Raw genomic sequence first — 72089 nt, forward strand, 5'->3', positions numbered from 1 at the left:
AGAGCAAATCCAATTTGTTCATTAGATTGAATATAATTACAAAAACATGGAAGCCTAAGGTAAAATATTCTTAGGTTTGGGAAACTAAGGTATTTGGTTACCTAATTGTTCCTAGGAATCCTAACTATGGTCTTAGAATGGTCCTATATGGACCCATTTGATCAAAAGATGTAAAAAGCAAAAATGATTCAAAAGTTGCAAATTTGCTCAAAAAGTTGCTTGAGCAACTTTTATAATTTTTTCAAAAGTTGAAAATGATAGTTTGGAAAGTTGTAACTACCCATGGTTGGTTATTTGAGCTTGGGGAAGCATATTTTGGAAGGTTAGAAGGTTTTCAGCATGGGAAAGCACTAAAATTTCTAGGTTGGTCAAAAGTTGCTCAATGAGCCAAAAAATACCCAATAGGTTAAAGTTGTTAAGGATGGGCAACTAAAGTATTTGATTACCTTATAGGTCTTAGGAATCTTAAATAGGGTCATAGAATAGTCCTAGATGGACCCATTTGACCAAAAGATGTAAACAGCAAAAATTGCTCAAAAGTTGCAAAGTTGCAAATGGAAGTTTGGAAATTTGTAACTACCCATGCTTAGGCATATGAGCATGAGAAACATTTTTTGAAAGGTTAGAAGGTTTCTAGTTAGATTTCACACTCCTTTCCAGCCAAGTTGCATTTTTAGCAACTTTTAGAACTTTTGCAATTTTGCACTAAAAGTGCAACTTTTGCAAAATTCACTAGATTTCATTTCTAGGACTTGGAAAAGGTTCCATATTATTAAAAAATAACTAAAAATACCTAATCCTAGGATATATTTAGCAAAAACTCTAAAAGACCCAATTTTGTCTAATTAACAACTTTTTCTCATATCTTGCACAAAGTGGGCTAGGCATACATGTCTTGCTCATATCTCTCTCACTATTCATCATGGGATTTAACTATCTATTTCATTAGCTTTGAGTGGTCAGGTGAACTCTAGTTCCAATATCATCCCATATCATTGACTACTTGAACATTCTTGGGCACACCAAACTAAATTGACACTAAGAGTCATTAAATGCCATAAGGCAACTATCTTTGAAGGGGCATATCTTAGATATTGTGTGAGGTATGGATGCAATTCTAGGTGCTATAGGATCATGTTGCTGACACCTATAATAACCTCTCTCTCTTTGTAGAGATTGGATTCCAATTTGATTTTGTGGCCCCGTCTCAGGTAAAGCTGAAACTTGTAGTGTTCGCCAATACAAAGTTGCCAAATGGTGAATCTCTCCAACCATTCATTATGGGATCAAACTATTTTTTTTTTTAGCTCTAGGTGGCTAGGTAAGTCCTAGTTCCAAGATTATCCCATTCTATTGACCACTTGAACTTTCTCAAGCATGCGAAACCAAATTGACCCTATGAGTCATTAAATGGCATAAGGCATCAATCTTTGACGAGGCATATCTCAAAGCTCGTGTGAGGTATGGATGCAATTCTAGACGCTACAGGATCATTATGCCAACAGCTAATAACTTCTCTCCCTTTTTAGATATTGGATTCTATTTTGATTTTGCAACCCCATCTCGGGTGGTGTTGAAACTTGTAGTGTTGGCCAGTACAAAGTTGCCAACCGGTGAATCTCTCCTACCATTTGTCATGGGATCAAATTGTCTACTCCATTAGCTCTAAGTGGATGGGTAAACCCTAGTTCTAAGATCATCATATCCCTTTGACCACTCAAACTTTCTCAAGCATCCCAAACCAAATTGACCCTAAGAGTCATTAAATGCCATAAGGCATCGATCTTTGATAGAGCATATCTTGGAGCTCATGCGAGGTATGGATGAAATTCTAGGTGCTACAAGATTGTGTTATGGACACCTACAATAACCTCTCTTTCTTTTTGGAGATTGGATTACATTTTAATTTTGTAGCTCCATCTTGGGTGATGTTAAAACTTGTAGTGTTGGCTAGTACAAGGTCACCAACTAGTGAATCTCTGCAACCGTTCATCATGGGATCAAACTATCTATTTTGTTAACTTTAGTTAGCCAAGTAAACTCTAGTTTCAAGATTATCTCATCTCATTGACCACTCAAACATTCTCGAGCATGCCAAACCAAATTGAAACTAAAATTCATTAAATGCCATAGGGTAGCAATATTTTATGGGGCATATCTTGAAGCTCATGCAAGGTATGGATGTAATTCCAAGTGCTACAAGATTGTGCTACCAAAACCTAAAATAAAATCTCACTTTTTGGAGAGTGGATTCTATTTTGATTTTGTGGCCCCATCTCGGGTGATGTTGAAACTTGTAATTTTGGCCCATACAAAGTCACCAACTAGTGAGTCTCTCCAACCATTTGTCATGGTATCAAACTATCTATTCCATTAGCTCTAATTGGCTAGGTAAAATCCTAGTTTTAAGTTCATCCCATCTCGTTGACCACTTGAACATTCTCAGGCACATCAAACCAAATTGATCCTAAGAGTCATTAAATGCCATAGGGTATTGATCTTTGATAGGGAATATCTCAAAGCTCGTGTAAGGTATGGATGAAATTCTAGGTGCTACATAATCATGTTTCTAACACCTACAATAAAATCTCCCAATCTTTGGAGATTAGATTTTGTTTTCATTTTGCAGCCCCATCTCAGGTAATGCTAAAACTTGTAGTGTTGGTGAGTACAAAGTTGCCAACTAGAGAATCTCTCCAACCATTTGTCACGGGATCAAACTATCTATTTTATTAGCTCTGAGTGGCTAGGTAAACCCTGGTTCTAAGCTTATCCCATCTTGTTGACCACTCAAACATTCTTAGGCATGCCAAACCAAATTGACCCTAAGAGTCATTAAATGCCATAGAGCAGTGATCTTTGATGGGGCATATCTCGGAGCTTGTGTGAGATATTGATGTAATTCTAGGTGCTACAGGATCATGTTGTTGATACCTATAATAAAATCTCTCTTTTTGGAGATTGGATTCTATTTTGATTTTGTAGTCCCATCTTGGGTGATGCTAAAACTTGTACCTTTGGCAAGTACAAAGTTACCAACTAGTGAATCTCTCCAACCATTCGTTGAGGGATTGAATTGTCTATTCCATTAGCTTCGAGTGGCCAAGTAAACCATAGTTTCAAGATCATCTCATCTTGTTGATTCCTCAAACATTCTCAAGCATGCCAAACCAAATTGACCCTAAGAGTCATTAAATGCCATAGGGTATGTGCAAGATCATGGTGTGCCAAAAAGTGGCGGTGTGAAAAAAATGGAGTTTGAACACGTCTAAAAGCACTTCAAAATCTACTCTGATTTTTTTCCACCTATCTAAGTACCAAGCCTAGAAGGAAAGGCCAAGCCTTATCGGATATTTGATCTAATATCGAATATCTGATTCAATATCGGATATCCGATTATATATCGGATATCCGATAATTATATGACATTATTATTATAATATTATAATAATATAAAAACATTATATTATAACAGTATAATACATTATAATATAATATTATTATAATATAATATTATTAAATATAATATAATAATAATAATAATAATTATACTATAATAATAATTATAATATAATATAATAATATTATTATAATGTATTATATTATAATAATATAATATAATATTTAATATTATAATATATAGTAATGTAATATAATATATATAATATAATATAATAATAATAAAGTATAATATATTATAAACTATAATAATATAATATAATATAATACATTATAATAATATAATATAATAATAATATTATATTATAATAATATTATAGTATAATATAATATTTTATATTATAATATATATTAATGTAATATAATATATATATATATATAATATAATATAAAAATATATCAAATATAAGTGAATATAATATTTCAAAGCTATATGTTATATGTTATATATCTTATATATAAAATATAAGATATGCGGGCAATTGGATATCCGATATAATATTGAATATCGGATATCCAATACCTGTAGCATTACACTAAAAAAAAAAAACTAGATCCGCAAGCCCTTATTTCTCACATTTTGGGGGCCAGTATTAGCGCACGACCAGATATCAGATATTAGATTGGATATCGGATATTAAGGTTTTTTTTTTTTTTTTAAACTAATTTTTAATCTAAATTCGATAGATTTTAGCATGATTTTGTTTGTTTTAGTTGAATCTAGGATTTTTTTGAATTTTTTTTTTTTAAAAATATATATTACGTTTTGCAATTCAATAGGAATGGCTGATCAGAATGATGACACTGAGGTAGGGAATAATATTCCTCATAACCCCCCACCAAACGATCTAGTACCCCCACAAAATCGTCCACCAAACGATCCTCTACCCCCTCAAAACCCTCCTCGAATCGAGGATTTGATAAATGAAAATCTCAACGAGTTGAGAGGTTTGCATAGAACATGTAATAATGTACCTGCATTGGCTCCTATGTTATCCACGTTATACACCATAGTGGATAACATTGAAACCCTTACAAACTAACAAAATTCTGCTCTTCATTGGCGTGATCAAATGCATGAGATGTTTGATGATGGTTTGGATTATGATGAGGTTGTGGCCCTCAACATAAGCAAAGACAATTTGGCCAGCCTTTTTGCAAACCCGAAAATAGGTTTACCAGTTGACCCAAAAAAATCCAAACTATCGATTAAATGGTGCACAAATGATGCTATACATGCAAACTTTTGGGATCATTGGTGGATGGTCTTTGATATCCCTCCACATGGAAATTTAGACATACCATTTTATTTCCTTAGAAAATTATATGCTGAATTTGTGTTGAAACTTAAAGTGAACTATTGGAGCATGAAGCCCAACATGGGCTTAGGACTAGGAGCTCCTTAGGATAGACCCTCTTCCTAGCAGAAGAAAGCTAGCACTTTTGTCCCCCCACTGATATCTCCCCTCCTCCTCAAGTGAAGCATCCAGATATTATGATAGAGGCTAGCTCTCAGACTATCAGGGCCATTCATAGGCTGAGTAGCCTAATGATATCTTAGGCTAGGTCAATCTTTCCTCCTCGTGTTGATGATGTTGGTGCCAGTTTGTCATCAGCTAGCTCATCACATGTTTGTGTGCCTCACACTTGCATTACATGCAAGAATATTTGACTGGGTCCCATAGGTGATCTTCCTAAGTATCATTTTGTATTAGACGAGGATACACCAGACACATACGTAGAGGCTACAGAACCTGATGCGAGAGAGGAGGGGAATGCAGAGGCATGGACTCCTTCAGTGTTGGTACATGTATATATTTTTTTGTTATGACATTTGTGATTTAAAATTAATTTTTATAATAGAGTAATTTTAATTTTTAAGCCATATTGACTTTTATATATATGTGATCTTCATTCATGTTTAGTTGGTGACCGAGGAGGAGCTCAAACAAATTGATGATGCCACGCTCTTGGCCATTTCATTTGGCCTTGAGACATCTACGGTACATTATGTTGTGTTCACATTTTTTTTCTATTTGATATTGTAGCATATATGGTTGCTAATCTTTCTTCTATCTTACAGGTAACACCTATCCTGGAGGGACAAAGTGCGGAGGGTGAGCCAGCACACATTGAAAAAAGAAAGGTAATTAGGCGCTTTCTATTTGATTAAATATCGATGCATTCTTGTAAAATGTTTGTGGTAATCCCATTTAATTATATTCTTTATTATATATAGGGCATCACTACTGGTGATGAGCCTGTATAGATTTCACGTCATAGACCATCAGGGATTTCCATTCGCACTGAGAGCCCCATTGTATGTATAAGTATCATTTATTTTTTATTATCCTTATCTTCATAAATAAATTCAAAACTAATTTCCGTGATATTAACAACTACTATTTTGTATCTCATAGGAGACTCCTAGTGCACATGAGGTCCGACGGGAGAGTTATGTAGATTTGATGACGCGGCCACTCACTCTTGAGGAGGAGCCTACAATAGTAAGTTGTAGTTTGAGTTCATGATTAAATATGTTATAAATTTAGCATGCTATGAATTATAATGTTATAGTTTAAATTGTAGATTCATCTGACAAAGGTATTTGAACATATACAGCCCACAATCAGAGAGGTACCAGCATTGCCAAGGGCATACAAGAGGACTCCTGACTGAATCAGGAGGTCGAAGAGAGAGGTATTTATTATGCAATTTTGATAGTATTAATCTCCATTACAAAAAAGATCATTATGCATTTGAGTAATTCAATGTTAGATATGTAGAATCATATAAATTTGGTAATCTAACTTTGGGTTTTCCTTTTTTGTTTATGTAGGAGGCATCCGATCCACCTAGTGCAGTGAAGAGGCTGCATTTTGATCATCCACCAGCACCCTAGGATAGTATAGTTGTTGCAGGATGCATCATGAGACATTTTGAGATGGCATATGCCACACTGTATATAGAAACATTGATATTATACACATTTTGATGGCATGATCAGCAACATTTTGTATATGGATCTATGTATTTTGATATATATTTGAGTACTTTGTCTATGGATACATGATCTTTGATATATATTTGTGTAACATTTTGCCTATGGATACATGTATTTTGATATATATTTTTGTCATTTATGTGCACAATGATATACATATTAATTTAGTATCTAGTATTGTTCAATTTATCGTGGATCACGTGTCATGCCCTAAATTTTACTTGTAAAAACACAACAATTTTTATTTTTTTGTAGCTTATGAAGTCGCATAAGAAATTACATATTGTAAAACAAGGTTATCATTGAATAGGAGTTCAAGACTCATGTGGATAGTGTCATCCGGTTGTAACATTTTAATCACAGGTGGTTTTCAAATAGATTGGATGACAGTCTAGTTGAAGTTAGCATCACGAGTCAAAAGAGCAAGTTCAAGATACAACACTCATAAATTAGTGAGGTAATTAATATCCTAACAAGCCTCTGATACTAATATTCTATTAGGGTCTGTCGGTTGTATCATGTGGACTAGGTCGTGATTCTAGCATGTAAGGGAAGGGGATCAAAATTACTTATTATCCTCATTACCAATGTACACACATTCATTAATCATTACAATATATATTAATGTGACAATAACTTTATGGTGTGGAAGTGTAGTATATCTTAATCGATTAAACACACGTATCTAAGGAATTTAGATTTAGTACTCATCACATGAGCACCCTTAGTCAAATAAGAAAATGTACACTTATTTACCACACTATATCGGATCTAACCATTGGAAATTAGAAAAGATATGCCCCAAAGGTAGCTTCGAAGTCTACATGATGGAGAAGGGGCAACTTGTATTGATAGTATCCATCATTCAACACATACTATACACAACTTATGGAATAAACAATTTGTTTTATGTGCCAAATGTGTATCATGTGCTTGCATCCATATCTTACTGGTTATAGGTCCTCTCGAAGATTGGACCAATACTAAGTCATTTTCTCCCTCTTTACTCTATTTAGTCATCCTTATGCATTCTATCAACATTGCTTCCTCACCAAAATAGCACTCACTACAGTTTCCTAAACACAAAAATTACTATTTCAATACATAAATTAAACTCACTCTAACAAAAGAAAATTACTAACTATCTAGCTCATCAAATACTAACTAATCTAGCTACATTGCCATGCTTTTACATTTACTATATTAATTACTATAATTACTATACTATTAGATTTACTTTTTACATTATTACATCTAATTATTCACCATAAGCTTACTTTCTCACTATCAATATTATTATTATCAAAGCATATTAAGATTCAAAGTAGTTTCATAGTATGAATTAGTAAGCACATAAAACGAGGAACTCTTAGTAAGTCTAATGGCCAATTCAAAGTACTTAACTCAATAATAATTCACGATCAGTATTTAAGCACATCCTATTACATCATCGTATTGAGTGTGTCAATTTAAATTTGTTAGATGAATTGTTTATGCAAGGATTAGGTGCAAGTGTATAAATAAGGTTTGTATATAACATACCTTGTCATTTTGACATATATGTATTCATCATTTCATGCAACTAACATAGTAAAATGTGGTGTACATGAATCATATTATCATTAATTATATACATAGGGTACATGAGCTGATGAGCTACCTCTAATGACATGCCTATTGACCCTTATTACATACTAGCTAACTAATGCCTTATTCCTAGACTACATTTTCAAATTGGTATATATATATTCTATCGACTTTGATATTCTACTAATATCTTCAATCGAATCCACAATATTCATTATCTAACTAACATTCCCTCAAGCCAAATATAAAATTCACTTGACATTAAATCCAACAACTACACAGGTTTGTCATGCATTCAATTCTATCTAGTAACTCTTATCTATCAATGTGCTTTATTGACTACATAAAACTAGATTTGAGTTATTATTTTAATCCACCATCCATCCTTATCCTTGATTCTCCAATCCCATCATCCTGACAACTTACTTCATATTAACCCTATTATATCTACATCCAACTATCCTAATTTATAGTCTTAACACTAATTTAATTAAACCCTCTGTACTTAACATCATGTTCAATTATATATGCATTCTCGTAAACTTATTTATTTAATTTAATTTATTTTCCTATATTGAGCTTTTCCATTACCATATGTTTAATTGTTACATGTTTCTAAATGAGCCCCTTGATATAACTATTACCCTTAAACTAAGCTCAAATACAATAAGTGTCATTATCCTCTACTCAAGACTTGAAATGATTAAATAATTATCTGATAAAAATTAAAAAAAATATAAAGGGTGAATCTCCTATCTATCTTAAATCCTCATCATTCCCTAACTCTTACCAAGGTCACATTTCTTCCTACACGTGGTCCCCACAAGGTCCCACGTGGGTCATGTGCAAAATTTTGACTAATCCAAGCCTTAGGACATCTTTTTCCCATCCCTCCAATCAGCAATCCTAATGTGAACAAGTCATATTAAATGTCAACTTGACATTCTCCTAAGTACAAATCCCTTGGGATTGCTATCCCACTCCCCCTTAATTTCAAGTCGACTACCTATGCTTGGGAACATGTGACCACTGCTGCAAGAAATTTCAAGTCGACTACCTATGCTTGGGAACACATGACCACTGCTGCAAGGAGGGGATGACTAGTGCATAAGACAAGGATGTGACATAAACCCTTTCTCCTATGCACCCAAGTATATTAATGGGGATGAAACCCCTTTTCAAGGAGGCAAGCTCAAGGATAAAAGTTTTGACATGACATGTCAGAATGAATGTCAGATTTAACAATACACCTTGGGGAGTGGAGAAAACTTTTTGCATTATGATGGCTTAGGAAATGTTGGGGGCTACTCTAGAAGGACGGTCAAGATCAATCTTGGCTTTTATTTTATTTTTGAGTTAAATATTTAAATTTGTCATATTCTCTAACATGCACACTAATATGCCTTTATTTATTTAATTACTAATTTATTATTTGAGTGTTGGATGTGACTTAGAGGTCACAAGATTGTAATGTGTACCATTCTGTCACTTAGAAAATATATTAGTCTAGGACACTCATTAGTCTCTATATGCTATTATTTTTATTATTTTTATTGGATAACAGTCTAGAATCTAGGAATATTCTTTAATATTTTATTGCTCTGTATTAAGGAAGGGATTTATTTGCCTTTACCATACATTTTCCAGAGAGGAAAATGCATGCCTATAGCAATGTATCTCATAGATTTTATTATGTCTTCTCTTACAACAAACTTTATTTTGTTATATCATGAAATTAATTTGATGATTTCCTTGCTTAGAATTGCATTAAACTTGGTAATTAAAATCAATGTTATCCATGCATGTGATATGAACATAAAATTTTCCTTCCAAATTATTGAGTGCACAACAAGATTGTAAGCAATCTACTAAGTTTTAAATTTATACAATCAATGGTATCACATAACATCTATGGATTGTTATTATCAACTAGTCATTTACAATACCACAAGGAGAAAACTTTCTTTCACATTTTCAAATGATAACAATGATGTCAAATAAATCTATGGCTCATACCAATTCTTTCATAAAAATATAAACTCCAAATGAAACATGCATATACAACCTTATCAATTATTTCCTCTACACGTACATTAGGTAACAATGATACAATCTCCTTCCATCACAATGGGGCAACATAAGGGACTTTTCAAAATCATAAAGAACATGAACATTGAAAGATATAGACAATGAGTAGCATGAACATTGTCCAACATGATCATTGAGAACATGAACAAGCTGGTGAATCCTCCTTCACAAACGAGGGCACAATGTCAATTTTTCTCATCCAACATCAATCTACAAGATGATCATTGCAAGCCATTTCCATTTCTCCCTTGGACACAAATCTGCATATGCAACACAACAAAATAACAAGGACCATGGGTCCTTTCCACCCAACCATAGGCCTCAAAGAGACCACCCCCGCGCAAGGGAACAAGGCTCAAACTGGGATACACATACAATCTTTCAATGCATAAACATTACATTTCAAACTTGAACGATTTCCCCCCAAGGCTATTTCACAATGGCTTTACAGATGGAACCATAAACATAGGGTGAAGGTGTGTTCTAAAATGGAGACTTTCCGTACCAAACCATATCTGCAATAAACAATTTTCATGCCCTCTCAGGGCTACCATAATTCAAAAAATTTCATGTCCTCTCGGGGCTATCATAAATCAACAATTTAATGCCTTCTTGGGGCCTCCACATTTCCTCCTCCAAACCCACTACCATCGGCTGTAACTCCTCAAACTTCCTTTCTACACCATACTTTCCTTATCACCCCCGACAAAATATGAATGGTTATGGCATACAATGGAGCCCATACTCCAAGGTTCTCAATACATTTTTTGAACCCAACTTAAGCCCTTCACCCTGGACTTCTCTTCCCTTCCCACAAGGGTGAGTGTAAGTCCCACACCCATAACAACACTCAAGCACAAAACAAGAAAACAAAACCAAGTAGAAATAAAATAAGAAATTTTCAAGAACACATCACATTTTCACAACACAATATCAACACCCATAATACAACAAGGAAATAGAGGAAATCCAAACCTCATACTCACAAGACTCCACACAATAGAACAAGATGCACAATGGTGTCACACTAATCTATATGGAAGGAACACCATTCAAGCACTCACATGAATGCTACTCCACAATGCAATGCAATGCATACTCCATTGATAAACTCCACACTTGCATATTTGCTTAACCATGCTAAAAGAAAGAAATGGAAAAGAAGAAAGTTTGAGATACCAACCTTGGTCCAAGCTAGGGTAAGGATAGTTGTAGTAGAGCTCCCCTAATCTCCCTCCAAAACCTAATTGTCTCTAAAATTAGAGAGTGGGTAGACACCCCACTAGTTTGGCCAAGACCCTCTAATAAAGCCTTCCCACTAACTTATTTTAGCAAAAACACTAAGCCACTACTTCTTACAAACTTGCCTCCTCTAACAGTTCATTGATAGCCCTCATGAGCTTTGAGTTATGACCCTCAAAATATCGACCTCAAAATGCACTTAGAGCACCTTGGAGACTCCTCAGTAAGGGGTGGCCACGAATGATGGATGGTCTCTGTGGCCAAAAAAAGGGTGTCACTAAGGTTCACCCACCCACCCAGAGCTAATGGCACTGACAATTCGATGCCAAGATCAGAAGTTTCAAAGTTATATTGTGGTACACCAATGAATTGAGGCACACTGCGAGTTTTGGCATCGAGCAAGATCGCTATGCCGAATCCAAACAGAATGTGATCTCTCAAAAATGAGATAGATTATTTTAGGTCTTAGCATCATTTTCCTATAGCATTTGACAGTTCATCGATAGCCCTCATGAGGTCCGAGTTATGACCCTCGAAAGATTGACCTCGAAATGCACTTAGAGCACCTTGGAGACTCCTCGGTACGGGGTGATCGCAAATGATGGATGGTCTTCATGGCAAAAACAAGGGTGTGACTAGGGTTCACCTGCCCATTCGGAGCTAATGGCATTGATGATTCGATGCCAAGATCAGCGGTTTCAAAGTTACGATGTGGTGCACTTATGAACTGAAGCACACTGAGAGTTTTGGCATCGAGCGAGATCGCTATGCCGAATCCAAATGGAATGTGATCTCTCAAAAATGAGATAGGTTATTTTAGGCTTCAGTATCACCGTCCTGTAGCATTTCATAGTTCATCGATAGCCCTCACGAGCTTCGAATTATGACCCTCAAAAGATCAACCTTGAAATGCACTTAGAGCACCTTGGAGACTTCTTGGTAAGGGGTGGCCAAAAATGATGGATGGTCTTCGTATCCGGAACAAGGGTATGACTAGGGTTCACTCCTCCATCTAGAGCTAATGGTGCTGACGATTCGATGCCAAGATCAGCGGTTTCAAAGTTACATTGTGGTGCACCTATGAACTGAGGCACACTATGAGTTTTGGCATCGAGCGAGATCGTTGTGCCGAATCCAAACAAAATATGATCTCTCAAAAATGAGATAGGTTATTTTAGGCCTTAGTATCACTGTCCTATAGTGTTTGACAGTTCATCGATAGCCCTCAAGAGCTTTGAGTTATGACCCTTGAAAGATCGACCTCGAAATGCACTTAGAGCACCTTGGAGACTCCTCGGTATGGGGTGGCCACAAATGATGAATGGTCTCCATGGTTGAAACAAGGGTGTGACTAGGGTTCACCCGCCAATCTAGAGCTAATGGCATTGATGATTCGATGCCACGATTAGCGGTTTCAAAGTTACGCTGTGGTGCACCTATGAATTGAGGCACACTGCAAGTTTTTGCATCGAGCAAGATCGCTGTGTCTAATCCAAAAAAAATGTGATCTCTCAAAAATGAGATAGGTTATTTTAGGCCTCAACATCACCGTCCTGTAGCATTTGATAGTTTATCGATAGCCCTCATGAGCTCCAAGTTATGACCCTCAGAAGATTGACCTCAAAATGCACTTAGAGAACCTTGGGGACTCCTCGGTACAAGGTGGCCACAGACGATAGAGGGTCTCTGTGGATGGAACAAGGGTGTCGCTAGGGTTCACCCACCAACCCAAAGCTAATGGCATTGATGATTCAAAAAGTTCTAGCCGTTAGGAGTTAGATTTTGAAAAGTTGTCAAGAAAATTGCAAAAGTTGCTAAGCAACTTTTTGCAATTTTTGCGCTAAGACAAGTTTTATTGCAAATTTGATTGCAAATAGACTCTAAAAACTCCTACGGACCCTAATAATGTTCTAAACATCTAGAATTACCTAAAAAACATGGAATTTACCAAAAATTGACTTTATTGGACCAATTCATGGCCAAGGCTTATAGTTGCACCATGGGGTCTTTTGTCCATTACAAATGTGGATGGTCACAGGGAGATCATTAGATCTATCCCTAGACCTTATTACATCAAGAAAAGAAAAATGATTAGGTGCTTTGCACTAGTGTTCTCTGTATTTCATAAAATTTAAACTATAGAGTTTCCTTCCAAAATGCTCATGTAGCCGTTACATTCAAGATTTGAATTTTTTAAAGCAATAAGCTAAATTTTAAGCGACTTATTGAATGTTTCAACTTATGAAATGACTTGAGATTATTATGAGACCTTATTAGGACCTATGTAATGACTCACCTACCCTATGCAAACCTAGACATTACTAAAGTTCAAATCTCATGGTCCTTTACAACTTTTCAATATGAAAGTCTTTCAAAACATTATACAATATTATGACTCTTTATGCTTTCAAATGCCATGATTGGTTGCAAAATGGAAGAAATCAAGTATTCTAATTGTTCATCCATACTTTCTAGATTTTTCTTATTTGATTAGTTTGATAAAAATAGTTTTAATAATCATAATGTCAACTTTATGTCAAATAAAGAAAAAACCAAATTTGTAATAAGATATCCGCAAGCAATTATCTTTCATATAGTTATAAATGCTCTTAAAATTGTCCTTATAGCCTTGTATCACATGCAAATATGATTTGCAAGAACTTGTTCAATATCTTCATCTTATAATTCCTTACAAAGAACCTACCAAAATACAAATTAGAATGTGCAACTAATTTAACCTATCTTTTTCATTATTACAAAAACCATATACAAAAAAAGTTAACATTTTACATCATAATACATCATAAATCTTAGGAATTCTCCCTAATTCATGATGTACCTACATTCCAATATCATAAAAAAATTAGTAACTTATTTTAATAAACAAGATAATCATCAGTTCATTGAATCATTATGAAGAAAATAACATAAGAAGTAAATATACCTAGTCGAGTGTTCCAATAGAGTCCTCTCTCTATTTTAGGGTCTCCAACAGGGCTTCATGATCAACATTAGCCATAGTAAAAAGTTCTTTTAATTTTGGTCTTCCTTGATGCTTCAACAACTTTACATTTGTTGCTATAATAAGATGTGAATATATGAGAATTATTTTGTGCTTATGATAGTCTTTGAATGCAGGAATTCTGTTCCTTCTAAGCATGTAGGTCCGTAGCCATGTTCCAATGACAACCACTGAACCAATAGGATATATGAATCCATCATCATATGTGATTGGTTGTGCAAGTTTTTGTTTACCTCTTACACAATGTGCTAACCAATAATCAGATTTCTCATCATTCCCTTGTGGTGCAACCAATGCAAAGACATGTCCTGGCTTAAGTAGATTTGATAGATGGTTATGCTCAAGTGGACTCACTCACCCACTCACTTGACTCATAGTGATCCCAATCACACTGAAAATAACTAGGACAAAAGCAAGCTAGTTGTCGTGTCCAAATGGTCCATGTACTAGAATTAGAGCTCTAGAATGAATGCATTTTTTATGAGTCTCCCACTGTAGCACAATCTAATCTATCAGCCACAGACCCTTCCTCAACCAACCAAAAGAACCTGCATACCACTTAATCAAGAGTCCCCCCCTATGATAATGCTAAACTACACCAATCAACAATTCTATGAGCATCAAGAAGCTCTGCTGCTGAAATCTTTAGTTGCTCCTTGACTAGAGCTCTCTTCACACATGCCCCTGCTCCATCATGTTCCCCTTTTCCATGGATGGACTCAAAAAAACTCCAAATATGATGCACCCCTCTCTCTATGTGCATCCTACACAACCAATAAAACATGCGAGCATTCTTGAATTGACCTGTATAGTTATCTGACCAAATGATATGTCTATCCATAGCAATTGCATGCTCATGTAAGAAATCAAAATAATTCTCGAAACAATGTTGCACAAACTCATGAGAGTGAGATCTATCATCACTCATATAAAAATGATACTCTCTAATAATCTTTTGATTATCTTCCGCACTATTAGGGGCATGTTTATATGTTATGTGAACAAAAATAGCAATCTGAATAGAGTTGCAATACTGAGATTGTGTCTCATTTTGAGGATGCAATGTGTAGTTCTCAGCAAAATCAACAACTGATATAATAGTGCCAATGGGAAAAGTCTCCTTGCACATTCTAAATTGTTCATCCAACCACTTAGACCTGTGACTATGTGTTGCATACTTGTAAAAAAGATTTGCCTTGAAATCTAAAATAAAACTAGCCACACTGATATCTTTTCCAACCAATTCACATCTAGAGCTCTCACCTCCACTCTTCAATGTGTATTTTACCATTTCATATACCTTTTTTTTTTCACTATTGTCTTTCCAAAATCTTGTTTGCACCCCTCATGGAAAGATGTGTCAAACTTGGATAAGCCACCACATTCTAAACACTTCTCATTTAAGCAAGCATTTCTATAAAAGAAACAACCATCAACTCTACGACATAAAAGTTGATCTAGCAAATCTCTTGATGATTTTGGAAGCTCACTAGCACCACAATCCTCCATCATTTCTTTACTATGCTAAGTAGAACGAATGGAGCCTAATAGTTCATAGTGCATAGAAAACTCAACATGATATTTGCAACAACATGTACTTCAAATTTTGAGTGGCACACAATAAAATGGCTTCAAAGATTCAAAAGCCCTTTGTGATATATGAAGACTTGGATGACTCTCTCTAAAGAACAACATAGTTTGACTTACCTCCAAACAGTGTTTAGGATGTGGCATGCGGTCTCTGATGCCAATTCTCAACTTTAACACATCTTTCGCATTGGGTGATACTCGTGAGTTAGAGTGCCAAAATTGTGTAATTTCTTCCTTCACATCATCAGATAGCTTCTTATCAAAACGTGGAAGTCTTCCACCAAATGCCCATGTTTCATTTTGAAGAGGATCATCAATTTTCTCTCATAGACTAAGTGCTCTTCTTAAAGTAGTATGATTTAAATTCAAATCAATACAAGTTTGTTTCATATATCTACCCTTTCTCAAATGATGACTTACCAAAGAGGTTGTAATAACCCTTCGAGAAGCTCTGTTATCCTTCTCCCTATTATTTTTCCCAATGCTATTGAGAGCACTGAAAATATTCTTCACAATAATGGCATTTCTTTCCAACATTTTATTGACACGAATCTTCAATTTGGAAAGCATAGGTCTCATCTTTTGCATCTTTAATAAGTGCATGAAAAGCTGACATTGCTCTACCACTGTCTTGTTGCTAAAAAACATCTGATATAGTCTTGAAGCCCATAACCAAATGGTTCTTTCTAATTTTTTCTATTCCAAACTAGTAATAATCATTTCATCAATTTCAATTATCCATTTTGGTGTTTTAGAACCTTCATGTCGATTATAATTAGGAGATATGTAACGTTCTTGTGCATTAGGTTCCTTTGCATTGTCATGTTCAACATGGTCAATTATGCAATTTGGATTATGACTTGGTAGCATTTCATCTTCAAAATTTTCATTCTCTAAATTTTCAATTTCAGCATTATCATTTTCAATAGGTACATTTTCATTCCCCAAATGTACATATTCATTATTTGACTCTATGATTTCACCTTCGACTAATTCATCGTCAACTTGACTGATATTTAGCATGCCTTGTCTTTTTCTTCGGTGTTCCATTTTGTCTCTTTCCCTATATGCCGCAATGTCTTCATTAGATATCTTCCTTTTGCGTTTATCCTTTCGACGACTGTTGCTCCCCATTGAGATGATAAATTTGAACACCTAAGGTTATATTTTCAAATTTTTTTTGATTGGTTGGGCCCCAAAAAACACTTTTTTGTAAAACTCGTGAAAAAAAAATTCCAAAAGTGATGTTTTTAGGTCAAGACGGACAGGGATATGTTGGGAAATGGTGTCGGGAGAAATCGGATATCCGATTCAAGATCGGATATCCGATTCGAAATCGAATATTCGATTCGAAATAGGATATCCGATTTTCTCCAATGACATTGGGAGGGAAAACAACCTTTGCTATAATAGTATTAATATTAGAATAATTATTGGAGGGAAACTGACTTTGGTTTATTAGTATTAATATATAGTATCAATATTATTATTATATCTATAATAGTATTCTTATTATTGCTATAGATATAATAGTATTAATATTTAGTGTTTATTTATATTATTATTATTATTATGCTACAATAGTATTAATATATATATTAATACTATTCTATAATATATATATCTCGTCATTTAACAGGTCATGGGGGGTCATAGGTCACCCTATGAACCCCTTTGACACATATGAACAATTCTAATATGTCCCTAGGGGTCCTAAGATCTCTAGGGACATATCAAGTTATTTAATGGGTCAAAGGGGGTCATAGGTCAACCTATGACCCCCTTTGATGCATATTAACCATTCTAAGACCCCTAGGGACATGTGTCACCATTTAATGGGTCTAAGAGGGTCATAGGTCACTCTATGACCCCCTTTGACCTATATGAACAATTCTAATATGTCCCTAGGGGTCCTAGGACCACTAAGGACATATCTCATCATTTAATGGGTCAAAGGGGGTCATAGGTCACCCTATGACCCACTTTGACCCATATTAACCATTCTAATATGACCCTATGAGTCCTAGGACCCCTAGGGACATATGTCATCATTTAATGGGTCAAAGGGGGTCATAGGTCACCCTATGACCCCCTTTGACCCATATTAACCATTCTAATATGTCCCTAGGGATCCTAAGACCCCTAGGGACCTATCTCGTCAATTCATGGGTTAAAAAGAGTCATAGGTCACCCTATGACCCCCTTTGACCCATATGAACAATTCTAATATGTCCTTAGGGGTCCTAAGACACCTAGGGACATATGTCATCATTTAATGGGTCAAAGGGGGTCATAGGTCACCCTATGACCCCCCTTCACACATATTAACCATTATAATATGTCCTTAGGTGTCCTAGGACCCCTAGGGACATATGTCGTCATTTAATAGGTCAGAGGGGGTCATAGGTCACCCTATGACCCCTTGTGACCAATATGAACGATTCTAATATGTCCCTAGGGGTCCTAGGACCCCTAGGGACATATCTCATCATTTAATGGGTCGTGGGATGTCCCTAGGGGTCTTAGGACCCCTAGGGACATATGTCATCATTTAATGGGTCAAAGGGGGTCATAGGTCACTCTATGACTGCCTTTGACCTATATTAACCATTCTAATATGTCCCTAGGGGTCCTATGACCCGTAGGGACATATGTCATCATTTAATGGGTCGTGGGGGATCATAGGTTAACCTATGACCCCCTCTGACTCATATTAACCATTCTAATATGTTCCTAAGGGTTTTAGGACCCCTAGGGACATATGTCATCATTTAATGGGTCAAAAGGGGTCATAGGGCATATTAACCATTATAATATGTCCGTAGGGGTCCTAGGACCCCTAGGGACATATGTCATCATTTAATGGGTTAGAAGGGGTTATAGGTCACCCTATGATCCTCTGTGATCCATATGAACGATTCTAATATGTCCCTAAGGGTCCTAGGACACCTAGGGACATATCTCATCATTTAATGGGTCATGAGGGGTCATAGATCAACCTATGACCCTATTTTACCCATATTAACCATTCTAATATGTCGCTAGGGGTCCTAGGACCCTTAGGGACATATGTCATCATTTAATGGGTCAAAGGGGGTCATAGGTCAACCTATGAGCCCCTTTGACCCATTAAATGATGACATATGTCCCTACGGGGTCTTAATATGTCGCTAGGGGTTCATAGGTCACCTTATGACCCCCTTTGACCCATATTAACCATTCTAATATGTCCCTAGGGGTCCTAGGACCCCTAGGGATATATGTTGTCATTTCATGGGTCAAAAGGGGTTATAGGTCACCCTATGACCCCCTTTGACCCATATGAATGATTCTAATATGTCCCTAGGGGTTCTAGGACCCCTAGGGACATATGTTATCATTTAATGGGTCAAAGGGGGTCATAGGTCACCCTATGACCCCCTTTCATACATATTAACCATTATAATGACATATGCCATCATTTAATGGGTTAGAGGGGGTCATAGGTCACCCTATGACCCCCTTTGACCTATATGAATGATTCTAATATGTCCCTGGGGGTCCTAGGACCCCTAGGCACATATGTTGTCATTTAATTGGTCGTGGGGGGTCATAGGTCCACCTATGACCCCCTTTCACACATATAAACCATTCTAATATATCCTTAGGGGTCCTAGGACCCCTAGCGAGATATGTCGTCATTCAATGGGTCAAAGGGGGTTATAGGTCACCCTATGACCCCCTTTGACCCATATTAACCATTCTAATATGTTCCTAGGGGTCCAAGGACCCCTAGGGACATATGTCATCATTTAATGGGTCAAAGGGGGTCATAGGTCACCCTATGACCCCTTTTGACCCATATTAACCATTCTAATATGTCTGTAAAGGTCCTAGAACCGCTAGGGACATATGTCATCATTTAATGGGTCAAAGGGTGTCATAGGTCACCCTATGACCCCCTTTGACCCATATGAATGATTCTAATATGTCCATAGGGGTCCTAGGACCCCTAGGGACATATCTAATCATTTAATGGTTTAAAAGAGGTCATAGGTCACCCTATGACCCCCTTTGACCAATATGAACGATTCTTATATGTCCCTAGAGGTCCTAGGGACATATGTCATCATTTAATGGGTCAAAAAGGGTCATTGGTCAGCCTATGACCCCCTTTGACTCATATATATTAATAATATACAAATATATTAATAACATATATATATATATATATATATATATATATATATATATATATATATATAACATTATTATATATATTAATAAAACACACACACACACACACACACACACACACATATATGTATGTATTACGTTATTATAATTAATGAAAATATTACGTTATTATACATATATTATATTATTATACATATTAATATAATAATATATAATACATATTATATTTAATGAAAACATTATGTTATTATATATATATATTAATAACATACATGTTAATATAATAATATATAATACATATTATATATATATAATATATATTACATTATTATATTTAGTAAAAATAATAATAATATAAATTATATTTATAGATTGTAATAAGATTAACATAATATATTATTATATATTAATAGATTATATCTTATATCTTTACATTATGTTATTATATATATATATATATATATATATATATATACTAAAATACGTCTTTACATAGTAATATAAGTGAAATAATTTATGAATCATAAGCTTTAACTTTTAAACGCAATTTTCCCTCCAAAATGGGTTGGGATTTGAAATTTTTGACCCAAATTCTATCGAAGCATATCGGATATCTGATTAGGCCTGGTATTTACCAAGCCTACCCAGTCAACCCAAAAGATGTGTTTGAAGAGAGTTTTAGTGATACTCAGACTTCGGGTAGCCGTTTGACAATGTTATTTTGATCAAAATTGAATGAAATGAAAAGGGTTTTTTAATATCGCTCTCGAGATTCCATCAATATAATTTCTATCAAATTATGAGATCGATAAGTATTTATTAGTTAATTATCAATGAAGATTATTATAAAGTGCTGATTGACATACTAATTGAAAAATAGCTATAATTTTCAAAGGGTATAACATTTTTTAAATCTAAAAGTTGCGTCACATTCTATGCTTCACCTAGTATAAGAAAAAAAAAAAAAAAATTGAAATTTGGTAAAAAAATTTATTAATTAAGGTGGTCAGACACAAGATTTTTTTTTCAAAAAAATTTTGGTAGAAAATTCATATTTAATTATTTATTTTGAATAAAAATACCGAAAAATATGTGTCACATCCGGGCATGAGTCTACTTTTCATATCTATAATTATATTAAAAAAATATTATCATTTGATTTTGATTAAGGTGGTTAGACATACACCTACTTTTTATTTTTGCCCTAAAATTTTCGTAGTACTGCATTAAAATTCAAACTTTTGACCAATCAATTTTTTTTTCTCCTAATAAGGCATAGTAGTTTAGAAACTACATTCAATTTCCTACAGATTATTTTTTTACAACTTTTTGATATAGAGTCCATAAGCACTTTAAAATTATGTGTCAAGTTGACATAACCCTAATTTGTTGGTTTTTCACTGCCACTTAAGCCCATAGTTTGGTTGACCATGATCCTGCACATGTATGTGTGAATATGCGGCCTCTGCTAACACACACAGTTCAACATGATCATTGTATGTGGATTCATCTCAGAATGAACATTGGATTGTTCATCCGAAAATGAGCCGGTAAGACGACCTGTTGCCTTCTATCTAAAGGGAATTGCTTGTTAGATATCCTCAGATTTGAGGTCTTAAGCAACCATACCCTCTACGAATGAACGATTTGAAAGAAAATGCGACTAATCTATATGAGAATGCAGATTAATCTAGAATGAGAAATGCATTCTAATCTAAGAACAAGTAAAAGAAACTAGATTAATCATATGCATATTATGCTAAATGAGATTAAACTAAAAAATGAATATCTTATGAAAGTAAGGAGCTCAAATAAATGCACAATCCAGCAGCAATTCGATGCAAATTCTCATTTAACCTCCCTCAAAATGAAGAGATGAGGGTCTCTTAAATAGACTTTCCTAGAGTCCATCAACGGTTGAGATCGATTTCAATCAATGGTCAGGATTAAAGGTGAAGTTCAGTCATAAAGGAAGATTCCCAAATTAAAGGGAGTTAACTGATTTAATTTGAGTAGAAAAAGGAGTTAACTGATTTAACTCATTTTTGATCAATAATGAACTGGAAATTTTCTTTTTTGAACTGAAGAGAGATTTTGGTGAGATATTTAATTTAATAAAATGAGATATGCTCTCATAATTACCTTTTCTATTTAATTAAATAATCCTTTACTTAATTAGAGACACTCTTATTTAATTAAATAACTTTGTTTAATTAATTAGAAGTAAGTATTCCATTTAATTAAATAATTTTCTTTAATTGCTTAGAAATACCTTTCCCATTTAATTAAATAATTACATTTAATTAATCAAGATAGGCATATTTATTAGATTAAATAAATTTAATTCCATAGTACATTAGCCTTAAGATATAATTTAATTTAATTAAAGTATAAATAATTAGTAATTAAATTAAATATTAATCAATAGGTTTAATGTGACTAATATGAGTAAATACTATAAGAATTAAATAATAAGCCTGATGAATGCAGATTAGGGTTTTCTACATCTGAAAATTAAGTCAAGTAGCGAGTAGTAGAATAAAAATTTGCCTAATGGAATAGGACTTTAGGATTGATCAGAAATAGACCAGAATTGGTATCATGGCAATGAGCCAATTTTGGAGTATTACAACACATACCCCATAGGAAAATGATATTTGAAAAGGCATATCTTGGAGCTCATGCAAGGTATGGATGCAATTTTGAGTGCTACAGGATCATGTTTCTAACACCTACAATAACCTCTCTCTCTTGTTTTGGATATTAGATTCCATTTTAATTTTGCAACCCCATCTTGGGTGATGCTGAAACTTGTGGTGCAGGACACTTGGGTGGTAACTATATATGTCATCTCATCCAATGATGGAGACTCATGATAGAATGTAAAAGGGTGATCATACACCTCTTTTTTTAAATGTTATTTTTTTATGGTAATAAGGTAATCTTTGTTTGTAAGGTCAAGGAACTTGAGGTCACCTATAAACCCAAGTAGCCTTAGTCTTAAGGATTTTTGTTTTTTTGTTGTTTTTGTTAATAAGTTGACTCAAATAGTGTTTAGAGAGTCATTACACCTTATATAGGTCCTATGTGTTACCAAAAACCACTTGGTTAAGTTCTAGGAAGAGTTAGTGCAAAAATTGTATTTTTCAATAAAAGTTGCTGACAACTTTTTGATAGTTTTAACAATATTTTGGAAAACATTGAAATTAAGTTTGTAACCAATCAAACCAACTAGTAATTGGTTGGAATGGATCTCAAATGATGAAAATACCATCTAAATAGTTAAAGGAATAAGGTGTTGGTGATTATTAATTTCTTTTTATATGGCAAGGAATCACTATTGATGTTAAACTTGTATATAGGATCATTGAGTTATTGTCAAATATTATTACTCCCTATTTTACAGTAATAAACCCATACTTTTTTAGAATGAAACACCAACTTAGTTTCAAGTTATCACTGAATAGAGTTAGTGGAAGATTTTAAAGATCTTCTTGGTTGTCTTAATAGCCATTTCATGGGTCTGAAACATAATCACTTCTCTTTGTGAATAGTTGGCTAAAAATCAACAAATTACATATTGTAGCAAAGGAAATATAATCATAAGATGTTGGAAGATTGTTTTCACTCATAAGATGTTGAAGAATCTCTTGGAAGGATGGAATAGATGACAAACTAAAGTTTGTAAGATAGTTATTAGGTGTTCCTTGAAGTTCCTAAGATGTTAGTTTGAAGCAAGAAGTTTATTATGATCATTTTCTCATATTTGATAATTTTTCTCTTATTGCTTCCCAACTCTTGAATAGGGAATGTGATCAAGTAGTTTTTTGAAGTTGGGTAGAAGTTTTTTCAGTACTATAACTAAGTTGGAAAGAGTCTTTGAAGACACTTAGAAAGGTGGAAAAGGTAGTTTGCCTTGAAATTGTTCTTGTTGGGAAACCACTTGCTTTTGGTGTGAGCACTTTGCATCATTTTGAATGCATATTACAATAAAATGTAAATAAGAAAAATGAGATATATATTATGATAACCAATAATGTCAAACATGAACAAATTTATAATATATTATGATAACCAATAATGCCATACATGAACAAACATATAATATATTATGGTAAACAATAATGTTATACATGAACAAACATATCATATATTATGATAACCAATAATGTCATGCATCAAATATATGTCATACATCAACTATAAAATGTCATATATACATCAAATGTATGTTGAATATGTTCACTAACATAAAACCCAAGATATATGTCCACTAATGCCTATTCATGTGTGTCTATCCCTACATCTTCTCCTTCCCACAAGGGGAAGGAAACAAATCCCTAGAGGTCTTCAGTCATTTCATGGAGGGAGATGAGGGGGATGATGGGGTCTTCCTCACCCACTCACTTATCCTCTCGTTTAGGCTACTCTCTAATTGTAGCAAATACAGACAAAGTAGATATGAATCAATAATTATTATACATTGAAATCAATTATATACCATGTACACACAAAATTAATTATTTTCTTACCATAATCAAATAGTCACTCTATACATCCACCTTAAAGGCTTGCAAACAATTAGGAATAACGAGGCCTTACAACAATTCAATCAATATATTCACTCGATCATACTTATAAATTCTATTTGAAATTTGAATACTAATTATTATAAATAACAACTAAAACCATGAAAATTCTTCCATACATTGGTCAATGGCTCTAAACTAGCCATCACAACAGCAAGTCCACGATTGATGGACTAGAGAAAATATGAGGAGGAGTCTTGGACGTCACTAACTGAAAATCATATAATACAATTTACATGTAACATGAAACATAAAACAAATATAATCAAATGAATTAAATTAACATGAAACAAATGTACCTCTACAAAGCTTGTATCATGCCTAGGCTTAGAGTCTCTTGTGGATGTCGATGATCCAATAGAGAATTGATGCACATCGATAAAATTTTTTGTCAATCCTTCATATGATTACTTGATAAATATATTTATTAATTTAAATAATTAAATTGATACATAACTATGGACTCGTTGATGGAACATAAAATGGGGCTAAGGAGTCTGTACTAGGGCCATCAACACTCTTACCCTAAATTTTGAATAATATCAAGACATGCTAATTAATTATTCATTTACTATACATATGAAATGTGATCAAATTAGTTTATTATAATTGTAATATACTCGTGTTTCGATGCCAAATGTGTCACTCAGGAACTCATCAGTGATAAGACCATCATCCATAGTTTCTCCAACCTGACTGCCAAATGAGCATAAGGATCCACATGATGTGCACATGCAACCATGACACAAAGAAGACTCATCCTCAACTAATGGACTGGCCAATGAATGAGGGTCTATGTTAAAGCATTGATAGTCCCTAAAGTATTGGTCTCTACATGATCCTTCACTACTAAAGGAATAATCACATGCTCATTTTATGGCTTGACAACAGGTGCCCTATTTACATTAGGGTCACGATGTGCCCCCAACCTCTCACATGATGACCTCCCACCTCTACCCTGAGAATCTAACATATCAAAAAAATTGAGGATCTCCCCAAGGAAAAATTCATAATATAATTTTTTTAAGAAATACATTGGAACCTCATGATTATTGTAGGGAGGGGCATCAAAAGCCATCCACCATCTATCCCAGAAGTTATTTCTAATATCATCATGTATGTACCAATGGATGGAAAACTTTTTAATTGTGTGTTTAACAGTGTCTTGTTCTCCAAACTTTTTAAACAATGCACATATGATACCTTTTTCTATTTTATTTTTTTCTTACATCTTTATAGGATAATTTGTTTGCATAATATCTTCTTTGTTCTTCTCTCTTAACATGCCAAAATCCTAATTGACCCCTAACAAAAGATACATAGCTCATAATGGACTCACGAGAGGATGCCAATTGTGCTCTCATAGAATTAGTATTCCCACAAGCTTTCAACCTACCAATGATTGCTTCTAATTCATTTTCCCTCTTTCTATTTCATTCATTATATTAAAGAGAAGATTTTTGAATCAGTGGAGGTTGCATAAGTTCATTTTGATCTTGTGGAGGATGTTGATTTTGATTTTGTTGATCAAGTTGAGGATGTGGTGGTTGATTATTCACATTTCTTGACAAGAAACCAATTTCATTTTTCATAAATAAACAAATTTGAAGCAAAACTAAAAAAACATATTAAACAATGCAAAAAAATACAAAACAATGCAAAACAGAGAGTAGAAAACATACTACATGATCCTGATCTTAATCTCCAGTGATGAGGAGGCATTTTGAGGAGGAGACTAAGAAAATTCTTCAACTTCTACAAACCATGTGCGTGCTATTGAGGAGAGAGAAGGTAGTAGCAAAAAGAAGTAAGGCAGTAGCAAAAAGAAATAAAATCAAATGGAATGGGTCGTAGGTTTGCAATCCATATATATAATTTTTTAGGTTTTGAAAGTGCACACATGCTTTGGCTTGGGCTGCACAAGCCTAAGGCTTGTGGATAGGCTTGTGGATCCCAAGCCCAAGTGCATGCACACTATAGTGTGTGCCCACTTTTAGAATTTTGAAAAATTAGAGTTGTGTCATTTTTTTGGCACCACAACTTGGTGCATTCGCTTCATGCAAATCATAACATGTATCATGCCCTTCTACACACACCTCTAGATGTAAATTGTGCCAAGTAAGATATCCTCCATAAAATCCCAACCAAGAAACCACAACACCCAAACCAAACCATATAACTAACCATGGATGTAAACCTCTCACAAGAAGATCAAACTGATAAATCATTCCTAAATCAAGGAATAACCATTCCTCATCCAAAGAATATGCCCAATATAAACCCATCTCCCAAACTCAACCAACATAAAAAATACATATGCACAAGGAGATAACCAATGCTAAACTATTTTTCAATTGAACCCTCTAGGAAAAACTCATGGACCATAGCTCAAGATCCATATCCATGAAAGACAAGCATAATATATTGCACCTAAGAGAAACAATGGGATATACCTCTCAAGTAGTAACTGCTGAGTAGACCAAGAGTGGGGAATCAAAATTCTCATCAAGATATTCAAGTCTCCACCCAAGACTAATCTAAGAACAATCTCCTCTCAAGTGATATTAGGTGAATGTCCCTCAGACTTCCTACTAAAACCAAACAACTGTCCCAACAAATACTTCTCTAATCCAAGAGAAATGAACATCATCGTCATTTCTAAGTATCCATTAGCACTTGTAACCAATCAATCAATGCCAACTCCAAATACAACATAGCAATGTAAGACATGAATGTGGGGTGGAGGAATTTCGATATTGTTTTTGCTAGGATGGGGATTAATAGAGAACTAATTAGAACTTTTGTCAAGGAGAATAAAGAGGGAAAAATCCAAATGGAAGAGTTGATTGACTCAGTCCTCTTGATTTTTAGTGACACCACTAAGTAAAATCCTCAAATGGATGTTCTCAACAATGTTAAAAATAGTGTGATGGATAGCTATCACACCGCCAAATTGATTTTCCATGAAATCCAAGAGCTCAAATATAGAGTGAGTAGTTTGGACAAGGAGAATTATAGCTTTCAAAATAGAAAATGAAGGAAGAAAAGTATGTGGATAATAGAGTGGAGGAAGTGAAGAGTAGAGTCCAAACCATGGAGAACTCAATGCATAATATTGCTAAGAAAAGCCACAACATTCTTAAAGAGGCTAATGAGAATATAATAGTGCTCATTAACAAAGTGGAAGAACATAGGGCCAGAAAGGAGGAGGATCTTCCTCCCAACAATGCCAAGGAAAGGTCTCCTGAGCATAGTTTGAGGAAGAGGACCAGATCTAACACAAAGAAGAAGGATATCCAAGAACCTGACAAAGATCAATCTGACATGAAGAAGGCAACTAGTATTCCTGGCATTTTGGCCACTCCTAGTGTTTTGTCCTATTCCCCTCACTTTATTGGGTTTTTTCCCCTTATATGTGGAGTAGGGGAGTTGTTTCAATAGGTTTCTTTTAGTTAAACTGATACTTTAAGCATACTTTTTATGTTTATCTTATGTGGTGTTAAGGTTTTAGGGCCCCATTAAAACCTATTTTTCTTAATAAAAAATATAGCAATATCATGAAGTATCCAACAAGTGATTAATGTACTCAATACCATGAAATTAAACCAAGATCAATGTTAAAGTTCCAACCATGGCCTCAAGAAAAAATACTTGACAACATGATCTAAACCATCTCAACAAAAGAGATAACATGCTTTAAATGAACATACCATAATATATCAAAACTCTAAACATGTATTAAGATTACACCATGGCATAATAGTGAAACCATCTTAACACCATGGATAATATGTCAAATGAAAGCATAAACCACATCTTTACCAAGAACTCTATGAGTCCTTAAGATGGAACCATCTCCACACACCATGAAGAACCATATCCACACACCATTAAGATAACCAAGAACCCCATGACCCCTTAAGAACCAACTATCTTCACACATCATGAAGATAACAAGTGCACCATGCAAATGTCAAAGACACTTTTGCAACAACATGATCTAAGACAAATTTCCAACATCTACAAATACTCGATAATTATATCAATGCCAATAACTCCCACTCAAATGTGGTACTGAGTCACCCATGGAATCATAAAATCCATCTCTTACATGAAGATCTTCTAAGTCTACACACACACACACACAACCAAGTGAAACCAAAATCTCCAACCCAAGAAGATACAAACCACACCAAGAACTAATCTTGCATTGCCACCTCATCACTACCACAACCTGCCACTAAACTATTTAGCCAAACTATCCATGACATCATGATGAAAAAAGCCATCCTCTAACCATGAGAATCAACCAAGGCATCAAACCATCAAAGAACTCAAAGTGCACATCATGATCTCTTCAAAAGAAACTAAATAACCATGATCCTCAATCAAGAAGATATACCACCATAACCAAATCAAGAATCCAAACCAAATGAAAATCAAGGATGTACCTATATATCCAATCATGTCATGCAAAAATTTATGGCACCATGATCACATCAATGAACCAAGCAACAACTCTCAAAGTGTCCAACCTGTCAGGTTAAAATAGTCAACTACAATCCTCCAACATAACTATATGTGGTAACAACATCTCATCCCTTCTACATGAAAAAAATCAACAAATCATGTTACTTAGGGAATAGACAACTAAAATCCAAGCCATCAATCTAAATATGCATCAATAATGAGAGATCAATGGGCAAAGACAACCCATATCCAAGCCATAAATGCAACCTGTAAGTATAAATCACTTACAACACTGCACAACTTATAAACCTAACAAATCATCATACATATCTAAATTAAATAGCAATAATCATATCATCATGAGATGGAAGTGAAATATGAACTGAGTATACAATGACATCAAATCCAAATCTCCAAAATATACAATGTCATAAACTACCAATGTTACCACGGTCAGTATATATTATAAACCATTAATATCAATATATTACCAAACAAGCATGTCAAACCTACACCAAATTTGAACCAATGTGTAGATTTCTCCAAGAGCTTTTTGTTGACTACTTGAAGTCCAAAATTAGACTCTATATGCCCAAGTTATGCCCTAATTTGTGCTCAAGATAAATAACATATGAATTTCATGCTATTAAAACCTAAAAAAATGTTCAAATCATAGAATCAAATTTGCACCAAGTTGTAGTGCACTAAATTATCTTTCCAATGATTGGGTATGTGCAGGATCATGGTCAACCAAACTATGGCCTTAAGTGGCAGTAAAAAACTAGCAAATCAGGGTTATGTCAACTTGACACATAATTTTAAAGTGGTTCTGCACTTTATATCAAAAAGTTTTAAGATAAAAATCTATAGGAAATTGAATGTAGTTTCTAAACTACTAGGCCTTATCTAGAGAAAAATTTATTTGATTGATCAAAATTTTGGATTCTAATACAGTACTACAAAAATTTTAGGGCGAAAATAAAAAGTAGGTGTATGTCTAACCACCTTAATCAAAATCAAATGATAATAATTTTTAATATAATTATAGATATAAAAAATAGACTCATGCTCAGATGTGACACATATTTTTGGGTATTTTTATTCTAAATAAATAAATAAATATGAATTTTCTACTATAACTTTTCTAAAATTAAAAAACTCTTGTGTCTGACCACCTTAACTAATTGAAAACTTTACCAAATTAATTAATTAATTTTTTCCTTATGCTAGGTGAAGCATAGAATGTGACAAAACTTTTGGATTTCAAAAATATTATACCATTTGAAAGTTATAGCTATTTTTCAATTAGTATGTCAATCAACATTTTACAATCATCTTCAATAAAAATTAACTAATAAATACTTATCGAACTCAGAATTTGAAAGAAATTGTATCAATGGAATTTTAAGAGTGTAATAAAAGAAACTTTTTCATTTCATTGATTTTCAATGATAATAATATTGTCAAATGGCTACTCGAACTCTGAATACCAGTAAAACCTTTCTCAAACACATTTTTTGAGTTGACAAAAGAGGTTTGGTAAATACCAAGCCTAATCAAGTACCCAATTTCAAATCGCTTATCTGATACTAGATCGGATACCTGATATGAAATTGGGTACCTTAAAAGTCATGACAAAAATTCTTTCCCACATTTTCCAAATTTTGAAATTTTGGAAGGAAACCACACATATTGGAAATTTTGGAGGGAAACCACCCATATTAGAGGGAAATGAAAATATGGGTGGTATGGGCATTATTATTATTATTACATATGATTATAATTATTATTATTAACTATTATTACTATATATGATTATGATTATGATTATTACTATTAACTATTATTGTTATATATATTAATATGTATTATTATTATTATATAATCTAGTAATATATTATTATTATATTGAAATATACAATATTATATTATTATTAAATATAATATTATCATGAAATGCATTGAAAGGGGTCATAGGTTAACCTATGACCTCTTCCAACGTAACCTATAATCCCTTTTGAAGCATTCAAACCAACCAAATGGGTCCCTAGGGGTCATAGGGCCCCTAGGGACACATGTTGTCATGAAATGTGTGAAAAGGGGTCACAGGTTAACATTTGACCCCTTTCGATGCATTTGAACCAACCAAATGGGTCCTTAGGGGTCTTAGGGCCCCTAGGAACATATGTTGTCATGTAATGCATCAAAACCTATGACCCTTTTTGATGCATTCAAACCAACAAAATGTGTCCCTAGGGGTCTTAGGGTCCCTAGGGACATATGATGTCATGAAATATGTCGAAAGGGGTCATAGGTTAATTAGGGACATATTTTATCATGAAATGTGTCAAAAAGGGTCATAGGTTAACCTATGACCCCTTTCAATGCCCTAGGACCCCTAGGGACAAATGTTGTCATGAAATGCATTGAAAGGGTCATAGGTTATCATATGACTCCTTTCAACACATTTGAACCAACCAAATGGGTCCCTAGAAGTCCTAGGGCCCCTAAGGACATATGTTGTCATGAAATGTGTCAAAAGGGGTAATAGATTAACCTATGACCTCTTTCAATGCATTTCAACTAACCAAATAGGTCCCTAGGGGTCCTAGGGCCCCTAAGGACATGTTGTCATGAAATGCATCAAAAGGGGTCATACGTTAACCTATGACCCTTTCAACATCCCTAAGGACATATGTTATCATGAAATGCATCGAAAGGGGTCCTAGGTTAACCTATGACCCCTTTCAACACATTAAAACCAACCAAATGGCATATGCTATCATGAAATGTGTCAAAAGGTGTCATAGATTAACATATGACCTCTTTCAATACACTTGAACCAACCAAATGGGTCCTTAGGGTCCTAGGGCCCCTAGGGACATATGTTGTCATGAAATGTATTGAAAGGGGTCATAGGTTAACCTATGACCCCTTTTGACACATTGGAACCAACCAAATGGGTCCCTAAGGGTCATAGGGCACTTAGGGACATATGTTGTCGTAGGGCCCCTGGGGACATATGTTGTCATGAAATGGATTGAAAGACCTATGACCCCTTTTGAAGCATTCTAATCAACCAAATGGGTCCTTAGGGTTCCTAGGGACCCTAGGGACATATGTTGTCATGAAATGCATAAAAAAGAGTAATAGGTTGGCCCCTTTCAATGCATTTGAACCAACCAAATGGGTCCCTAAGGGTCCTAGGGCCGCTATGGATGTTGTCATGAAATGCATCGAAAGGGGTCATTAATTAACCTATGAACCCTTTCGATGCATTGGAACCAACCAAATAGGTCCTTAGGTGTCCTAGGGCCCCTAGGGACATATGTTGTTACGAAATGCATTAAAAGGGATCATACGTTAACTTATGACCCCTTTCGATGCTCTAGGGCCCCTAGAGACATATGTTGTCATGAAATGCATCAAAATGGGTCATAGGTTATTGTATGACCCTTTTCGATGCATTTGAACTAACTAAGTGGGTTCCTAGGGGTCTTAGGGCCCCTAGGGACATATGTTGTCATGAAATGTGTTGAAAGTGGTCATAGGTTTTGATACATGAAACCAACCAAATAGGTCCCTAGGGGTCCTAGGGCCCCTAGGGACATATTTTGTCATGAAATGTGTTGAAAGGGATCATAGGTTAACCTATGACCCCTTTTGACACACTAAGGCCCCTAAGGACATATGTTGTCATGAAATGTGTCAAAAGGGGTCATAGGTGCATGACCCCTTTTGAGGCATTGGAACCAACCAAATGGGTCCCCTAGGGACATATGTTGTCATGAAATGTGTCGAAAGGGGTCATAGGTTATTAACCCCTTTCAGTGTATTTTAACAAACCAAATGGGTTCCTAGGGGTCTTAGGGCCACTAGGGACATATGTTGATATGAAATGTGTCGAAAAGGGTCATAAGTTAACCTATGACCCCTTTCAATGCATTAGAACCAACCAAATAGGTCCATAGGGGTCTTAGGGCCCCTAGGGACATATGTTGTCATGAAATGCATCAAAAGGGGTCATGGATTAACCTATGACCCCTTTCCACATCCCTAGGGACATATGTTGTCATGAAATGCATCAAAAGGGGTCATAGCTTACCCTATGACCCCTTTCAATGCATTCAAACCAACCAAATGGGTCCCTAAGGGTCCTAGGGCCCCTAGGGACATATGTTATCATGAAATGTGTTGAAAGGTGTCATAGGTTAACTTATGACCCCTTCTGACACATTTGAAGCAACCAAATAAGTCCCTAGGGGTCCTAGGGCCCATAGGGACATATTTTGTCATGAAATGCATTGAAAGGGGTCATAGGTTAACCTATGACCCTTTTTGACATCCCTAGTGACATATGTTGTCATGAAATACGTCGAAAGGGGTCATAAGTTAACCTATGACTCCTTTTAATGAATTCAAACTAACCATTTTTGTCAAGAAATGCATTGAAAGGGGTCATAGGTTAAGCTATGAACCCTTTCGATGCATTGGAACCAACCAAATGGGTTTCTAAGGGTCCTAGGGCCCTTAGGGACATATGTTGTCATGAAATGCATCAAAAGGGGTCATAGGTTAACCTTTGACCCCTTTTAACACATTGGAACCAATGAAATGGGTCCCTAGGGGTCATAGGGCCCCTTGGGACATATGTTGTCATAAAATGGTTCGAAAAGGGTCATAGGTTAACCTATGACTGCTTTCAACACTTTTTGAACCCACCAAATAGGTCCTTAGGGGTCCTAGGGCCTCTAGGGACCTACGTTGTCATGAAATGTGTGCCACATTGGAACCAACCAAAGAGGTCCCTAGGGGTCCTAGGGCTCCTAGAGACATATGTTGTGATGAAATGCATCAAAATGGATCATAGGTTAACCTATGGACCCTTTTGATGCCCTAGGGCTACTAGGGACATATGTTGTTATCAAATTCATCAAAAGGGGTCATAGGTTATCATAGGACCCCTTTCAACACATTTGAACCAACCAAATGGGTCCTTAGGGGTCGTAGGGCCCCTAGGGACATATGATGTCATGAAATGCATTGAAAGGGGTCACAAGTTAACCTATGACCCCTTTCGATGCATTCAAACTAGCCAAAACATATTTTGCCATGAAATACATCAAGAGGGGTCATAACTTTCAACATATTGTAACCAACAAAATAGGTCCCTAGGGATCCTAGGGCCCCTAAGGACATATGTTGTCATGAAATGTGTCAAAAGGAATCATAGGTTAATCTATGAGCCCTTTTGACACCATAGTGCCCCTAGGGACCTATGTTGTCATGAAAAGTGTCAAAATGGGTCATAGGTTATCCTATGACCCCTTTTGATGCATTTGAACCAACCAAACTAGGGACATATGTTGTCATGAAATGCATCAAAAGGGGTCATAGGTTAACCTGTGAACCCCTTTTGATGCATTTGAACCAACCAAATGGGTCCTTAGGGGTCCTAAGACCCCTAGGGACATATGTTGTCATGAAATGCATCAGAAGGGGTCATAGGTTAACCTATGACCCTTATCAATGCATTGAAACCAACCAAATGAGTCACTAGGTGTTGTAGGGCCCTTGGGGACATATGTTGTCATGAAATGCGACGAAATGGGTCATAGGTTAACCTTTTGATGTCCCTAGGGGTCGTAGGGCCCCTAGGAATATATATATTGTCATGAAATGTATCGAAAGGGGTTATAGATTAACCTATGATCCCTTTCGATGCATTGGAACTAGCTAAATGGGTCCGTAGGGGTTGTAGTTCGCCTAGGGATATATGTTTTCATGAAATGCATCCAAAGGGGTCATAGGTTAACCTATGACCCCTTTTGACGCATTCAAACCAACCAAATGGGTCCCTAGGATGACCTATATTATATTATAGGTCATAATAATACTAATAATAATATATTACTATATTATATTTCATAATAATAGTAAAAATCATAATAACATAATATAACATAATCATATATATATATATATATATATATATATATATATATATATATATATATATATATATATATAATATTTATGGGTCATAATGATAATAACAATAATAACATATATTACTATATTATATTTAATAATAATAGTAAAAATCATAATAATAATAATAATAATAACAATAATAATATATATTACTATATTATATTTAATAATAATAGGAAAAATCATAAAAATATAATATAATAATCATATATAATAATAATCATATATAATAATCATATATATTATTCATATATAATAATCAAATTTGTTGACATTGCCCACACTTTCCATATTTTGACTTACCTCGAAAGTTTGGGCATCCATTTCGGGTACCCGATATTGATTAGATACCCAATATGATATCGAGTACTTGAAATACTGGCATGCTTTTCCCAACATATTCCCTATCACTGTAGACTCAACAATCACATTTTTTGTGGGCCACTTTCAGGAATTTGCAGAAAACTAATTTTTTGGGGCCCGTACGATTGAAAAAGGTTCTATAATGTATGATTAGGTGTCCAATATTATTTTCTAAATAGGGAGTAGTAGTCGTTGAAAGGCTAAATTCAAAAAGAAGGTATTGAATGAAGACATTGCAAAATATAGAGAAAGGGACAAGCTAAATCATTGAAGGAAGAGGCAAGGTATGTTAAATGTGAGTCAAGTTGATGATGCATTGATTGAAAGTGAAATTATAGAGTTAGATCATGAATATGTGCAGTTGGGAATGAAAATGTACTAGTTGATAATGATAATGCTAGGATTGAAAATTTAGAGAATGAAAATTTGGAGAATGAAATGCTACCAGGTCACAATGTAAATTGCATGATTGACCATGTCGAAAATGACAATGCACATGAACGTTACATATCTACTAATTATGGTTGACATGAATGTTCTAGAACACCAAAATGGATAATTGAAATTGATGAAATGATTATTACCAATTTGGAAGGGAAAAAATTAGAAAGAACCATTCGGTTATGGGCTTCAAGACTATATAAGATGTTTTTTGACAAGACAGTGGTGGAACAATGTCAACTTTTTATGCACTTATTAAAGATGCAAAAGATGAGACCTATGCTTTCCAAATTGAAGATTTGTATCAATAAAAAATTGGAAAGAAATGCCATTATTGTGAAAAATCTTTTTAGTGCTCTCAATAGCATTGGGAAAAACAACAGGGAGAAGGTTAAGAGAACTGTTCAAAAAGTTATTACAACCTTTTGTGGTAAGTCATCATTTGAGAAAGGGTAGATATATGAGACAAACTTGTATTGACTTGAACTTAAATCATACTACTTTGAGAAGAGCACTTAGTAGATGAGAGAGAATTGATGATCCTCTTCAAAATGAAACATGAGCTTTTGATGGCAGACTTCCATGTTTTGAGAAAAAGCTATCCGATCATATGAAAGAAGAAATTATACAATTTTGGCACTCTAGCTCAAGAGTATCACCCAATGCTAAAGATGTGTTAAAGTTGAGAATTGACATCAGAGACCGCACACCACATCCTAAACATTATTTTGAGGTAAGTCAAACTATGTTGTTCAAACAATTTAGAGAGAGTCATCCAAGATTACATATATCACAAAGGGCTTTTGAATCTTTGAAACCATTTTATCGTATACCACTTAAAATTTGAAATACATGTTATTGCAAATATCATGTCAAGTTTTTTATGCACCCTGAACTATTATGCTCCATCCATTCTACTTTGCATAATAAAGAAATGTTGGAGAATTGTGGTGCTAGTGGTCTTCCAAAATCATCAAAAGACTTGCTAGATCAATTTTTATGTCGTAGAGTTGATGGTTGTTTCTTTTATAGAAATGCTTGTTTAAATGAGAAGTGTTTAGAATGTGGTGGCTTATCCAAGTTTGACACATGTTTCCATGAGGGATGCGAACAAGATCTTGGGAAGACAATAGTAAAAAAAAAAATGGTATATGAAATGGTGAAATACACATTGAAGAGTGGGGGTGAGGGCTCTAGATGTGAATTGGTTGCAAAAGAAATCAGTGTGGCTAGTTTTATTTCAGATTTCAAGAAAAAAATTTTCTACAAGTATGCAAGACATAGTCACAAGTCTCAATGGTTGGATCAAATATTTAGAATGTGTAAGGAGACTTTTCCCATTGGCACTATTATATCAATTGTTGACTTTGCTGATAACTACATATTGCAACCTCAAAATGAGACACAATCTCAGTATTACAACTCCATTCAAAATGCTATTTTTGTTCACATAACATATAGACATGCCACTGATAGTATGGAAGGTAATCGAAAGATTATTACAGAGTACCATTTTTATATGAGTGATGATAGATCTCACTCTCATGAGTTTGTGCAATATTGTTTTGAGAATTATTTTGATTTCTTATAGAAGCATGCAATTTCTATGGATAGAACTATCATTTGGTCAGATAATTGTACAGGTCAATTCAAGAATGCTCACATGTTTTATTGGTTGTGTAGGATGGACGTAGAGAGGGGGTGCCCCATATTTGGAGTTTTTTGAGTCCAACCATGGGAAAGGGGAACATGATGGAGTAGGGGCATGTGTGAAGAGAGCTCTAGTTAAGGAGCAATTGAAGATTTCAAGAGTAGAGTTTCTTGATGCTTGTAGAATTGTTGATTGTTGTAGTTCAACATCATCACAGGGGGGGACTCTTGATTCAGTAATACATAGGTTCTTTTGGTTGGTTGAGGAAGGGTCCATGGGCGATAGATTAGATTGTGCTACAATGAGAGACTCATAAAAAATGCATTCATTTTGGAGCTCTAATTCTATTATATGGACCATTTGGACACGACAACTAGCTTGCTTTTGTCCTAGTTGTTTTCAATGTGATTGGGATCACTGTGAGTCGAGCGAGCGGACACATGGGCTCCACATTATCTTACTCCATTTTTTGTCATACCCTCTATCAGAAATGATGACATGGAAAGTTCACTTGAGCATAACCATCTATCAGATCTTCTTCAGCTAGGACATGTCTTTACATTGGTTGCACCATAGGGGAATGATGAGATATCAGATTATTGTTTAGCATGTTGTGTAAGAGGTAAACAAAAGCTTGCACAACCGATCATAGATGATTATGGATTCACATATCCTACTAGTTTGCTGGTTATCATTGTAACATGGCTATAGATATACATGCTTAGAAGGAATGAAATTCTTGTATTCAAAGACTATTAGAATCACAAAATAATTCTCACATATTTGCATCTTATTATAGCAACAAATGTAAAGTTGTTGAAGCATCAAGGAAGACCAAAAGTAAAATAACCTTTTACTATTACTAATGTTGACCATGAAGCCCTATTTTAGACCCTAAAATAGAGAGAGGACCCCTACTAGAACACTCAACTAGGTATATTTACTTCTTATGTTATTTTGTTCACAATAATTCGGTGAATCGATGATTATCTTGTTTAATACAATAAGTTACTAATATTTTTTATAATATTGGAATGTAGGTACATCATGATGAGTAGCCATGCATGAAGATAAAAAAACTAAATAAGGAGCAGAATGAAGAAAAATCTATTCTATTTTTGACACTGCTGTTTTTGACACTACTTTTTTTGAGACTATGATTTTTGACACTACAATTTATGGTAGTTGTGTATTGAAGTGATAAAGGTGAAACACTTAAGATATTGTAAATGTAAACTTTTTGATTTAATGTAAGAAACAAAGATGATTTTACTTAATGCAATTTATGTGGAGGAACCTAAAAATTGATGATTTTAATACATATTAACACCAAACTTGCACTGTGCCCAATGCCAAAAAATTGAGAGAGGTAAAAAATAATTTTTTTACTTGATACTAACCCTAGTGACACCCTTTTTTTGGTTGCGGAGAGCCTCCATCATCTGTGGCCACCCTGAACTAAAGAGTCTCCAAGGTGCTCTAAGTGCGTGTCGAGGTCAATCTTCAGAGGGTCATAACTCGGAGCTCATTGGGGCTATCAATGAAATGTTGAATGATACACAATGTTCATGTCAAGGCCTAAAATAACTTATCTCATTTTCAAGAGATCACATTCTATTTGGATTCGGCACAGTGATCTCGCTCGATACCAAAATTCATAGTATGCCTTAGTTCTTAGGTGCATCAGAGCATAACTTTGAAACTGTTGACCTTGGCATTGAATCATCAATGCCATTAGCTCTAGATAGGTGGGTGAACCCTAGTGACATCCTTATTCTAGCTGCAGAGAGCCTCTGTTATTTGCGACCACCTTGTATCAAAGAGTCTCCAAGGTGCTCTAAGTACATGTCGAGATCAATCTTCTGAGGGTCTTAACTCGAAGCTCATGGGGGCTATTGGTGAAAAATTAAATGCTACAAGATAGTCATGTCGAGGTCTAAAATAACCTATCTCATTTTTGAGAAATCACATTCTGTTTGGATTTAGCACAGTGATCTTGCTTGATTCCAAAACTCGCAGTGTGCCTCAGTTCATAGGTACATCATAGCATAACTTTGAAATTGTTGATCTAGAAATTGAATCATTAGTGCCATTAGCTCTAGATGTGTAGGTGAACCCTAGTGAAACCCTTTTTTTGACCGCAAAGAGCCTCCATCATTCATGGCCACCCCATACCGAAGAGTCTCCAAGGTGCTTTAAGTGCATGTCGAGGTCAATCTTTTGAGGGTCATAACTTGGAGCTCATGGGGGCTATTGATGAAATGTTTAATGCTACAGGATGGTCATGCCAAGGCCTAAAATAACCTATATCATTTTTGAGAGATTACATTCTGTTTGGATTCAACATAACAATCTCGCTTGATGCCAAAACTCATAGTGTGCCTCAGTTCATAGGTGCATCACAAGGCAACTTTGAAACTGATGATCATGGCATTGAATTTTCAGTGCCATTAGCTTTGGATGGGTAATTGAATCCTAGTGACACCCTTGTTCTAGCCGTAGAGAGCCTCCATTGTCTGCGACCACCCTGGTGCAGGAGCACCTAGGTAGTCTAGTTTGTACCTAGTGCTTCTTTCTTGTAATTTTTTCTTGTAGTTATGCTAGCCGCATCACTAGTGGTTTAGTAGACCTATTAGGTCCTTAAGTAATGTTAACTTAGTTGCTAAGTGGGTTTTTGCTCCTAAATTGTTGTTATGCCTATAAGTTGCTCAATAGGGGTTAGGTTGACCAAAGTAGTAGAAAAGTTGACCAAGGGTCAAAAACCATCTTGGAATGTCTAAATCAACCTAATAGGACCCCTTACCAAGTTTGGTTAACTTATCTAATTAAGAATTTTAAGTTATAGCAAAAATTGCTTAAAATTGCAATTTTGCTACTTTTGCAACTTTTTTTTGCAAAGTTGAAAATGAGTGCAAAGATTTAGTTAGGGGTTTGAGCATGACCATACAAGGTTGGAAGCACCTATATAAGGGGTGAAATGACCTTGCTATGACTGCGATTTTAATGTGCTAACAACATCTAGTTGAAATTTGTTTGAGATATTGATTTTTAGTTATTGTAGAGTTGTTGGTTGATCCAAAATCATACATATCAATATCATAATGCTGATGGAAGCCTTGAATCTTTCTTGCATTGCCAAAATGTCATGTGGGCTTGGTAAGCCGAATGTGTAGTAAAGTCTCATAATAGCACTTGTTCTCATTTTTCTTTGTAAAGTTGATGTACCAAGGTGAAGGAGGTGGATCTTAGTTGGATCCAAAGTGGAAGAAGCAAGAATAAAATATAAAGGTCTTCAATTTTACTTTTAGAAGTCCTAAGAAGAACTATTAGTGTGAGCAAGCCTTGTAGTACATCACACCCGATACCGAAGAGTCTTCAAGGTGCTCTAAGTATGTCTAGAGGTTGATCTTTTGAGGGTCATAACTTAGAGCTCATGGGGGCCATTGATGAAATGTTGAATGCTATAGGATAGTCATGTTAAGGCCTATAATAACCTATCTCATTTTGAGAGATCACATTCCATTTAGATTCATCACAGGGATGTTGCTTGTTGCCAAAAATCGTAGTGTGCCTTAGTTCATAGGTGCATCACAAAATAACTTTGAAACTGCTGATCTTGGCATCGAATCGTCAGTGCCATTAGGTTTAGGTGGGAAAGTGAATTTTAGTGACACCCTTGTTCTAGCCATGGAGAGCCTCCATCATTCATATCCAACCTGTACCGAAGAGTCTCCAATGTGCTCTAAGTGCATCTTGAGGTTGATCTTCCAAGGGTCATAACTCAAAGCTCGTGGGAGTTATCAATGAAATGTTGAATGCTAAAAGATATTCATGTTGAGGCCTAAAATAACCTATCTCATTTCCAAGGTGCTCTAAGTGCATTTTGGCAGTTGAACCATAGTGACATCTTAAGGGATTGTAGAGATTATTTCAAATTAAACATATATGATAACATTTCAAATTAAACATCGCATCAAAATTTAATAATAAAGGTTGTTAAAATGATATTAAAAAATTATTGCATTTGAATCAAATATAACAAACATGATCAAAATGAATGATATTCCATAAACATGAACAATACACATGATCCACGATAAATTGAACAATACTATACTAAATTAATATGTATATCATTGTGTGCATAAATGACAAAAATATATATATCAAAATACATGTATCAATAGACAAATTACACAAATATATATTAAAGTTCATGTATCCATAGACAAATTACACAAATATATATCAAAATACATAGATCCATAAACAAAATTTGGCTTATCATGCCATCAGAATGTATATAATATTAATGTTTATGTAAACAATGTGGCATATACCATCTCAAAATGTCTCATGATGCATCCTATGACAACTATACTATCCTAGGCTACTGGTGGATTATCAAAATGTAGCCTTTTGACTACATTAGGTGGGTTGGATGCTTCCTACATAAACTAAAAAAGAAAACCCAAAGTTAGACTACTAAATTTATATGATTCTATGTATCTAACATCGAATAACTCAAATGCATAATGATCCTTTTTTTAATGAAGATTTATAGTATTAAAATTTCATCATAGTATTAAAATTTCATCATAAATACCTCTCTCTTCGACCTCCTGTGCCGGTTAGGAGTCCTCTCATATGTCCTCGGCAATGCTTGAACCTCGTTGATTGTGGCCTATGTATGTTCAAGTACGTTTTTCAAATGAATCTGCAACTTAAATTATAACATTATAATTTATAGCATGCTAAATTTATAACATATAATCAAGAATTTAAGCTACAAATTACCTGTGTTGACTCCTCCTCTAGATATAATGACTGCACTAGCAAAGATACAAAACTCTGGCATCCAACCTCCTGTGGACGAGGTGTTTCCTATGAGATACAAAATACTAGGTGTTAATATCACAGAAATTAGTTTTGAATATACTTATGAAAATAAGGAAAATAAAATAAAATGATACTTATACATACGATGTGGCTCTTAGTGCGAATGGAAATGCCAAAGCATCTGTGACGTGGAACCTACTTGGACTCATCACTAGTAGCCATGCCCTATAAAATAAAGAATGTAATTAAATTTCATTACCACAAACATTTTACAAGAATACATCAATATTTAATCAAATAGAAAGCACCTAATTACTTTTCCCTTGTCAATGGGTCATGTCTCATCCCTTGCACTCTACCCCCCACTGACAAGTGATACCTATAAGAGAAAAGAAAGATTAGAAACCATATATGCTACAATATCAAATAGAAAAAATAATGAGAATACAAAATAATGTACCGTAGATGTCTCAAGGCCAAATGAAATAGCCAAGAGTGTGACATTATCAACTTGTCTGAGCTCCTCCTTAGTCATCAACTAAACATGAATGGAGATCACATACATGTATAAGTTAGTATGGGTTAAAAATTAAAATTACTCTATTATAAAGATTAACTTTAAATCACATATGTCGTAACAAAAAAATGTATACACATACCAACATAGAAGGAGTCCATGCCTCTGCATGCCCCTCCTCTCCCATGTCAGGGTCTGTAGCCTCTATACGTGCATCTAGTGTATCATCCTAAAATACAAACTGATACTTAGAAAGATCATCTATGGGACCCAGATAAATATTCTTGCACGTTATGCAAGTATGGGGCACACAAACATGTGATGACCTCATCGAAGATGAACTTGTGCTAGCATCATCAACATGGGGAGGTAACACTGACCTAGCTTGGGATATCAATGGGCCACTCAATCTATGGATGACTCTAATAGTTTGAGAGCTAGCCTCTGCAATGATATCAAGATGCTACACTCGAGGGTGGGGGAGACATCAGTAGGGGGACAAAAGTGCCAACTTTCTTTCATTGGAAAAAGGGTCTATCTCGAGGAGCTCCTCCTCCTACACCCATGTTGGGCTTCATGCTCCAATTTTTTAATGAAATAAAATGACACTTCTGAATTTCCATGTGGAGGGATGTCAAAAACCATCCACCAACGATCCCAAAAGTTTGCATGCATAGCCTCATTTGTGCACCATTTAATTGTTAGTCTAGGCATTGTGCATTTGACTTGTTTACCAGTTTTTGGGTCTACAAAAAGGCTAACCAAATCATCTTTAGTTATATTTAGGGCCACAACCTCATCATAGTCCTACCCATCATCAACACATGGCATGCATTTGGTCATGCCAACGAAGAGCAGCATTTTTTTCATTGGTAAGTGTTTCAATATTATCCTTTATGGTGTTTAATGTGGATAACATGGGAGCCAATGCGGGTATAGTATTATATGTGGTTCACAAAACCCTCAATTCAGTGAGATTTTCAAATATCAATCTCCAATTCGAGGAGGGTTTTGAGGGGGTAGGGGATAGTTTGGTGAACGATTTTGAGGGGGCACTCGATCGTTTGGTGGAGAGTTACAAGGAACATTGTTACTTGGCTCAATATCATCATTTGGGTCAGCCATACCTATTAATTTGCAAAACATAATTTCTATTAAAAACAACCTAAATTTCAACAATTTCTATTAAAAAAACCTATTTTTTAACGAGTTCAATAAAAAATAACTTATTTATAATAATATTCATTCAAAATATTAAAAAATACAAAGGAAAAACTTACTCTTATTGTATACCCATTCCGACATCCAATACCGAAATAAGGGCAACTCTAAAATACAAAAAAATGCAATGTGAAAAGAGCCCTTGAGTTTTTAAAAAAAATCAATGTCATAGGTTTTAGGTATTTGATTTCATAATGGGTATCTAATATGAAATTAGATACCCGATAAGGCTTGGTCCTAAATATTTAGCTTTGGTATCAAGATGGGTGGAAAAAAGTCAAAGTGGATTTTGAAACACTTTAAACATTTTCAAAGTCTAGTTTTTTCACATCACCACTTTTTGGCATACCATGATCCTGCACATACCCAACTATAAGAAGTCTGAAATTCAATATCTTGAGTGAAGTTATGATTGTTTTACAAAGACAATCTTTATACCCTTTTTATTGTGATTTTTTCACTTTTTTCTTTGATGAAAATTTTGACGGGATTAAATTTGACAGTCATCATAGGGTGAAACAATTTTTAAAATTTTTTTTTTGGTATTTTCTATCAATGTGGCCAAACTAGGGCATATTATATATCAAAATTTATGCAAAAATCAACTTAGATCCAATGGTGAAGTTTGTTTTTACCTAGGAGGTCATTTTTGCAAGCTCCCCCTAAAATATTCTCTTAAATAAAACATCCAAAAAAACCTTTTGACCAACAATTCTATGTGCCCAAAATTTGCCAACATCCCATCATAATAACAAACCCAAAACCTTCAAATCTGTAATAAACAACTCATATATATTGCCCTTTCTTTTATCCTCTTATGGATTCCCATGGATTCAATCTAAGGTTACAAAAAAAAAGAAGCTCTAATACCACTTGTAAGGAAACTTGCAACCAAAAATGTTAACCATTTCCACATAACCCATAATAGATTTGAAATAAATAGGCAATTAAAATCTACATGCAAGAGAATGGACAACATACCCACAAAAAATATGACACGAGATATACCCTAGAAAACCCTTAATGAAGAAAAAAAACTCAACCTCCAAAAGCATCCATCACCATGGATTATTCAACAAAAAATACCATTGCAATACAATGATGAAAGTCTTCAAAGCAATAGCTACAACCAAGCAATCCACGTGAACAAGCATGAATCTACACATCCCATGCCATGCTTCCAACCTTCACAAATGCTCCCTTGGTTAACATGTCAAGCCTTGTCTTGTTTGACTCTTGCCTTTTTCCCTTTTTACCTTTTTGTCTTGTCACATCAATAATTACCCTTGTGACTGCTTATATAGTAGCAAGTTCTACAAAACCACCAAGTGATATTACATAAGCCATGTGCTACCTAATCCACTGACCCCACATTTAATATTGAAAATTTAATTTTTTTTCCAATATTAAATAATTATATTAAATATTACCACAATGTTACAATACAACTCATCAAGTATATCCCATGTGAATCTTTACAAGTTGCATGCCCATCTAGGTGCCCTAGGTGCAACATTACACAATAAAATAAAATAATACAATATAACAATATTATGCAATGTGTGCAACACACATTATCTCAACATATCTATGTCATTAGGGGTTTAGGACCCCTAAGCACACATAATGCAATCAATTAGGCCAAAATGAGTCATAGGATATATCACATTATGTGTGCTTAGGGGTCTTGAATCCCTAATGACACACATAATAAGATCAAATGTGTGATATTGCTATCAAGATTTAACTATGTGATTTTGAGTCAAATTCATTGACCCATGTTTCAAGAGTAGTGATTCAACATGAATCCATCTCTCACGAGAATAAATGGAACACTTACCAGTCATTGGATCTAGGCGATTCTCATAGGGGTGAAACACTGGGACTTCCCGAGAGGTCACCCATCCGATACTACTCATGAAACATGGGTTAATGAATTTGACTCAAAATCACATAGTTAAATCCTGATAGCAATATCATAGTTTGACTTGTTGTGAAAATTATCTCCTATTTATCAAGATCAAATGTGCCAAAGGGTTCATATGGGGTCTTAGGGATCATATGGTATCCTAAGACCCCTTTTGACCCATTTAATCACATTATGTGTCCTTAAGGGTTCTTAGACCCCTAAAGGCATAAATAATGTGAACCAATTGGTCAAAGGGATCATAGGGTATCCTATTAACCATTTTGACCATATAAGGGTTCTTAGACCCCTAAAGGCATAATTAATGTAAACAAATGGGTCAAAATAGGTCATAGGGTGCCATATGACCCCTTTTGACCCATTAGGGGTCCTAATAAAAATAAAATTTAATTTGTCCATTAATTTATTTTAACACAATGATATAACACTTCAAAAACTTATTATCAAGTTTATAAAATTTATTGAAATAAATTTATTTAATTTAATTAATATCAATTTATATTAAATATTAAAACTTGTTAAATTTACAATTTTAAATATTAATATTAATATTTTTATAATGTCTCAATATAATTGAGTAGAACTAATAGCCATCCAAATAATTATGATAGTTTTTGTACATTTAATGTCGAATATTTAACAAATGCATTATTCAAATTTAAACTTGTCATTTTGTTGTGATATATATACAAGAATAAATTACTTATTACTGATTTTACAATATAAATTTGATTGTTAATAATTAAAATTTAAAATTTAAAATCATTGTATTAAAATACATAATTGTGTAACATATAATACTTTAAATAATATAGTACTGACAAATGTTGATTCAATGTTATATTTTGTAGATTATTATTATTAGTACTTGTATGAGTTATTTAGGAGTCCATGCAATGTGTGCAAGATATGTTTCTACGAAAAAATGTGTATGCTTTTTGAATCAATATTTCAAATTGAGATTTTTTTTTCTTTTAAATGATGATTTTTTAATGTCATCTTAATGGTCACTCAAAAATCAAACAGAAGTTTTTTCGTAAACTTATTTTGCCCACATATATTTAGTACTAAAAAATTGAATGAAATGTATTCTTTAGATTTTGAAAATAACAAATTTGTGCACCTATAAAACATAACTAAGACATAATCATTATAACTTAAAATACACATATCAATTTATATTATAATTTTTTTAATCATAATAATATAAAATTTTGATTTGACATCATATATAATAGTGAAGACCTCAAGCCTTAACAATTATTAAGATAAATATAAATGTTCTTATAAAAAATTTAAGTGATTAGACAAAATTCTACAACAAAATTGTGAGCCTTTCTCATGCGAAAGGTCTTGGATTTGAATCTACTTGAGATTAAAAAAAAAAAAAAAATTACTCTTAATAATAATAAAAAATTATAGAAACTTCGATAGATTATATCAATTTTTTTTTAATTGCTTAAAAAATATGATATAAAATTAAGTACTTAACTACTATTACTTAAAATAAAATATGACATTACTTTTGGTTGAATTTTGAGCATGGTTACTATTTTATTAGGTCCCTCAACCGTGGGTACTTTTCCATAGCACCGCCACAACGTTCCAAATTATGTCGACCTGAAAGATAAAGAGGCCCCGACAGCCTGAACAGAGCCGTAGAGAACAGTGAAAGAAAATGCAAGCGTGGACCCAGGACCAAATTGTTAAGCTCGGCGGGACCTGCCATTTTAAAATGTACTTCCTTGTAATTCTGAGCTGACGTTGTTCCTTGACCAAATTCACTGCTTCTTACATTTGCCTATTTCTACTCATCTCCAGCACCATACCGCCCTGCACCGCCCAATGTGCCTTTTGCTCTGACGCTCTCTATTTTATTTAACGTAGACTGAAGTTGAAGTGACGGCTTTTCCCTCCTTCCCAACTTCTTTCATTAGCCTGAGAGGAGTCAATGGGGTACCATGGCAGCACCCACAGTCTAGGTATACTTCACTTCTCCCTAATGACGATTCCACTTAACGAATTACTGGGGAATCCCCAAATCTCCCGTCAGAAAGCCCCCAGCCACTTGATTCGTAAGGGAGGCACCTGCTTACGACTCCACTGTACTCCATACTCCTGCCTAAATTTGGACATACACACGCATTTCAGATTTCAGCAACATGGCTCCTCCAATGGGCGAAGGGCAAATCCTCCTCGTTATGTCCCAATTTATGATTCACTGCAAGTATAAGGTCCTTTCTTTTCCATAATACCCCATCTATCTGCTTATGTGTTTCCTTTCGATAAAGGTGCGATCAGGATGTTACAACAATTGAATTTTTATGCCAGATCCAAACCCCAACGACAAAATGGAACATTTGGGTTGTCGGAATTTCTACCACTCCAAATGATTTTTATGCCTAATTTACTACTCAAATTTTTCACTTCTTTCCACTTCCCATCATTAGATGATCCACTCATTGCATCCCCCCAATTCATTAATGATCTACAGTCGTCAAACACATCACTTATGCTCACTATGATAAGAAATTTATTGCAAGTTTTGGGTTTAATCATGGAGGAAATTCCGCAGTTAAGCGTGCTCAGGCTGGAGTAGTACTGGGATGGGTGACCTCCCAAAAAGTCCCGGTGCTTCACCCCTGTGAGCATCACCTAGATCCAATGAGTGCTAAGTGTTCCATTTATTCTCATGAGAGATAGATTCATGTTGAATCACTACTCATGAAATATGGGTCAATGAGTTTCTCAAAAAATCACAAAGTTAAATCCTGATAGCAATATCACAAGAAATTTACTCACAATAGTTTGATGTTAGTTTAGTTGTGTTCTTGTTGCGGAACAAACTTCTGATGATGATAAATATCATTTTGCTCCATCCATACATGTTGATCATTCACCAATTATTTGGAACTCTCCAAGGAATTCTATTTGTTCTTATCATTGATGCTATACCTATTTTCAAACCAATTCATTTTTATAAGCTCAATGCATGTACAACTGGAGAGCAGTTTTCGCATTGACATTTCTGGAATTTCTTTTTGCGTTCCTAATTTATCCAATGCATGCATTCTCTGTATTAAAGACTCAAATTTGTTTATTCAATTGAACTGATTTTTCTTGGAAAGATTTCAGGGATTGAAAACAGTATATTAGCATTGTCATATCTGTCTTTGCAATCTTAGAGACAATCAATTCAGAATTCTGTTCAATTATGAGTAGTGCCGTATGAAAGATATCAGATTCCTGTAATTTACATTATATTCTTACAGTTTTTGAATTCACTTTATCATAGAATGTAAGAAAATATATAGGAAAGAAAAGTCTACTGTATATATACTAGTCACAACAAGACATCGAGTTTTTCTGTATGTTGATTGGGCACTGTATGAGAAGTCAAAAACAAAAATGTATGACTAAAAATAAGAATATATAGTTTCAGATCTTCATTTAAATAGAACATTATTTAATTCAGGTAAGGTGTAGATAAATACATTTCAGATAGTTTGTAGTGCATCGGCACCATCCCGAGCTTGGACTTAATTTTCAAAGCCCCATGCATGAGTTATTTGAGTCTGCCTCCACTAGTAATTGGAAGTCAATTCATTACAAGTCTAATGTCTTTGGGAAGAAGATTCATAGCTTATCTTCTTTCTTGTCCAGTGGATTAGCACATTAAATAGATGGGAGAACATGAATACGTAGAGTATTTCTGAAATGAAATAACATATAGCCATAACCAGGGCTGCTGGAAACAGCAATACAAACCAAATCTTGTATCTTTCTGGCCCAAAAATGAATTGTTTGGAATGAAAACTGATGACAAATATGGTGATGGGAACAAAGGAGAGCATAACCCATACGATGACTTCTAACCATCCGGACGATTGGATGACCAGGTGTATGGCTGTTCCGAATGCTACCAGTAATGATATGAGTGCCGACCATAATAGATAAATACAGTACAAAGTCTCCACTGGATTTCTACTCACGCCTGCAAGAATGGCTGATGCAATCGATGTACAGAATGAGAATACATCGCAGATCACAAACAGCTTGAAGAGAAAAGCATCGATGAATACAGCCGTTGGTTTGCCACTTGGACTTAGATCCAATCCTCCTGGTAAAGTGAAGACTGCTGCAAAGGACACTGTGGCAATCAGCACTGCATTTATAGAGATACCTTGCCCTTTGAACGCAAGTTTAGTAGTTGCTTTCCTTATCCATCTTGCGTCTTCCAGCATCTCTGGAGTCACCACAGCACCATTTATTTGAAGCGCTTCTTTAATCTGCAAACAGTAAAAATGTCCGTCTCAGTGATTAAACAACACTAACAGAGACATGACCCAGTTAAAAGTCCAGAATTTTTTTATCACTTACACTGCTGAAGAGCGCTGGATCTGTATCAAAATTCCTCATTGCTATTTGCAATGGAGTGTGCCCGCTGTTGTCGCGATGATTAAGTGATCTCTTCGACATTAAAGATAACAACATGTTCTTGAATTGGAACAGCACAGCAAAATCGGATTCCTCAGAAATCCGCACAGCTGTGATGACGGCTAAGTGGAGAGGTTTCCTGCCGTTTATGTCGACTAGCTCTCTACAATCTCTGGCGTACATTAATATGATTCTCACAAGATCGTATTTCCCCTCTTTCACTGCTATGTGAAGCGGTGACTGTTTCTCCCTGTCCTCTCTGTAACATAAAGAGTTGTCCTTTTCAAGAAGTAATTCTCCAATCTTCACCATGAACTGATAAGATGACAAACCGGTCCGAAAGGGATAAAATGGAGGAGAAAGTGCAGCCATATGCAGAGCCGTTCTTCCGAATTCATCGACTTGTTTCACCAATTCAGGTCTATGTTCTACAAGCTTTGCAGCAACACCTGAACAATTTATACCACAAGCTGCGAGCTAACTAAAAACCTTCCAAGATTTACATTTAATCTTTTCTTACCTATATTAACAAACATCACTACGCGAGGGTTTCTAAAATTATTTTCACTCTAAATGCAGCGATTTGCAGGTACAGTAATTAAAAATCCAAAGCTTTACAGAATTTCTGAAAATATGGCATCATTGTGCAACCTGAGTGAAAAAAAGCGCAAAAATATTTACCTATGTGCCGGTTGAAGACGGCAGAATGGAGCGGCGTTTGGCCGTCGGATCTTTTCAAGCCGATGTGAGAAGTCATGAAAGGCAACAGAATTTCAACAATCTGCGAATTACCGCCCTCGGCAGCTGTAAAGAGCGCAGTTTCACCGGCATCATTTAATGCACCGACCAAGCCTCCGTCATGATCATGCTCCAGAAGCACTTCAACAACTTTATCATTTCCCCCCTTTGCAGCTTCATGAAGAGCCGTATTTCCCTCCCAATTTACAGAGCTCAAAATATCACCCGCCTCTACATCCCGCTCGATTATTTGAAGCAATCTTTTCGCCAATTTGTCATGGCCATGGAAAGCTGCAATATGCACTGCAGTATTTCCATCTGAGTTCTTCGCCCTGAGAAATTCGAATCCTGCTACAGAATTCCGGTTAGCGACTTGCAGCAATATTTCGATGAATCGGAGATTACCGCGAGAAGTCGCTATATGTAATGCGGAATTCCCAAGAGGGGTAAACTCATGAAGAACATCAACCTTAGCCTTGAGCAACTGGTTAAGAGTATATACATTTCCAACTACAGAAGCCCTGTAAAGCGTGCTGTTCATTCCTCTAAGGAAATCCGCAGTTTCGTCCATTGATTATTCTCAGGGGATGTGGCCTACCGATTCACTGTTTGCTTCCGGAAAGCTTTCAAATTACTTTTCGGGAATCGAAATATTATATGAATGAAAGGTCATCAAAGGAAAGATCTTTACATTTGAGTGATGGTTGTTTGCAGGAAGTCAAGCATCAAAATCATATCGAGAAATTTAGTACTGCTCACTGCCCGTGATGTTTCTATTTGCTTGCGGGACCGAAAGGCACAACCACTCACTTTGTCGTACTTGCAGTAAAAAGTAATAGAATACGTCCTAGTGCTCAGATGTGGCATGGGTAATTACTTATTTATGTCCACAAATTAAATTTTATATTATTACCACACGGTTTTTTAAATTTCTAATCGTTATTTTCTCTAATGTTGGAAGATCTCATTATGTTTTTCTCCTCCCACCGAATATGTCTGTAGTTATCTAATAAAAAGTTTGGAGTTATCAAAGTTACGGATCTTTCTCATCATAAAATATCTGATACTATATTTTATCATAAATATCTCATAAGTAATATTTTATCATTTCATTTGGTGAAGAGCTATTTTCTTTATTTTCTAAAGGATTATTATATATTATTTTAATTAAAAAGACAAATTTAAATGATTATTTTATAATATTTTTAAAAACACATGTAAGTTATTTTTTAGATTTTTATTTATATAAATATAATATAATAATACGTTTCTTGATGCTGTTATAAAATGTTTCTTGATACTGCTAAACTAAAGATATAATTGTATTTGTATTTGTAATTGTAATTGTAACTAGACTAGGTATAATAATGTGCAAATATCAAACTAATGATATTTTTTTTTTAACATGAAGATGGATTAAAATATATTTTATGTTAGTTGTGATTAGTTAAAGAGTTAAAAATTATATCTATTTTTAGATATAAATATCTTACTATATAATTATTTTAATTAATGAAAAATTATTTTACTTTAAAATTATTTAAGAAGTGTTATATGTGATTTCTATTTTATTTTTATTTTTTTGAACATATTTTTTTTTTACCCAAGAATTATTTTACGATATTTAAAAAAATGTGTCGGCTGTGTATTGATTGTTATGTATAAATTACAAGATAGTGATTTGTTTCTTGTTATTATTATTAAATGTTTCTTATGTGACTAGATTGGATATATATTTGACTTTTGAGAAAGGTATAAATATCACGGTATCGTGGAGAATGATGATATTATCTTTTAAAATGTCATTTCTATATCTAGTGTTTCCTAGGTTAGGAGCAATATTTGACCACATTTATGATATGAGGGGCATTCTAAGGAGATTACCAATATTTAACATTTTTTAATAAATTTTTTAGACAATGCACAAGTTGATTTGTGCAAAGTGATGCTTGAATCCATCAAATCGTATTTTATACAAGGTGATTTTATTGTCTTTAGTTTAATGTTTACCATTGACCTACTCAATTCTTAGCCGAGAATCACCAAAGACTAATAGATATTTAAAGGTTCCATTACATTGCTATCTTTTTATACAAGAGATGATTATATATATATAGTAATATTATTCGTGTAAGGCAAACCAATTCCTTAATGATGAAGCCTCCTTTTGGTGTAAGGTGAATATGTCCCACCCTTAATCCATGACAAATGAAAGATCTATCAAAGTAGAGCTTCTTTGTAGGGGCTTCTTCAAGATCTCAATGGTTGGTTATCCACCAAAAGTGCTTTAGTCAATTAATCTCACATTACTTGTCTTTGGATTGATTGTTGATGCACATGCTTCATGTCATGCTCACTAAAGATATTAACCCACTTAACCATTTCTCTTATTAGAGATTCTTTCAATAAGAGATATTTAAGGGTATTGGTTTTTGTAATGAGCTTACTTCAATGATGAAACATGATGCCAATGTTAATTTTTTTATTGACACTATATGTTTTTTATCATATTTTTATTTTTTGTATTTACTTGAAAAAATTCTTTTGCATATGCATCAAGATGGTGCATGAAAATGGTTAAATGATTTTTAAAAAATGAGTGCATTACTCAAAAATCCAAATAATGTACTCACATAATGGATTGGAATCAATCTGTAACATGATCACATTATTAAAAAATCTAAATAACATGCTTACACTATGGCTTTGAAATATCAAGTCATATTGCAAACACATTGTTAGAAAATTCAAGAAATCCACTTGCATTATCTAATAAAATCCAAGAAAATAAAATGTGCTCACAATATGTGAATCATGAAATACATCATATTTCATGTTTCACAAAATGTGCTTGCATTATATGGAACATTGACCATGCTTTCATTTTGTGTAAATCCTAAAATGTGAGCACATTTTTTTTTTTAAAAATCTCTTCTTTTTTCTTCATAAGTAGGCTTGGATAATGAGCGTAAAGGCCTGGATAGTTTATTCTCTTCCATTTTATGTCTTTTCTAAATTCATTCTCATTTCTCAACTTTCATGCCAAAAGACTTACACATTATATATTTGATTAAATAAAACTACCACCAAAATGCCAATATCTTCTTATCTTTCTACGCTTAAAAAACAAAAGCCAAACCTACATTAACATATCAATTTTTGTGAGAGATATATGTATTAGTTTTTCTTCATAAATTTTGACATATTAGACTAAATTTGAAAAAGAAATTTTAATATTGTTATGCACTTTAATCTTTATTATATATATATATATATATTGCATTTTACATTATTTTGGTACAACATATCTGACACAAACTCTTTGTGATGTCATAGGGGCTTCATTTAGTGAGTCTAAATCATAACACACACATTCATAACATACTAAAGAATCTTCCTATTTTTTTTATAAAATATTGTCCTAAGCTCCTTTTTTGCTATCCCCCTTCAATACCTGCCTAGAATCATTGTACCCATTTTCCTATATAAACCCTCACCCCTCACCCCTCCTCATTTGAATCAGGATTATGCTATTAATAAAGAGCTAACTGCTATTGTACTATTTGAGATATAGCTATAGGATATGATCTCTCTCCAATTTATTAAGAATCTAGCAAATAAACCATAACTTTGAGAAAAATGTAATTGAATATCAATGCATTGTAGACATGTAAGGATTTATTTATATATTTTTATTAACTTTCCTAATGTTTTTGATGACTTCAAATGGTAGCATTGAAAATCTATTTCAAGAGGTTTTATTATTTTCTTTTTAAACAAAGAATTGTGTGTTGTTTGGTATCTATGTTATTTTCAAAAAGGCGTTACAACTTAAATAATCTCCTTGATAATTTAGTTCACTTAAACTAGTGACCATATATTAGAAAATATACATGATAGTATTGTAGTTTTTGTTATTCAAAAAATAATTTCAGAATTGTATTATTTTTTTATGTTATATTGTCTTAATCATTATACTTGACATGATGACATTTCATGGTCTACCAATAATCTTTGTTTTTTATTATTATTATTTCTGTCTCGTATTATTTTTATATAATCATGATGTGGCCAAATTTTATTCCTTTCATATTGTTCCTCAACTTGGAAAGAAGATCACTAAGAGAGTGTCCATACTTGGAATTATTTTCCTGTTAGATCTCATCTCAAAATTTATAGATATAGGAATCAACCTTTTTTAATACTAAAATTATCATGACAAGTCAAATTAGAAACACATCATCAATAATTAATTCCCATGTGAGTGACATTGCAGACGCACTCAAGAATTTACTAGAATTTATTTTAAAAAGAAATGGCATTTTCTATTTCGGCTTGATTAGAGGAGAATGGGAGAGTGGAGCCACTTTGGCAGACTTACATTGATGAAGGCTAAATGTAGCTAGTGGAAATGGGTGAAAGAATTTCATGAAGATTTGATGTAATCTATTGAATAGCTGCTTAGTGGAATGCAAAGGCCATACTAAGGGCAATTTTGAGAGAATAAGAAAAATATCAGTCAGACAGCTGATGTGAAAGTATATGTAATTCCATGGAAGCCGCAACTACAAAGTTTGATGATTATCTTATTCTTTTTTAACGAAACCATTTTGTACACATATTACAATCCTTATCTTCCACGAGACTTGTTATCTGCAAGATATTTTTACCACCTTTATGCATTGACAAGAGTGCTTTTGGTTTCACAACAGACAATTGTATTTGATGGAGAGTTTCTAAAGTCTATTCAATGTTGAAGCTAACAAATGTCTTTGCATAGAAGTTTCTATAACCATTCATCTTATTCGTTTGTATATAGTCTACAACCATTGCATAGAAATCTAATTCCATTTCACTCAATACCACCTTACGAATCTAAAGGTTGTGGCTTCATGGGAGTTGAAGGTGACCTCAACCTTTTTCTGAGAGAAGATATTGACTCCCAACGAGCCATTTCACAAGTATTGAAAATGACCGCTCACACTCGATACAAAAGAAGCCACACCCAAAGCCACTTTTTCAGATTTGTTTTACCCACATTCTTGAATGAATATTTAGTAATTTCACCTACTTGTTTAGTTTATATTTTTTTGTTTTTTTTTAATGGAGAGTTCAGATCTGTGAGGTAACCCAGTGAGGCATGAGGCTTGTGAGCTACCAATAGGTAGCCACTTGAAGATTTAGGAACTTGACACGGGTCCACACGTGTTGAGGTATCAATAGGTGGCCACTTGAAGATTTAGGAACTCGATACGGGCCCACATTTGCCTAAAGCCTCTTTAGCTTAGAGCCAAGGATTGAGGGGCATCCATGTTGTCAAAATTACCCAAGGCACAATCTTGGTCTCATCTTGTAGTGTCTGCCCCTAGTTCGCATTTCTGTTATCATTGCCAAACTCTTTTAGGCCAGTTTTATGCTTGATTACTAGTAGTATTTTTTTGAGATTATTATATATTGTTTTACATTCAGTTGATTATATGATAAGATTACTAGGTACTCTATATTTCATGTATGCATGATGATTATTCAGTGATTTCAGTTATTGATGATGATTAGTTAGATGGATTATTATGTGTCTTCTTATGGATACTTACCCCATATTGCATGTGTATGGTGTGCGTGTTTACTTTCTTTATATATAATGTTTTTGATGTGGTTAAGGAAGGGAGTCGTAGTCACCTACTAGTCAGGATCTACACAATGCACCACCTCCTACCATTGCCTATTTAGCTTAGAATATTGTGTTTGTACATGAGTGGATTTTATGCAGGTTACAGGTACCAGATATCGACTTCCCTAAATTGCCAGGATGAGCGTAACCTATCGCATTATCTCAATGGTAAGAGAGGGGAGATAAATTCTTAAGTCCAAATCCTAAACCTTTAAGCCATTTGTCCTAATTGAAAATTAGGACAAGTATTTGAGTTGAGTACCCTTCGAATGTGTCAAATAACGTTAATTCATGATTATAACCCTTTAGTTTGATTTTGTATGTGTTTTCCTATGATGAGTTTTCATATTTTGTTTTATGAGTCCTTGGTGAATTTTCTATTAATTAAGTCTAATTAAAAGATTATATTAATGATTTAATTTAATGAAAAATTATTATGATATTTTATTGCATTGTTTATCCTATTGGTGTCAATATTCTTGATATTATTATTGGTCATATTAATGGTCTTCCTAAAGATACCAACTTATTTTGGAATATATTATCGTCTAACATTCTCTGGCAAATTTGGAAGTGTAGGAACGATGAAAGGTACCAAGGTAAGATGAGGGATCTTACTGAGTTTTTTTGAAAACTCACTTATTTTAAAATTTCTATATAGGTGTAGGCTACTATGTTGATCGAGCGGGACAAGATGAGAAGGTTCCTTAATGATGGGCATGTTGTTTTTTTCCACTATGAGTTCAAGCATGGATACCAATGGTGTAGAACCCTGGGTGATCTGCAAGCTTTTGAGAAAGCTTGCATTAGGCTGAACAAAGAAATTTGTAAGAAAGTGAATGCTACAAAAGAAGATTTATTCAGGCTGATGCAGATTCATGATTCTAAAAGTGTCATTTGGATGGAGGGTCCCTTAGGTTGGACTGCTTGGATGGTCAATTACTATGATGTTCTTAGTTAGATAGTCCTTCTTCTTCTCTTCTTATTATGTTGTACAACTGATTCTGTTATTCCTTAGTGAGGCTTGGCCTCCTTGTTGACTTTCATGGTGGTACTTTGGTTGCTTTGTATTTTCTAAAACTCTTATTTCTAATAGAAAAATAAACTATTATGATATTTTAATATTTAAATTATATTTAATTAATTAAGAAATTAATCAAATAAAAAGAATTAAATTGGTAGATAAAAGTTATAAGTTTAATTTTAGAACGTGATAATATTTATTTAATTTATTAATAATATATTTAGAATTCATTTTTAAATAAATGCTAAATATTATTATTTAAGTTAATAAATATTTTATCAGTTAAGTTTTGAAAATAAATTAAAAAGTGAAAATATATTAATTTATTAAAAGTTTTAAGTTCACATGATGTGTGCATGAGATTAAGTTTAATAAATAAATTAAAAGAAGTCAAGTAAAAATTAAATAAAGTAATTTATAATTCATTTGATGTGCCTAGGAAAAGATAAAGACAGATAAATAAAAGTTAATAGGAGTTGAAATCTGGTGAGCACAGAGTTCTCCCAGGTGAATACACAATTAGTGCCTCGATTTAAAGAAAGAACTCTTTATCACAATGAGAAGGTTCATTTTCAAGGGACGCACATTTTTGAAAGCAAAATTTGGAAGGGAATTTGTGGGAAAGTTTCAGAGAGAGATTTTTGGATAGAAGCGAATTCTCTCACAATCTTTGGGTGGTTGTGTATTAGTATCAGGTTTAGGTAGGGTCTTGTGTTTTGATCATTGATTAATTACGCAATTTTCCTTTCATGTCTTCTTCATGCCCGTGAATTGTAAATTTGAATTCTCTAGGATGAACACTTAAACATTTCAATATTGTAAATTGTTAAATGCTTGCCAATATCTTCTACATACGTGGAGATTATAAAAGTAACCAGAAACCCTCATTTTCTAGATTAAAGAAATTAGGATGGCAAGGGTTTGAATTTAAAAATGAAAACTCTAGATTGAAAACTCAGATGGTTAATAATATTTTCTCTATTAGAGTAATGTTGAAAACAATTTAAAAAAATATAAATATTAAAAATAAAGGGTTTGTTTAATAAATTTTACATTTATAAATTCTATAAAATAAATAAATTTATTAAAAAATGTTTTACAAAATATAATAATAAATTTTTTATTAAAAAATATAATTAAAAAAATTAATTGGGGAGGGGCAGGTTTACCCACCCCCTACCCCCTTACTTATAAATGTAGGTGACTGCTATACGTAGTCATACCTATGACTATGGTCATAGTACGACTGCGATAGCAACCGTGCATTGACAAGCATGCCAGCGATTTCCAATCGCATGGTAATGTGTTGCATGTTATATATATATTTTTAAAAAAGTGATGTTTAATATTATTAAAATTTAATTGTATTCAAATTTAAATGATTAATTATTAATAAAATTATTATTATGTTATAATTTATTAAATTAATTAAGGATTATTAAATATTAATTATTAAAAGAGTTGTAATTAATAATTATTAAAGATTAGTAATTTTAATTAATGATTAATAATTAATTATTTTATTTATTAGTAATTATTAATTTTAATAAAATATTAATGAAAGGTAATATAAATAGTCTTATATACTTATTAATTAATTTAATTAGTTAATGATTAATATTTCTTAAAGAAGATATAGAGTATCTTATTATTATTATTAATAAAATTGATTTTTAATAAAGTGGTATCATTAACATCAATGATTATTATTTTTAATAATTTAATAAATGACTACCCTTAGGTTATTTTGGAGAAAATTTACTAGAAATCGAATAGGGGTAATGGTACTTTTTATTTAAATATCGAGATGGGTTTAATTATTTTTTACTTGAAATATACACTGAAATGAGAAAACTAAAACCTCATATATAACTTAACCATGTGATTTCAAAACAAATCAAAACATGTACTTGCATCTTGTTTCAATATGATGTCTATATTTGGGGTTTGGGGTTGATTAGATTTTGACCGGTCTTAGGTTGTTACCAGAGGCTTGGGGGTTATGTGTTTGTGATGTCATGCTGATATTTGATCTCGATCTTTTTAGCCCAACCATGGTAATGTGTTTAGTATGCTCTAGGATATGTTTGTATTTAATGATCATTATTTCTTTCTAGTGTTCTCTTGTGAAATTGAGGTGAAATGTATGATCTACTTGACTTAACCATTTTTGAGTCCTCAATCAGTTATACTTGGATTACTTTCCAGTCGCCTTGATGGGATTGAAGTGTTTGCTTTGATCTTGGTGATGTCATGTTGTGACATGTTTTGACTTAACCATTTTGAGTTGTTGATTAGTATTATTGCGATACTTTTTAGTTTCTCATTGAGAATGATGGATATTGTGATCTATCTTTGATGCTTTCTAGTTGCTTGTAGAGAACTAATGTGATTATTGTGGATTATCTTTTGATGCTTTCTAGTCACATGTACATGACTGAGGTGATTTTTATATGATTATTTATTTTCACTTTTATGAGCCTAGGGTAGGTTATCTACTTGTAGTTTCAGGAAGTGGCTTGTAATGGGGGTTGGGGCCCTAAGTGGTTGCTAGGGTAACTCATTGTAAGTTGTTTAATAAGTGAAAACATTACACTAAATGAGAATAAAATGAACCTGATAAGAGTCTTGTATGTTCTTTCCCATGCCTCAAGTGCTAGTACAAACTAAGATGGGAGTAGATAGAATGCTTGGTTGCGACCTTGCATTCCTTAGTATGCCTTGTTAGTACGAGAGGATACTAGTGGCTACATAGGAATCACTAGGGACCTAGGGGTCCTAAGAGACTGCTCAGGTAACTTCGACATGATTCATGCGATGACAGTTGCCCGTTTACATAGTAGGTTTCCTACATGTCTTGCGTGCCTTTGAGAATTAGATTTTGACCTATCTTAGAACCCTTTGAGTTAGAATACTTTTAGGATTTCTTGGACTTAGAGAGTATTTTGATATTGGTTTGATATCCTATTTGGGACTTGAGACTATCTCCTCAGGGCGGTGGGAGTGGGCCATTTAGGTTCCACATAGTTGGGTGGTAGTGCTTTTTCACTCTTACCATTGAAATCTATCCATAGTCACCATGGTTGGAGCTTCCTTGTCTGCATTTACCTTCATTCTTTCTATGTATCATTTGATGGATGTTTATATCTTTTATGATGGATGGATCTATCTGTATGGTGGATGGTTTCATTTATTTTTTGTTGTACTTTGTATCATGGATTTGAGGAGGATGATGTATTTCTATTTCTACATATGTAAATTCTTTTAACCCTTTCATACCTTGTGACATGTACAGTGGATGATTGAGCATTCTGAATTTAATTTGCCAAGAGGCATTTGGAACAAATGTATATTGTTTAAATGGACATTGGACTTTATAATTATTCTTTCATATGGATGTGGTATTGATGGACTTGGTATTAGATTAAATTTATATGTGACTCTACATCTTGAGATCCTTAAGAAATGTAACTTGTTATGTATGCTTATAGTTGATTGTATGTTATTGCTTCCGTTACTATGTGTTTGATGTGTATGTTTTGTCTTTCTTGTTTCAAAAAAAAATGTTGGCAAATTTAGTAAAGCTTTAGGTTATTTCTTTTGATCCCTTGGCGGGGCATTACACATTCCTTACTGTGTCAAAGCCTTGCACTCAACAAGACTTGATCCCTAGTGGGCTCTTTGTGAACCATTCAATTTCACCAATAGAGCAAGGGCCCATTGACTCTTTTTTTTTAAATAGTAATGTTGTATTGTTATAAATAATTTTTTTTAGTTATTTAGTTTTAGTTTTTGATAGTAATATGGTGATGCAGGTTTGAAATTTGATGGTCGTATTGGTCATTTTTTCACTTTTGAGCTTTGATGGACTGTATTGGTTGACATGTTAAATTTTTATAACACCTTCAATATGATACTTAAGTTTATTAATAAACCATCAAAATTCATTATAAGCAATGTTTTGAAAATACACTAAATAAGTTTGTTTTACTAATGTACAATATTTGTATGCAAAATATTAACTTACAAACTTTTAATATATACTTACTTTTTATAACTTTATATTATTTTATAAAATCTATGAATTTAGAAACTTAGATTTGAAATTTTTGTAAATATTATTAATTTAAACTTATATTATATTGATTTTTGACAATCAATATTTATTTTAAAATGTAAATTGAAACACACTAACATAACCAAACAACCATAAAAATACACATGATAGGCTAAGTAGATTTGATTTTAGGATCTCTCAAATGAGAGACTCATAAATTAATAAGAGAAACTCAAAGAAGGACAAGATAAAAAATTAACAAGAGAAAATCAAGGAGTCAAAACTAAGACTATAAAATTAGAAATAAAGGAGCCAAAAAAGGACAAGGTCAAAGATTAATAAGAGAAAATAAAAAATATTTAAACCAAGAAGACAAAAGAACCCACCATAAAGAAAGAAAAAAGAAAGAAAAAAAAAAAAAAACCAAACTAGTTTAAAATAATAAATTAGAAAAAAAGAGAGAAAAAGATACAAATTTGAATCCACAAAATTAGAAACATAAAGATCAATAAATCTTAACTCATTAGTATAAAAAATAGAAACAAGTTAAACAAGTGCCACAAAATGACTAAGTACTTGCCTATTATATAAGTGAGCATAATAATTTATTTATTTTAACTATAAAATTATATATTTTTGAGTTATCATTATTAAAAAAACTTTACATAGTATTATATAGTGTCTTATATAAATAAAAAAATAAATCTTATTATTGAAGATTTTTATACAAAGATCAAAAATATTTATTTGAAATGCACAAATTTTTAAAGTGATATTAGGTGATTGAGAGTTATATTCAAATTAAAGACTTTTATAAAAACTAATATTAGAGAAAGTTCTATTTTCTTAAAGAAAATATATGTATAAAAGAGATTATTCGATTTAATATTATACCTTAATATTTGGAAATAAATTAAAAGTTTTGAAAATGATTATATATTTATTAACCAAAAGCTTATTATAGTGGCAAAGTATTTGCTAATAATTAGGGCTAAGGCATACCATTCAAAGAAATTATTGGCTACAAGAGTGCAATATGAGTTAAAATTTTATTTTATAAAAATATCATATTGACAGATGCATAAATCTGCATATAAGAACTTCAATTGATTCATCCAATTAAAAGATAGAAAAATAATATATAGAAATTATTAAGTTAAGAATTTGGAATTAAATATAATATTTATAATAAAGTATGTAATATAACTATTTTTTATTGGTCAATTACATTTCATTTAATCACTAGTTAAACTGAGTAAGTCATAAAAGTGATACAATAGTACTTAGTCTATTGGCAAGTAATAATAATTTAAAAATACACAAGTAAAAGAAGAAACCAAAAAAAGTGTAAAAACAAAGACTACTAACCATAGAGAAAATACCAATAATTGATAAACTAGCATTTTTGCAAGTTTAACAATAAGTACAAAGGAATGATTTACTTTATTGGTGCTCAAATAATGAAGTTATTACAATATTGTGGTACATGTTCATATAAATAGAGCACCCTTTAAGTTGTTAAATAATAAATAGATTGATATCAACTTATATATATATATATATATATATATATATATATATATATATATATATATATATATATATATATATATGTTTAAATTTTTAAATATACAAAAATAGTTAAAAAAATAAAATTAAAAAAGATAATCAAATTAATATTTTCAAAAATAAGATAGATACCTTTATGTTGGTTGTAACTTAAGAGTTGAAATTCTAGTCATCTAACATTTTACGAAAATATTTATCTACATTTATAAAATTTGTATTTGTTAGAATTAGAGGTTTGATAAATATATTAGAAATGTGCAATTGAGATTATGAAAAAAAGAGTATAATTAGTAAGGATTATTTAATTTAAATAACTTCTTCCAATTTATTGTTAAAATTTTGTATAATAGAAGAAAAATAATATATACATATTAAGTATAAATTAATTTAGTTATAAATTTAATTAATATTAAATTTTAATTTATGAATATTTTAAAGCAATTTACACAAATATTTGATGATGAAAGAATAGTATAGAAGATTAAGATTCTCTTTATTAACAATTTTTAAGTTTGTTTAATATCATTTTCCTTGTTATAGATTTTTGTCTATTGTTGTCACAAAAGTTTGCATCTTTGTCCAAACTTTTTACCTAAGGACAACCTCGTGCAACATGGAAACAACCTCGAGGCTGTGGGACTTGAACTATGAGGTTGAGTCTCCAGAGAAGACCGACTTCCTTTGCTATTAGGGTGCACCTAAACTACATTTGGAGAGGAAAAGAGAGAAGGAATGCATGAAAGAAAATCTACTTATTCTAACCTAAGGGGTGATGCACACAAATAGAGTGTGCAATCCTATCCTTGCCCATACATGCATGTTAACCATCATGACATCAATATAAACAGATTTAGACTCGCTAAACCTATCAATCACATGTAGATTAAATAACCAATATGAATAGCGCAAGGAAGAAAAGATTCACAATATATCATTCATAGGCCAAAATAGACACAGTTATGCAAATGAAAAACAACCACAATATATTGAAGGGAGGAAAAAAGATCTTGCACACTACATCAATGGCTAAAAGAGATAAGGCAGAAAGTCATGAATAGTTCAGAGGCAAAGGGGTTTTACAATGTGCATGCCAAAAAATGTTAAGGAAAACAGAGAAGAATTGACCTTATGAAAGATTACAAAATCTTCCTTTATAGTTCAGGCACAACTGAGATATTTCTGACTAAAAGTTACTTGACAACCACTGCCATTAAGTCTTTTGAGAACAATCAAGACAATCCAAGAAAAAGATATGATCCTGGCATAGATTTAGATGCAATGAAATCTAATATTTCACTGACAGAGCTCTTGAGAAGCAATGACCATTAACACTCTCACCAAGTAGATGGATAAAATCAAGGTGGTGGAGTGTTTCCTTAATTTTTTCTAGCTCCACATTCATTCGAGAGTGGTTAGAATCGATCATAGAGATTAGATTGTGCAGAAAACCATCACTTCTCCTATTCCTAGCTTGACAAATCAACAAAAGTTAGTAGGTGAACTGAGTCAAGCAATCAAGATGAGCCACATAGACCAATAGACTTATATCTTTCTGCCAACTTGCAAGGTCTTCACAAGTTGATCACCTTATTACCCTAACCACACCACCTTAAAAAATTTAACCACAACTACCTCATGAAATTTCCAACTTAACTGCTATTGCTATATGTTACTTCCACTTGGGCCCATAAGGACATGTGTCCTCAAGGTGCTTGTCCGCTTTCCCTAAAAACCTTGCAACTTCATAAAGCAGAAAAGCATTGATTGTCAATCTCCACAAGATTGATGATCATAAAAATCCATAAAATTATTATGTTTCCCTTTAATATTTCTAGGCCTACAAAATACTCAACATCCAACTCACTGAACACATAGACCCTTGGAAAATTAGTATAAAGAAATTGACACATATTCCACCTCAGTAACTACCTAGCATCTTTCAGAAAAGTCAACCCCACAAGGCCATGTGTTGGGATGTTGCTTCCCCGTATACCTTAAAAAACTTGCAACTTTATAAAGCAGGGAAGCATCAACCATTGATCATCACAAGATCAATGGTCATGCAAGATCTTTATTATAACTTGGTTTAGTCATCAACTTCATCCAATGAAATGATGCTAAATTTCCACTGTGTCTTGACATGTCCACATTGTTCTAATAGGCTCCTTTTGTGGTCCATAAGGGGGAATGACATCATGAAGTCCACGTGGTGGCAAGACACTTTCCCGCATTCACTAAAAACATTACATCTTGATAAAGTGGGAGAGCACCTGGCATCGATCTTGGGAGATCTAACGGTGGATGAAACATGTGGCCACATTCTAAAACTATTAGTACCTTAGCTAATAGAAACATTTCTATATGCCAACTCAACTGACAGCTTTCCTGACACCTTAACTTTGCTTGCATCCCAAAAGGAAATAAGACCCACATGCTACATGGTAGGGAAGTGCTTGCCTACATTGCTTAAAGATTGTTCATTTTGAGAAAGTGGAAAAGCATCCATCATTGACCTATGCAAGATCTGATAGTGAAGAAGTTTTGGGGCCTAGGAAATAAAATTAGTAATATACTATTGTGATGTGGAGCCTAATTAGACTTAGAAGTTTATTTGGTGTGGTTTCCCTCTAGATTATTTCTACCAGGGTTTGGGGGAAGTGACTGTTGGGTGGGCTTTAACATTTAAATTCAAATTTTTGGCAAGGAGGCATCTTTGTTGATATTTTTGGTGACTCAAGGGGGATGCTTGCTTGCTAAGCATAAGACCAATGACCTAAATCATCCATTGGGCTATAGAGTCATAGAAAATGTTGATCCTATGCATTGTGAAACCCTAACCCTACATCTATAACAAAGCAAGAATTCTTCAACTAAAATTAGGAATCAAAACCCTTTGTGCCTCTTCAAAAACACCATGTGCTCGTGCACTTCTTGGAAAATAGGAAGAACAAAAGACAAACTACTCTACTATGTACAAAAATTTATAGAGAAAAAATCAAACAAACCCATTGACTGGTTTGTTAAAGTAGCTCCCCTTCCTTGCTAGTGGATTTCTTTTTGCATACAAGAGGGCAGCTAAAAATAACAAGTGTGAAAAATACACTGCTACTTGATATATCTTCCTCTCAATGCCGAAAAAAATGAAGCTTTCCAAAACTAAGGTGTTACCTTGTGGAGAAAAATATATTTTCTCCTCTTTGTGGTTTTCACCCTCATGCTCAAGTGTAAGCATGACTGAGGGCAACTTGCTAATTTGTTGCAGAGTTAATGCCTTATAGGGCATCCTCTTGATGGTGCAAGGACAAAGGAATCATCCTTGACCACTTGATTGTGCTCTGTAATGGTAGTACCCAACTAGCTTGGAAGTGGGCACCTCCTCTTCTTGTGAAGGATTAATCTTCACATCTTTTTCATGCTGCTCATGAACCACTTCCTTGGGAGCTACTAGTATGCGGCTCTCCACCTATTGTTGTTGCAACTCATGATCATCTGATGAAGGAATAGACTATTTCATGTCCAAGAATGAACAAAAAATCTCTAGTTCATCCTAAAAAGTTTCCTCATCAGAATCTTCTTTCTCTACTATAGTAATGTGCATAGACTGAGGGACAAACTCATGCATATCAGCATGCTCATCCTCAAGGCTCTCTTTTCCATCCTCCATATCATGGAGGATTGTCTGCTACAACAAATGGTTCTCTTCTTGCTCAACTTTTAGTAGATCCTCATCCTCCTTCAAAGGCTCAAAAGCCATTACTTGTCCCTCAAAGGGAGGAGCAACTCTTTTCTTCTTCTTCTTCCTCAATAAAGAAGGGGAGCTCTTCAAATAAGAGGATTGGATCCTCTTCCTTCTTCTAAACAACAACCTCCTCATTCTCCTTAGTAGGCTACAAATCCTACCATGGAAGGTTTCTGGACTTGGATTCATCTCCCAAAACTCAATATTTGGACCATTAGGAGTCCATACAACCAATCGACCCTTAAAGAGTGAAATGGTGATAGGTGTGGAAGGCTCATGACCAAGCCAGTTTTCTCACATAGGGAGTGGAGTGGTTAAAAGAACAATAGGTTATTGTAATGGAGAAGGCTTCTTGAAGCTTAAGTTGACAAATCTTGGAGAAGGGGTTACCTTTGCTTCCTTGGTTTGAGAATCAATTGACTGGAGCCTAATTTCCTCCTCTTTTGCTACATCAACTTTCCTAGAAAGTCTCTCCTCAATATGTCTCTATCTCTCCCTCTCTTCTTCTTCTTGTTGGAGATAGGCCTAGTATACCATCTCCTCCTGTTGTCTATCTAGATTTTGCTAGATGGAAACCTCACCAAATTGTCCATTAATCTCCTCAAGTTGCCTGTCCTAGGCCAACAACTACTCATCTCTTTTATGAAGCTTGAGCCTCACACTCTTTTGGAATTCCAACATCACATCCTTAAGCTCTTTATATGGGGATGTTGGGATTGGTGGAGTAGAGGTAGGAAGAGAGTAATAGTTTTTGTTACCCATTTTTGCCCCCCTCGCCAAAATTTCAAATTTGTATGCTCAACCCCACCCAATGGCTAGCTTCCAAATTTATAATATTTTAATGCCCAAGGTATTTAATGTTTTTCCTCGCCTTCAGATCTTCCCAGATCAACGGTCGACGCATTCCAACATTATCAAGATACACAATTTTTAAATAATGAGGGAAACCCTCTTTCTAATGCATGGACATGTGACATCACGCAGGGTCTTCACCAAGTTTCAATGTGCAAGTCTATGGGCATTTTCGGATCGAGGTAGATCTACGGCAGGTGCTATCGCTCTATGGAGAGTTGCACGTTGGATACTCATAGCAATATAGTGAGGTTTTTTTGTGTGTCAGCTGGGTCCCTCTTTGCCTAGTTGTTTCTTTGGCACTAGTTTTGGATAAATCAATAGAGGGCACTAAGGCGCTATCGAAAAATCTTTGCTCTTGCCGATAGCGACATAGCAACCAGATGAAAAGTGTTTACTATGACGACGTCAGTTGTCAAGTAGGCCCCAAGTATGCCTTGTCAGATATCAGCAAAAGGTTGTTAGACGTGCCTTCACATGGCCAGTTTCTATTAGTTGGTACTTTGATAGGCCAAATCTATCTTGCTCACCGTCAGATTAGTTCAGATCTACAGTTCCCCGCTTCCCCACATTATCAAGATGCAAGGAGATTAAATATTGTGAGAAAGTGGGTGGCGGGCACGTGTCCCAAATGACATCATCAGCTTGCCCTCCTCATAGCGAGACACTAACTAAGCCCTCGCCGTCCAATGTAGTCTGATCCATGGTTGGCATTATCATGCTACTGAAAGTTGCTCATTTTTTACCATAGCGACATAACACCTTGTTGCCACATGTCCCTATGGGGCCTATCTCTTTGGGTCGCCAGGTATGGTATGGTTGCTGAGTTAGAAGCCAAGTGGTCCATGGGTCTAGACATTTTATGGAGATGGCACAGTGTTGTGGTGAGTCTTCACGATCATCAAATTAGTTCAAATTGATGATGGGCATTATCTCGCTATGGAAAAGTACCCAGAGGATATCCATAGCGGCATAGCACCTTTTTGCCATGTGTCCTGGTGGGTCTAGTTAAAGCCTTAACAGTTGAGATGCACCAATAGTTAGTATAACGTCGTGGTTAGAGTTTGAGGAGCTGGCACAGTTAGTTAGAGAAGGGCATGGTCAACTCGGGGAGACTCGCAAGGTGGCATAAAGAAATAAGCTTGTTGGTCCAAGTGGCCCATTCTGGATGTAGAGTTTGGTTGACTTGCTGATGCCACTGATTCATGCACCAAAAAATAATAAGAACTTAGGTTTTGCCACGCGATTTGATCTTTGTGATCATTTCCAAACACCAGAAGTAAATGCAAAACAAGGAAAAGTACTCCATCGCCCCCTAGTTGATCCATCTACTTGGTCAAGATAGTTATGGCACCATTTCTATCTTCTCAAGGCATTATTTGACATAAAAGGATCAGATTTCCTTCAGATCCCCATGATTACTCTCTGTAGGACTTGATGATGGTGGTTGTAGGATAGTTTTGGAGGGAAAATCTCAGTTATGCCTACACTATAAAGGCAAATTTTGTAGATTTTGTTAGGTGGATCCTTCTTTGACTTTTCTTTACTGTTGCTCTGCAATTTCAATGTAAATTCCCCTATGCCTTTGAACCACATGATTTTTTGCCTTATCTCCTTCAGCCATTGGTATGAAAGTGCAAGAACTTCTTTGCCTCTTACTGGTGTTTTAAAGAGATCTATGATCTGCATGATTGTATCTCTTTGGACTATGAATGATAATATAAGTGAATATCTCTTTCCTTGTGTCATTCCTCTTGGTTCTCTAATTTTCATGTTATTATTAGATTAAAGCAAGTCTGAATGTGTATATCCTTAGTTTCATTCTGGTTCAATAGTGCATATATGGGCAGAGTTTGGTCTAAACATGCTATTTTGGTGCATCAACTCTTTAGATTAGATTAGGTAGATTTTATTTCATGCTTTCCTTCTCCCTTTTCCCCTCCAAGAGTAGTTAGGTGCATCCTGATAGTAAGAGGAAGCTAACCTTCTCTGGAGACTCAACCTCACAGTTCAAGTCCCATAGCTTGGAGGTTGTTTCCATGTTTCACTAGGTTTTCCTCACGCATAGGCTTTGGACAAGTGTGCAAACCTAAGTGACAACAATTTTTGGCATGCCCTGTTGGACAAAAATCTTCCAAAAAATTTCAAACCTACTGGTGTCAAAAGGGAAGATTTCAAGATCAATACCGAGGAGATAGTACTAGCTTCAGTGTTTAAGCCTTCAAGAGGCTCATTCTTCAAAGTACTTGGTGACTCTGAGCTTCAATACATGTCTAGTTCCAGACCAAAGTTACAGTGATTCATGCCTAGAGCTGAAACAAGGGCATCTTCTAGAGGTAAGTTTCAGTACCAAGAGCTTTCATTTTCAAACCCTAGAAGAAGGAAGACTAGAGTATTTTTATCACTAGTTAGGAGTGCAGTAGTAACAAATACCCCTACAAGATCTATCTCTACTCCTCCTATTAGATCTCAACCTAGATTGCCATCAATACATATCAATAGATCACTTGTCTATATGGCATTGCCTAGAGCTCATACTTTTTCCACCTTTAATGGTGGGAGCCCTCTCCTATTAGCCAAAAGACATGATATACCAGTAGCTGCACTCAACAGTATACTAGATTTTACTGGTGAAACTTCTATCTCTCCCTTAGAACACATTCAAGAGGTTGCAAATGTTTGTAATATCCATGGTATTATAGAGGATGATGTTGTAGTTAGGCTCCTAGCCTCATCCTTGAAAAGAAAAGCGCTACAATGGTATAGAGGTTTAGCTCATGGTTCTATAATAGATTGGGATGAATTAGGAGCAGGATTGTGCAAACATTTTGAGGATAAAAGTGACTACTTGTCGCTTTTAGAGTAGTTGAATACTATAAAAAAGCCCCCCACAAATGTATGACTAATTTTAATTATAGATTTCAAAAGACATGGGATAGAATACCTACTTCAGTGAAGCCTACCCCTGGTAATGCCTTCTTGTATTATCTTAGAGCTTTTAACAGTGATATTGCCACCACAATCCAAACTATGGGAGGAGATATCTTACCTAATGCTTATGAAATAGCAATAAGGGTAGAAAATATATTAATACAAAGAAGTAAACTAGCTCCAAGGCTTCCTATGCCCTTCTTCCTTGATGTTCCAAATCATCAACTAGCAATGGCTCCTCTTCCCACAACTTCTACATCACAATCCCTTGTCCCTGTCCCTTAGGCTTCTACATCTTCAAATGGGATAGATGAAGTTAAAGAAATGATGCAATCTCTGATGCAGAACATGGAAAAAAGAGAGAAGAACCTAGAGAAAAGATTGCAAGATCAAGGAAAGAGGCTAGAGGATAATTTCTCTTTGATGTAGAAAATGAGCAACAAGGTGGTGACTTTAGAAAGATAGCAAGCCCAAGGTAGTAAGCCTCATCAATTGCAATATCAAGCTCCCAATAGTGGTAGGCCTCCAAATCCTAATCATTGGAACAATTATTTTGATCAAGTAGGCAGGGTGGCCATGCTTCAACCTCAAATGTAAACCAAAGTAGGGCCATAGTCCCTCAAAACAATATGGCTCAAGATCAGGATTTTTGTCCATCCTAAAATTACTCCCATACCTATTGCATGTATCAGAAGGCTAAATATTTTATGGCCTTGACAGTCCAAGAACCTGCAGCAAAATAGTCATCCAAAGAGGACCAATTTAAAGATTCCTCAGATATGCAAAGACAGGGTGATTGCTCTTTTGTGAATCATCAGATGGAGGAGTATTGTAATGTAAACTAGGATTCCATTTCTCGTAACACTAGAAGTAAAAGAAGAGCTATGGAAG

At 34.2% G+C, this 72089-nt stretch overlaps 1 protein-coding gene and 1 long non-coding RNA gene across 2 annotated transcripts; one reads left to right on the plus strand and one right to left on the minus strand.

Moving 5' to 3' along the window:
* The first annotated feature begins 47870 nt into the window (after positions 1–47870).
* Positions 47871–58140, plus strand: LOC149541106 (uncharacterized). Its single transcript, XR_016356473.1, has 2 exons — positions 47871–48414; positions 57688–58140. It is a non-coding gene; the product is annotated as an uncharacterized LOC149541106 (long non-coding RNA).
* On the minus strand, positions 49626–51982 carry LOC149541107 (uncharacterized). The gene is made up of 3 exons (XM_089802109.1): positions 51299–51982; positions 50561–51066; positions 49626–50469 (listed from the first exon to the last, which is right to left on the minus strand). The coding sequence occupies exons 1-3, from the start codon at positions 51924–51926 to the stop codon at positions 49795–49797; spliced, it is 1809 nt and encodes a 602-aa protein (XP_089658235.1). The 5' UTR covers positions 51927–51982; the 3' UTR covers positions 49626–49794.
* Positions 58141–72089: the final 13949 nt, after the last annotated feature.

Source organism: Cupressus sempervirens, chromosome 9 (assembly GCF_028749045.1).
Source record: "Cupressus sempervirens isolate cs-2001-9-10 chromosome 9, ASM2874904v1, whole genome shotgun sequence".
Taxonomy (NCBI): Eukaryota; Viridiplantae; Streptophyta; class Pinopsida; order Cupressales; family Cupressaceae; genus Cupressus; species Cupressus sempervirens.

Excerpts from the sequence above, each read along its gene's own strand:
- LOC149541107 (XM_089802109.1), bottom strand. The coding sequence starts at position 51,926 with ATGGACGAAACTGCGGATTTCCTTAGAGGAATGAACAGCACGCTTTAC. Across the intron at positions 51,067-51,298 it reads CGTCTTCAACCGGCACATAG|GTGTTGCTGCAAAGCTTGTA; the intron begins GTAAATATTTTT and ends TAAATTGTTCAG. Across the intron at positions 50,470-50,560 it reads ATCCAGCGCTCTTCAGCAGT|ATTAAAGAAGCGCTTCAAAT; the intron begins GTAAGTGATAAA and ends TACTGTTTGCAG.